At 44.6% G+C, this 72,089-nt stretch overlaps 1 long non-coding RNA gene across 3 annotated transcripts; it reads right to left on the bottom strand.

The window, feature by feature from the left end:
• Window positions 1-23,712: 23,712 nt before the first annotated feature.
• On the bottom strand, window positions 23,713-37,092 carry LOC140120456 (uncharacterized). Of its 3 annotated transcripts, none has more exons than XR_011853802.1 (4): window positions 36,804-37,092; window positions 33,681-33,748; window positions 24,278-24,848; window positions 23,713-24,101 (listed from the first exon to the last, which is right to left on the bottom strand). It is a non-coding gene; the product is annotated as an uncharacterized lncRNA (long non-coding RNA). The 3 variants fall into 3 exon arrangements; XR_011853801.1 differs by lacking the exon at window positions 36,804-37,092 and adding an exon at window positions 34,618-34,986; XR_011853803.1 differs by lacking the exon at window positions 36,804-37,092 and adding an exon at window positions 34,618-34,986 and having other exon boundaries at window positions 33,695-33,748.
• Window positions 37,093-72,089: the final 34,997 nt, after the last annotated feature.

The raw sequence follows: 72,089 nt of genomic DNA, 5'->3' as shown, positions 1-72,089 counted from the left end.
AGAAAAAACTAAGATAAATTACCCTCTATGACTACTATTATCTATACAATGGGCAAATCTTCACTATAATTCATAAAGGGTCACTACGATAATTAAAAGAAGAATGGACTATAAATTATGAGCACCACTATTACTGACAAAAGACCCCACAATGTATATGGCATCACTAGCCGATAAGGAGTGATTCAAATATACACACTGTCATTTATATATTTATAAAAATCCAATATAATTTATGAGGGGGGAACTATTACTAATTTATGAAAGGGTTTATAACTGATATGGGGGTACTATAACCCATGAGACTGATAATGTTACTACTATTTAAGAGGGTCATTTTATGCTATTTTTTCCTCTTTTTTGCGTCTTTAACACTGCTGCGCCTTATTCATCATAAAAATCCAGATGTGGACGTCGTAAAAATTTGGAATTTTTTGTGCAATCACGAGGAAAGACACATTTTTTTGTGCAAATGATATCCAGTCCAGACCAGGCGTACACAATGAGTGGTTTAAACATTTAAGACTTTTCTGCGATTTTTCAGGCAAAAGTTTTTTAAAAAACAATAATCACATGCCTCGTTTATCAGGCAAATCAGGCGACCCAAAAGCTTGCAAAAAATCCCAAAACTAGACACATTTCCAGATTCAAGATAATTATCCCCCTATAACTTCAGGGGGGTTGGGTAGTCACTATGGGGATGGGGAGAGGGACTCAGTGCGTACCTGTCCCCTGCAGCCAGCGACTTCTCAAACGTGGCAGGCGACAGGCGTGGGTAACTGTTTGTTGGTAAAGGGTGCATAAAAATTGCACAAAATTTCAGAAATCTGCCCCAATGATTTAAGAGGGTGTCCACTATTACCCAATGATGAGGGAGCACTACAATTCATGAGGGGGTCCCACTTTTCCTGATGAGTGGCAGTGTAACAGATATGGGGGCACTTAAATTGATAAGAGGTAATGAGGGGCACCATACCTGTTAAGTAGAGACAAAAATTGATGAGGGGGCACTTTAACAAAAAAGGAGGCATTATGATTTATGAGGAGCACTATCAATTATGAGGGTGGCACGATAACTAATAAAAGGGCCTATATACAGTATCTTATGAAGGAGCAGAATATTTCATGAGAAGGGACTATAACTGATTAGGGTGTTTTCAAATTTATCGGAGAGCGGTCAGTATGACGAATAAAGAAACAGTAAACCAATATAAGAGAGATACAACAGATGTGGGTGAGCTATAACAGATAGGGGAACAATAAAAATCGATAATGAGTGCTTTTAGCAAGTATGGCATTTTCTGTGTAGGGGAAAAATAGGGTTGTCATTCCAGCTTTGTGGCAGAATGAATGTATAATTCAGTTTTTTTATATATTTGATAATAATTATACCCCTTATTGTGTAACAAAATATGTGCAAAACTTTTAAACAGTATTGTATAAATCCTAAAATCCAATTTGATATAATATGAAATATTTGTGAATAGAGGTGGGGTAGCAATTTATCCCTCATCTAAAAAAACAACATTATAAATCGGTCACTGTGTGGCATTCTTATAACCTGCCCAATCTTTCTAAAATTGTACTATTCCCAACGACCTATCGCTAGTATAAACCCTCAAAATCAAATCAGTGGGGTCTGATACTCCCTTGCAGCTTATTAAAGGGTGCTAGATCTGTGAAGTAAGAGCTCTCTGTCAGGGTCAGTGGATCCTCTGGACCACCGTGGGAGGTGGTACTAGCCGACACCTGGGACCAGAGTCTAAGTGGCACCTGGTTTTCACTAGAGCCCGCCGCAAAGCGGAATGGACTTGCTGCGGCAGGATGCCACCAAGTCATTCCACGGGTGCGACTAGCCCGCGGTGGCAGCCGAGGTCGAGGTACCTTAGCGGAAGACAGTCTTGTGGTCAGGTCCAAGCAGTAGGTCAGGGCAGGCGGCAGAGATGCAAAGTCAAGTCCAAATCCTGAATCAGCAACGGGAGGTCCAGGCAGGAGGGAACGGGAGGACAGGCACACGGGACACAGGAAACAGCAACACGGAGGGACTCAGGTAAGACGGCAACATGGAGGGACTCAGGTAACGCAGGAAACACAGAAACGAAGAAACAGACACGCAGGAGTACCATGGAGTACACACAAAGATCCGGCAGGGAATGATGGGAGCCATTGGGTAAAATACAGAACAGGAAGTGGCCAGCGCCAATCACCTGTGCGCTGGTCCTTTAAATCTGGAGGCACTTCCGCGCGCGTGTCCTAGGGAGCGGGGCCGCGCACAGGACCTAGTCCGGATGGGAGCGGGAGCCAGGGGAGCTGAGTGCACGGGAGTGGGGCCGGGGCAGCGGAGAGAGGGGAACGGGTGCACCCGCTAGCTGTGGTATGAATCGCGGGGGTGCCCGTGACACTCTCCTTACGGAGACTATGCCAATTAATGCCAATTAATTAATTGCCCCGGGATTTTGGCGCACTTGATCGGATTGTGGCACATCGGCGCTGGCATGCATGCGACGGAAATCGGGGGGCGTGGCTGAGCGAAAACCCGATGGATTCGGAAAAACTGCCTCATTTAAAAAAAGAAATGTGTCGCTTGGGACGCGCTTACCTTCACTTGGTCCGGCCCAGTGAACTCCAGCGCGTTCAGATGCTTTTCAGCGCAGCAGCGCCACCTGGTGGACAGCGGAGGAACTAACTTGATGAATTCCGGCTGGACCCCAATCCAGCGCAGAGAACGCGCCGCTGGATCGCGAACGGACCGGGTAAGTAAATCTGCCCCATTGCCTCTTAGTTACCTTCTAAGGCAGGCCCCTTAACATCAAACATTCACAAGAATAAGAATTGCAATTTCAGGTGAGTGCTAAAGCTCCTTCTTAGCGCCTTCTTAGCGACGAGGACATAGCGACACATCTACCAGTCTTGTGGTTCTTTTGCTGGTCAATCCATTTCAGATAAAATACCAGCCACAGCCATTGGACCCTGTATAGCACAGTGCTTGAATACATCAATCCTTTAAAGGGGTTGTTCCAAGTTGTGGTATCCATGTGGATAGGAGATAAAGAACTGATCTTCCAGGTCCAATCTCTGAGACTCCCACTTATCGCAAAAAAGGAGTCCCATAATTGATGGAGCGATAGTTCGAGTATGCTTCTCCATTAAATACTATCAGAGTGTTGAAAATTGCCAAGCACAGAGCTTGGATATATCCAGCACTCCCCTTCACAATCTACAAGAGTGTCGGAGATATCCAAGTGCAGTGCTTGTCAATTTTCAGCACTCACACAGACGGTGAATAGAATGGAAAGACACATGCTCGTCCTGGCAGGGTGATTGTTCATGGACAGATAGAGATCACATGATCCTCCATATTCGGCCGTTTTATGGTCAGAAATGTCTGGCTGATTAGCTAAAAGACATGAGGCTTTACTTTTCATATCAAGAAAGAAGAACAGAACTATTAATATATGTATATTGGTAAATTACCTAATATCCTGCTCCCCCACACTTACATGTATATTACATGTAAAGTGGCCAAACGCTTTAATTTAATTTATAAATGTCAGGTTCTGTTCTCATAATTGTCAGAGGACCCAGCTATTGGACCCCACCAACCAGATTGTTATCCCCCATGTAGTAATCACATGTAGGACAACCCCTTCAAGGGAACACTCACTTTTTCACATCATGCCAAATTACTTTTTTCCTTTCCTTCATTTAGTAAAAATTCCAGATATTTCTTTCTTAGATTACAGAGAGTGAAATTCTACAAATTCTGTTAATTCCCCGGATTCTGAATGTCACTTTCTAAAAGTTGAACTAGGTCATTTTATGCTGTTTTTCCATGCGACGTCTAAGCCATATACTAAATTGTAATTGGGAATAAAAGCAATAAAAGCTAATTGCTCCCAGGGCTGTGAGCAGGTTTTACAGTGCTGGGTAATAAGCTTTTATGGTTTGGAGGTACACTGTGTACTCTGTAGTTACAGTAGCGTCGATGGTTAAATTAAAAACTGTAAAGTTTTATTATTTAAACGGAATTTAATAAAAGGAACAGATTGCCAATAGGAAGTCATATCTCGTTTCAAATGAGGACGACAAAGCTAACATCATTTCTATCTGCATGTTTCCTCAGTGGCAAATTCCTGGATCCGGGATGGCACTAGACGTGATGCGCCTGGTGTTTGTTTAACTAAATATGCCGGGTGATGGAGACAGACGCGAGGAGATCATGTGAGCCACAGCAAACAACCAGCAGATGTATTATATTTATCTTGTTTTGCAGCCTTTTCATAACTTTTCATAAAGCACAACACTCATTTTCCTCGCAGGCTGTCTGCATAATTAGACCGCGCCGCCGCCGTTCTACTATTTTAGACGTCGTCTTCTCTTTTGCGTTGATATTGAGGACATGAATTACTGGATCTTACTTACACCACACACTGTGGGGCACATTTACTCGAGACAGTTTTTTGTCGGACTTTGCACGTTCTTTTAGGTGCAAACTGCTTGCATTGGTATTTAAGAAGTGTCTGCACCACAATTGTGTCACACGCGATCCTTTTGTGGCGCAGCTGCAGTAGTCATCATGCGACACAAATTAGGAGGCGTTACGGTGTTTAGTCGGACTGTGCATCAGATTTATCATGCAAAGTCCAACAGAATTGTGTCGCAAGTCCTATTTTAAAGGTGCACAAAAAAAAAGTTTTGGCACTCTGTCGGAGCAGTTCAGGGGGCACAAGATTCATCAAAAGAAATCCTGAATTTGGTGCCCCCTGCACACCACACAGGCAAACAACACTTTAGTGCAGTTTGCACTGTTCTTAGTAAATGTCCCCCTGTAGGTTATTTGTTTCATGTTAGATGAAATGTCCTATATTTTTCTGTGCTAGGTCATGATGTGATGAGACAGCGCGTGCTCACTAAACTGTGACCGGGTGCCACAAAAGTCTACAGTGGGGCCGTGATCTGGCCGCAAATTGTCCCGCCGGATCCCCCTTCCGCTCGTGTGCATAAGGTCTATTTTGATGATGAAACTAAAGACCCTGTTTCCATTTTCCAGAAATGGTTAAATTGCTATAATTGATTTTACCGTAGTTATGTTAAAACAAAATTTGGTATTTGCTTGCAACTTTTTTTTTTTGTGACTCATTGGGGAGGGGTTATCATGCCTTGCACGTCAGTTTCAAGGCTTGAAAAAGTTGCAATTTCTAAGCACATTTGGGAAATTATGACTTTTCCCCCATTTTGCACCTTTTACGAAAAGCGGTAACTATGAAGGATTGTATATAATTTATCCATGGAGCCTGTATACCCACTCTTAAAGTTACAGTCTGTAGTACAATTTTCATATACATATATAACGTTAACTCTGGATAGTTCTGTGCAGGGCCGGATTAAGGTTGGTGGGGGCTCCTTGGCGCAAAATCTGGTGGAGGCTCGCACTGAATGTAACATCCATACATGTCCTTCTGCTCACGATCTTCTATCCAAGCAGAAATACATCTCCATACAGCCGCCAACCCCCCATTAATACATCTCCATACAGCCGCCAACCCCCCATTAATACATCTCCATACAGCCGCCAACCCCCCCTTAATACATCTACATACAGCTGCCAACCCCCGAGTAGTACGTCTATAATCAGCTTCCCTCCAGTAATATTTCTACATACAGTCGCCAACTCCTCCCCCAGTAATACATCTATATATAGCCGCCAACCCCCCAGTAATACATCTACATACAGCTGCCAACCCCCCCGTAATACATCTATATACAGCCACCAACACAGCCACCAACACCCCACTATTACATCTATATACAGCAGCCAACACCCCCAGTAATACATCTATCTACAGCCACCCCACCCCCAGTAATACATCTACATACATCTGCCTCACCTCCCAGTAATATATCTACATACAGCCGCCTCACCCCCCAGTAATTCATCTTCATACAGCCGCCAACCCCCGCAGTAACACATTTATACATGTACCCCCTGCCCACTTCAATCATACCCCGCCCAGTACAATCACCCCCCCAGTAACATTATCCCCCTGCCAAGTAACATTATCCCCCCTGCCCAGTAACATCAATCACCCTCCCCACCGAGTAACATCACCCCCCTGCCCAGTAACCTCATCCACCTGCCCAGTAACATCACCCCCGCCCAGTAACATCATGCCTTCTGCCCGGTTAAATCCTCCCACCTGCCCAGTAACATCAAACCCCCTGCCCAGTAACACCCCCCCACCCTGTAACACCCGCCCATAACATCACACCCACCTGCCTAGTAACATCACCTCCTCCTGCACAGCAGTATCTTTGACAGCACTAAGGCCTCCTCCTCTTCTCCTGCGGTGTCTGCGTACTGTCACAGACAGTAATGTGCGGGACATTTCCATCCTTACGCATATGGCACAGGGACATTACACACTGTACCACATGTGTCAGGACACATCGTCCCGCACGCTACCGCAGGCTATGGCAGAGCAGGGTATGTACTGTTCACTGCTCTGCCTCAGACAAAAGCATACAGGATAGCCGGATCATCCATGAGATGCTTATAACACATGACATTCTTAGCTCTGCTAGATTGTCAAAATAGAGTCATAAAAGTAAGTTAAAGAAGACCCAGCACCAAAATTGTTCTACACTGTCAAACAATGCCTGTCGATAAATGGTTACAAGTCCTCCCCATGTACCTTAATTACAGCCATTCTTCTGATATGCGAATTAGCTTTCCTGACTCATGTCTGGTATCTGTGACTCCTCTCTCTCAGGCTGGCTCTCAACCACGCCCCATTATTGTGACTGACAGTTCTATGTCTCTTCAAATCACTGCTCTGCCTCCTTGTACTTAGGGACCATCTGTCAACATTCGTCTGAGCAGCTGCAGCTACTGCGCATGCACAAAACTCCAGCTTCCCAGACAAGTGTGTGCCGCTGAAGATAGGGGAGGAAGGAATGAAACAGGCTACTGGGGCATGGAATAGCTATAGCTCCTGCTTCATGGCTCGAGTACTCCACACCCCAGTAGCCTCTTGAGAAAATTAGCATATATGTAAGGCTAAAATTTTAGACAGTTCTGCGCCAGTAAAGATTTAGTTAAAAAAAAAGGTAGGGCTTGTTCATAGCAAAGGAACCTGCCATCGGATCTACCTTATTAGGTAGATCTGTGATGGTAGTTTTCCTTTAATGTTTGTTAGGTAGTTTTTAATGGAATGATTGTATTATCTGTAAAGATCCGCTATACAGTACCGCACTATTTCAGACTGCAGTTGCATATAGATGATATGTATGTTACACAATTGTTTACCCTCTGACAATATCACAGCGTCTACCTCTCTCTGGGGCTTTGTGTGCACTTTGTGTCCTTGAGCGTCCTAGATGTTTGCATTAGGTTTATAATGAAGAATGAATCTGTTTAATCTCAGTACATGGCGCTGAAAATCAGTAAACACATTTCTGGAAAATATAAAAACATCCAGACCATGATTATACAATATAGCGTCTTCATTACCGCATTACCAATCCAGGCCGGCTGACAAGACGTCTGCTCTGTAGTCACATTCCCTCTCAATGCATGCAGACAGGCATCCTTCTGTATGCCAGGTAAGATAACTTATAGGCATAATGACACCAACACATCAATAGTATCTGACCGACTTGATGGATCAATGGGGAGATTTGCAGAGGGTAAACACTAGAAATGCCTGGAGCAACTCAAACCAGATTGATATGAAGTCAACAAAGGAAAGTAATGTAAAATGCAAGTGTCTGTCATAGGACAAGGAAAGATGCATAAGCTTAGTGTACAGAAATGTATATAGCTATAAGTAATATAATAAACTACTATATATACTCGAGTATAAGCTGATTTTTTCAGAACAATTTTTGCTTATACTTGGGTGTATATATAAAAAATTTTTAAAAAAACCTAGCAGGCAAACTTATTATGAGGTTGAGGTGTCGCTTGCGCGGCAGTGGCCCTGTAGTGTCATAGTAAGTGTGTGGGAACAGCGCATAGATGTGCCTGTGCCCGCAGTGCTACGAAGATGCCAGGAGCCATATGCAGAAGAATCCTGGAGGAGAAAGGAGAAGAGGACCTGCGGTGAGCGCCAGAGGGGGACTGTGCTGCTGGACATCTTATTACTGAGGAGGGGCTGTACTGCTGGACATCTTATTACTGAGGGGGACCATGCTGCTGGACATCATTAATTACTAAGGGGGGCTGCGCTGCTGGACATCTTATTACTGAGGGGGGCTATGCTGCTGGACATCTTATTGCTGAGGGGGGCTGTGTTGTTGGATATCTTATTACTGAGAGGGGCTGTGCTGTTGGATATGTTATTACTGAGGGGGGCTGTGCTGGGCATTTTCTTAAATTGTAGCTTATACTTAAGTCAATAATTTTTTCCAGTTTTTTGTGGTGAAAGTAGGGGCCTCAGCTTATACTTGGATCAGCTTGCTTGAGTATATACGGTAGACATGAAGTTGCATTTCTTTTAATGCATTACAATTTCTTTAGCAATAAATCAAACTTATAAACTTATAGCTAAAACATAATTAATCATTTTTATTAATATATTTTTTTAAATCAGTGAATCAGCAAAAAAGGAAAATTCAAGACAAAATTCTTAAATGTACTCTGGATAACAAAATAACACATTCCCTAATTCACTGTTATTAACAAAAATAAAGCAGTTCACAGAAATAATTCCAATCTGTCTCTATCAGTCTTGGTGTTTTACTCTTTGGTTGCCCTTATGGATCTGACCATAAACTCACTCCTGACTATGGTTGAGCAGGTATTCCTGTCTGGTCAGATTCCTCTCACAAGAACACGAGTCTCCTGTACTGCAGGAGCAGGGGAGAGGAGGCAGAGAGCACTTCCTGTCCAGCAACCTGGAGACAGACAAGATAAGTTTCTTGTTCTGAGGGAGAGGCATAGCAGTGGTGAGTGTGTGCCATTGGAGTGAGATAGCAGAGATGAGTGTGCGCCATTGGAGTGAGATAGCAGAACTGAGTGTGTGCCATTGGAGTGAGATAGCATAGCTGTGTGTGTGCCATTGGAGTGAGATAGCAGAACTGAGTGTGTGCCATTGGAGTGAGATAGCATAGCTGTGTGTGTGCCATTGGAGTGAGATAGCATAGCTGTATGTGTGCCATTCGAGTGAGATAGCAGAGCTGAGTGTGTGCCATTGGAGTGAGATGGCAGAGCTGGGTGTCTGCCATTGGAGTGAGATAGCAAAGCTGAGTGTGTGCCATTGGAGTGAGATAGCAGAGCTGAGTGTGTGCCATTGGAGTGAGATAGCAGGGCTGAGTGTGTGCCATTGGAGTGAGATAGCAGAGCTGAGTGTGTGCCATTGGAGTGAGATAGCAGAGCTGAGTGTGTGCCATTGGAGTGAGATAGCAGGGCTGAGTGTGTGCCATTGGAGTGAGATAGCAGACCTGAGTGTACCTTGGTAGGGATTTATTATACACCAGGGTATGATGCAATCCCCGTCCACAACCCACGGGGGATCTATCAGGAGGCTCCAGCCTCTTATAAATCCTGCAGGTGTTGTGCCGTGGGCAGTTTTACCCCAGGTCCGACCTGGCATACAATTGCACCTTAGCCAGCATCGACCCACTACACCACCAACTGTTCCACCTTCAAGCCCTTCTATGTCTACTTAGCATGAATGTGACAGAAGGGGGAATATAGGGGCAATATCTGTCCACTCACCAGAAACTGGGCCTATTTCAGAGCTTGTACACTGGATTTCAGGTGCACAAGCCCTGATAAATCCCCCCATGTATTCCATGATAATCATGTACCATCATGTACCAGGTACACTGTGTACCATGATAATCTATGAACACAGTCAGCACACAGCAACAGGAGACAGGGACATATTGAGCGCATTTACTTACAAGGTCACTCAAGTTCACTAAAAGTGCATTGTCTGTTATAATTCTGCATGCCGTGATTCACTAAGATCGTTCATTCATGAATGTGTCGCTTCCCCGCACTGGTCCGAAAGAGTATTTGTGGTGCACCTTTAACATAGGGCGTGCGACACAATTTGAAAGTTAAATACAGTCGGACCGTCTGATGGCACACCACCTATTTGTGTTGTGTGAAAGCCCATGCAACACCTTCCAAGGGTCCCGTGAAGCACAATCCCAGCGCAAACACTTTTTAAATAGTTGTGCAAGCAGTTTTAGCCTAGAAAAACAGGAACAGTCCAACAACAGTTCACGCACGACCCTTAGTAAGTGTGCCCCATTGTACACAATCACATCGCAGAGGAATCAGGAAGTGTCGGCTCCATCGTCTAGAGCATCACAATGGGGCACATTTACTAAGGGTCCGAACGCCGCATTTTCATCGGGTTTCGCAATTTTTTTCCGTTTTGCCCTGAATTGCCCCGGGTTTTTGGCGTACGCGATCCGATTGTGCCGCATCGGTGCCAGCTTGCATGCGACACAAATCGGGGGCGTGGACGACGGACAACCCGACTGATTCGGACAAACCCGGGGAATTTAAAAATCAAATTGTGTTGCAAGATCAGCACTCACATACACCGGGAAGAAGAAGGTGAACTCCAGCGGACCTGAGCGGGGAAGCAACACATGCAGGAAAATGGACGCAAGATCTGAGCGAATCCTCCGAATCCTCGGCGGACATTCCGGATCGGCGGCGTCAACGGGACAGGTAAGTAAATGTGCCCTAATGTCTTCTCCACATGTTGTACTGGTGAATTGTCTTAGAAATGGAGCCATTATGCCAGAAGTTCAACACAAATGTCACAGCCAATATTGGCCATTTGTATTCTACCAGGGCAGAAGAGGTGTTGGTGCCTTTATTTTTGGAAGCTATTTCTGTGAGGTGGGGTGCTTTCCCTCTGGTCGGTTTTATTTACAAATTTTCCCCTTGCATTAGTACTTGATAGATTGTCTTGTTGTCCTCTGTATCTACAATTGGGGGACAAAATCTGTGGTACTTTTTCCTAATAGGGTTTCTGCTGCTGCTTTATTATTAAAGGATCTATCAGAGCCTCATTTATTCAACTCATAGGAATATCAGGGGTGGAATTTTGTTTAAAATGCAGGAATAACAGGTGTATAATCTACTCTTTTCATTCTGTTCGCTGCTCCTTTATTGCCTGTAACATTTTAATGCTATATTTTAATTCTATTGAAATAATAAAGGTTTTATGCAAAAACGTCTTTCCATTATTTAATTACTGTGTATTGTATTTTCAGCGGTGATGGTATATTTTGGTCCAAAACATATCCATAATTGTTTTGGTGCACAAAATATGGACTAAATGGGCACAGGCTTCAGGCAGCACACCGGAGTGTGACAGAAACGCTTCACAACCCGCCGAGCGCGCCCTCTTTACACCCCTTCATGCCCACTTGGCATGGAGGTGGCATAATGGGGAAAATAGGCGTAATTCCTATTAGTTCATCAGGAATTACACCTATTTCAGAGTTGGCACACTAGATGTCAGGTATACAAGCCCTGATACATGTAGCCCTATCTGTTTTGAATGCTGTAAGATCTCTGCCAGCCATGACCTGTGGTACCATGCTTCATAAATACCATAGTTAAAGGGAACCTGTCACCAGGAGACCCATTTTTAGCACTCCCACAGTCCCCACAGAGCATAGTACATACACTGCCAAAGTGTTTTTGCATTAAAAATTGGTTTTACAGAAAAAAAGATATGTTATATTGTACCTTTCATTAGCATCTGCTGTGTGACTAGGCAGTTGCCTAATGGGAGGGGCTGGAAAGGAGCAGTTCCCCCCAATCCCCCCAAACATGTGACCTTTTCAAATATATGAATAACTCCCCTCACTCGGGATTGGCTGTAGTGGAGCAGGGGTTGTCGCTAAGCCAAGTGATGCGTGTTTTCATATATTTGAAAAGGTCACATGGAGGAGCTGTTCCCCAAGGGGGGGGGGGGAACTGCTAGTTTCCAGACCCTCCCATTTGGCAACTGCCTAGTCACACAGCAGATGCTAATGAAAGGTACAATATAACATATCTTTTTTTCTGTAAAACCAATTTTTAATACAAAAACACTTTGGCAGTGTATGTACTATGCCCTGTGGGGACTTGGGGAGTGCTAGAAATGGGTCTCCTGGTGACAGGTTCCCTTTAAGTCATCAGCAGTTTCTATATGAGACACTTTATGAATACAATATGGGGATGTCCATACTGTGTGAGAAAGTTAACCCCTTCCCGACGCGCGCCGTACTAGTATGGCGCGACCCGGGTCCCGGTGCATGGAGAGGGCTCGCGGGCCGATCCCTCTCCATAGCCGGTAAGTCTTTGCTGCATATTGCAGCAAAGGCTTACCGGTAACACCCGCGATCAGTGCTAGCACCGATCGCAGGTGCTTTCACGGCGATCGCAGCCGGCAATGCTGCCGAAGGCTTCAAATAGATGGCGCCGCATGGGCGCCACCATCTTGCCGCGGATCTTCGCTCCCCGATGACGTCACGGGGAGTGGTGATCCATTTCCATGACAGCATCGGGTCTCACGAAGGCCCGAAGCTGTCTCGTTTTAACCCCCAGTAAAATCCCCATATACTGCCATATTGCAGTATGGCAGTATATGGTAGGATCGATCAGACAACCTAGGGTTAAAGTACCCTAGGGAGTCTGAAAAATAGTTAAAGTAAAAGTAAAAAAAAGTTTAAAAAAAAAAATTATATTAAAAAAACCTAAAAATTCAAATCACCCCCCTTTCCCTAGGACTGATATTAATATTAATAAACAGTAAAAATCATAAACACATTAGGTATCGCCGCGTCCGAAAATGTCCGATCTATCAAAATATAATAACGTTTTTTCACTGCGTTTAACCCCGTAACGGAAAATAGCTTCCAAAGTAAAAAATGACATTTTTTTGCCATTTTGGAAAATATAAAAAAATTAATAAAAAGTTATCAAAAGGTAGCACAGTCCTAACAATGATAGAAATGAAAACGCCATCAAAAGTCGCAAAAAATGACACCACCCACAGCTCCGTACACCAAAGTATGAAAAAGTTATTAGCGCCAGAAGATGGCAAAATAAAAAAAAAACATTTTTGTACAGGAGGTTTTAATTGTTTAAATGTATGAAAACATTATAAAACTTGTACAAATGTGGCATCCCTGTGATCGTAGCAACCCAAAGAATAAAATAGACCTGTCATTTGGGGCACACAGAGAAAGCTGTAAAATCCAAGCCCACAAGAAATCGTTACAAATGTGTTTTTTCACCATTTTCACTACATTTGGAATTTTTTTCCCGCTTCCCAGTACGCGCCATGGAATATTAAATACCGTCACTACGAAGTGCAATTTGTTACGCAGAAAATAAGCCATAACAGAGCTCTTTATGTGGAAAAATAAAAAAGTTATAGATTTTTGAAGGTGGGGAGTGAAAAATGGAAGTGAAAAAACTAAAAAAGGCCAAGTCGTTAAGGGGTTAAAATCACTAAATCGCCTATAGTTCTATATAGTTAAATCCTAAAACCAATTCTAAAAGTAATAAACTGTATGTGTGGTGCCTGAGTTTTAAAAGAAGAAGGTACAAATAGTATATAATTAGGATTTTTACAGATTTACTCAAGTTTCTCAATATTTCTCATCCACGGTCATCATTTGTCTTACTTATTTAAAGCTTACGCCGCCATCTGCTGGACACAAAGGCTACTGCTACTCACTCATTTAGGAGGCCAAGATTTATTATTAGGCAGGATCTTACTCCAATATTTAAGAGTGTCAAAGTAGATCTTTAGATGTCTTTTGCATCTGATTTATAATAGTGAAAAATGTGGCACATGAGGTGTTAATGTCTGCAGTGGAGATGCATAAATTTGTCGCAGCTACTTTCCAAGTTTCCTTGGGGTCAGCATGGAAATGGATTGGATTTTCTCCTACATTTTGCACATTTGAGTATATTGAAGAAGCCTCAAAAATGTATTTTAATTCAATCTATTAATTCTTGAAAAATAGCATATTAGGGGTATCATTGAGTGACAGCTGTGCTAAAACATAACTTTTATTCCAAAACACATAAAACTGCACCAAAGTGTCATGTGCAAAAACCGGGAAGTATACACTCTAGAGGTGTTATAGCGAGCAATAACGTCCGACTTTGGAGTAAGCTGTCTGAAGTGCAAAGCTGCCAGCAAGATGTTACAGCCGACTTCATGGCTGTGATCGTCTCCGTGTGCGACAATCGGTGGCCAGGACAGCATGGAGTTTGAGACTCCGGGCTTTGATATTTCTCAAAATCTGTTATAATGTTCCAGTGGCACAATGTAAGAGATTATGTGCAAAAAAACAAATATACTGCTACACTGTGGTATGACAGTATATGGTAGGATCGCTCAGAACCTCGGGGGTTAAAGTGCACTATAGGGTCTAAAAATAGTAAAAAACCATAAAAGTTCAAATCTCGCCCCTATCCCTAGAACTGATATAAAAAAATCAACATGATAGGAATAGCCACGTCCCAATCCCCGGTGGTTAACCCCATAATGAGAAAAGCCATTTTTCCATTTTTTTTATACCCACAGTAAAGCCCTAATAAAAATAAAAATGTTATGGATTTTTAAAGAAGGGGAGCAAAAAAAATTGAATGAAAAAAACGAAAAACGTCATCGGTGGGAAGGGGGTACACTGCTGCAAACTTTGGGAATTTTTAACGGGCCCTCATTCCTACTGACAGAATGCAAGAGATACATAGATGATAGATATGAGAGGGAAAGCAAGTAAGAGATAGAGAGACAGATAGATAGATAGATAGATAGATAGATAGATAGATAGATAGAAAGATAGATGATAGATAGATACTTAGATAGATAGATAATAGATAGATAGGTAGATATATAGATAATAGATAGATAGATAGATAGATAATTGAAAGTAGGCAGCACTCCAAATATAGTGAAAAAAACGGGTGTTCTTTATTCTATGTTAGGGTACAGTGAAGTACAGAAGCAGCGATGTTTCGGCTCCAAAGAGCCTTTCTCAAGCAAAGTGAAAACAGTGGAGCTCACATATATACCAAACATAGTGGTCACATGATTACATAGCACCCACCCCCTCATTAGCATATTGCGTCAGCATACTCAAAAGCAATATGCATGAAATGTCTACAAAACAATAGATTAATATGTACATCATGAAAGTGCAAGTGCTAAAATACAATTCATACAATTAGATTGCAGTATGGTTAAATCTGTGCAGTTTAAAGTGCCCAGTGCAGTGTAGCAGAACGAACAAATTACAATTACACATAGTAAAAAGAAGTTACGGGTTCTCACCATCATTTCCACTTGCTGCGAAAAAATAAATAAATAGCTAGCCTGCAAGCGCGCCGATCACTTCCATGTGTGACACGCATCCGTGGAGCGCAAGCCATAGAAGGCATAATGCGCATGACCGTAAGTACTGTGAGTACGTTACCTAGGGAACCGAATGCCAACACTTATGTTACTGGAACCGGGCAATGCGGTGCGATCGGCACCTTAAAGTAATTTGCGTGTGTCACGCTTAGTGTGGGAAAGCCAAATGGCACTTTGGAGGGCATATATATTGCCAGAACCAGACAATACGGTGCGATCGGCACCTTAAGGTTATTTGCGTGTGTCACACTAGATTTACAGGGGTCAAGTGGCACGGCAGAGGGCATATCCAGTGTCAAATCGGCACATTTAGTGTCAAAAACTGACAGGTAAGGAGGGAGGTAACGGGTTAAGTCCCTGTGTATCCAGGGAACAAGGACCCACACTCCCCATGTCATCCCGGCAGGGACAAGACTTAAAGGGCCACTCATTAGGCACATAGCATGACCCCTTCGTATCAAGGATACCTTAATTATTAAAGAACATTCCATGTGTGTAAATATAAAGACCATAAAGTGCAGCAGCAGATCCCCAGGCTCGCAAGAAAATCACAAAGAGAAAAAATGGCAGAAAAAATACAGTTAGCACAAAATTAGCAGCATATGGTGGTATAGGATGGTGAGAGTATTCCCGATACTGGCTTCAAAATATTCTTATATTCATATGTTCTGAAAAACAGAGAAAAAGAGCTTTAGGAATATTACTCAATAATTTTAAACATGTTAGACATTCATTAAAGGTGTAATCACTCTATTAATATACATCCTGTTGGATATCACAAAGGTACCTAGGCTAGAACATAACAACAAGCATTTCAAATACCGGTCAATTTAAAATCAACATTGAGCCCCCTTGGTCTGAGAGTACCAAGGGTATGTATCCATTCTAGTTCCTTCTTTTTTAATATGCGTTCCCTGTCCCCTCCTCTACGTGGTGGGGGTACGTGATCGATTAATTGGAAACGTAGATCTTTCTCTGCATGGCCTGCTTCGATAAAGTGTTTCGACACTGGGAGGTCTCTTCTACCGCTGCGTATCGTGTAGCGGTGCTGGTTGAATCTAATTTTAAATTCAAGTGTGGTTTCGCCGATATAGGCGAAACCACAAGGGCAGTTCAGTTTGTAAATGACGTAGCTACTATCACAACTAAGGTAATGTTTTATTTTATATTCAACACTGTCATGTAGGAACACTGCACCTTTGTCCATTTGTTTGCAGTTGATGCAACTGCGGCAGGGATAAGAGCCCTTGTTTAGTCGACCCATGATCCCTGTTTGTCTATTTGTGCGCATAGGACCCACATCTGATCTGACTAACCGGTCTTTTATAGAATGGGACTTTCGGTAAGAAAAAAGAGGGGGATTTTGGAACTCAGGGACATGGACAGGACTCCCTGATAATTTGGGCCAGTGTCTACGGACTATGTTGGAGATCGCAATGCTTTGTTCGCTGTATGTGGACACAAAAGGGAGTCTTTTCATGTTGGACTCTCTTGTAACAGGAGATAGTAGTTTAGATCTATCTATTTGTTGGGTTTTATCTAGATTTTTCTTAATAATATTGCGAGGGTAACCCCGTTGTGAGAACTTGTCGGCCATAGTTTGTAAATTTTCATCTACTTTATGTGGGTTACTGGTGATGCGTTTCACCCTCAAGAGCTGGCTATAAGGTAAAGTTCTCACCATTGCTCGAGGGTGATGACTCTCGTACCTCAATAGAGTGTTTTTGTCGGTAGGTTTAACATATAGGTCAGTGTGAAGCGACCCTTCACTATATATAACTCGCACATCCAAAAATTGAATCTCACTCTTAGAGTGCACCAATGTAAATTTTATGGAGTCATCAATAGTATTCAAATATGAATGAAACTCCAGCAATTCCTGCTCTGACCCTGTCCACAAGAGGAAGACGTCATCTATGTACCTCCACCACCGCAGGCAATGCCTGAAGTGGGTGGAGGCATAGATGGCGTCTTCCTCCAGGACCCTCATCACAATGTTTGCGTATGTTGGTGCCATATTGGCACCCATTGCAACCCCCATTAGTTGCAAAAAGAACTCGTCCCCAAATAAAAAATAATTGTTCTTTAGAACTAGTTCCAAAAGGTCAACAATAAATGTCTGTGTTCTGGGCGTATGTCCCTCTGTGGGTAATTTGCGTCTGACTGCATCTATCCCCCTTTCGTGATCAATCGACGTATATAAGGATATGACGTCAAAAGATGCCAACCAGATGTCACATGGGATGTTGGTTTCTACTTCTGTCAGCTTATTTATGAAGTCAGTTGTATCCTGGATATAGGATTGCCCTGAAATGGAAAGATTGCGCAAAATTCTATCAAGGAAAATTGTTATATTAGAGAATATAGACCCACTGCCAGATACAATCGGCCTGCCGGGCGGAGATATAAGACATTTATGTATTTTGGGCAATATGTATAGTACAGGTGTGATTGGATGTTCAATCACTAAGAATCTGTACATATCCCTATCAATGACGTCATCAGATATAGCTTCATCCAATATATGTTTAATCTTCCTAGCCAGGGAAAATTTGGGGTCAGATGGTATCTTGCAATAGACCTTGTTGTCTGCTAATTGTCTGCGTATTTCTGCAACATATGAGCTGGTGTCCATGACGACGACCGCCCCACCTTTGTCGGCGGGCTTGATGGTAAGGTCGCCGTCATGGCCCAGCTCATTCAATGCATCAATCTCGGCTTTAGTAATGTTTGGATGAAGTAAGTCACAATCAGTTGTAGTAGTGCGTAATTCATGCATCTCCTGTTTCACTGCAGATATAAAAGCATCAATATGTGGTGCAGTTACGTCTGGAGTGAAAGTACTCACATTGCGCAATTGTAAATGCTTAAGAGACAATTCAGTATTATTAATAACACCAACTTTAGTACTAGTAATCTGGTTAGCAAAGTAATGTTTAAGCTTAATATTGCGAAAGAAATGTTGTAAGTCAACTTCAGTTTGAAACCAATTCAGTTTAGATGTGATACAGAAGGATAGTCCCTTCGACAAAACAGCCATTTGATCATTAGTTAGATTTTTGGACAAAATATTTACCACTAGTTGTTGGGGTTCCTTTTCCTGAGGGCCATTATTGGAGTATCGGGTTTCTGTTTCGGGCGTGTGCTGTTTCCTTGCTCTATGGTGTTTCTTTCCCCCTCTCCGGGTCTTGGATTGTCGATTGGGTGTGTTACTGTTTGAGTCTCTAAAAAAGAGGTAGTTGAGGTTAAAGATGGAGTGTCTCTTGTTTTATCCGTCCTGAGGTCATTTCTCCGGGTGCTGGGGGCTCGTCCCCGTCTTTTTTGTGCATCTTTCTGGTTTGATGGAGCATGTAGTCCTTGCCAACTGTATATAGATCCAGTCCTGTAGTCCTCGAGGTCTCGGGTCCATTTCTTGCGCTTAATTATTTGGGGACGAGTTCTTTTTGCAACTAATGGGGGTTGCAATGGGTGCCAATATGGCACCAACATACGCAAACATTGTGATGAGGGTCCTGGAGGAAGACGCCATCTATGCCTCCACCCACTTCAGGCATTGCCTGCGGTGGTGGAGGTACATAGATGACGTCTTCCTCTTGTGGACAGGGTCAGAGCAGGAATTGCTGGAGTTTCATTCATATTTGAATACTATTGATGACTCCATAAAATTTACATTGGTGCACTCTAAGAGTGAGATTCAATTTTTGGATGTGCGAGTTATATATAGTGAAGGGTCGCTTCACACTGACCTATATGTTAAACCTACCGACAAAAACACTCTATTGAGGTACGAGAGTCATCACCCTCGAGCAATGGTGAGAACTTTACCTTATAGCCAGCTCTTGAGGGTGAAACGCATCACCAGTAACCCACATAAAGTAGATGAAAATTTACAAACTATGGCCGACAAGTTCTCACAACGGGGTTACCCTCGCAATATTATTAAGAAAAATCTAGATAAAACCCAACAAATAGATAGATCTAAACTACTATCTCCTGTTACAAGAGAGTCCAACATGAAAAGACTCCCTTTTGTGTCCACATACAGCGAACAAAGCATTGCGATCTCCAACATAGTCCGTAGACACTGGCCCAAATTATCAGGGAGTCCTGTCCATGTCCCTGAGTTCCAGAATCCCCCTCTTTTTTCTTACCGAAAGTCCCATTCTATAAAAGACCGGTTAGTCAGATCAGATGTGGGTCCTATGCGCACAAATAGACAAACAGGGATCATGGGTCGACTAAACAAGGGCTCTTATCCCTGCCGCAGTTGCATCAACTGCAAACAAATGGACAAAGGTGCAGTGTTCCTACATGACAGTGTTGAATATAAAATAAAACATTACCTTAGTTGTGATAGTAGCTACGTCATTTACAAACTGAACTGCCCTTGTGGTTTCGCCTATATCGGCGAAACCACACTTGAATTTAAAATTAGATTCAACCAGCACCGCTACACGATACGCAGCGGTAGAAGAGACCTCCCAGTGTCGAAACACTTTATCGAAGCAGGCCATGCAGAGAAAGATCTACGTTTCCAATTAATCGATCACGTACCCCCACCACGTAGAGGAGGGGACAGGGAACGCATATTAAAAAAGAAGGAACTAGAATGGATACATACCCTTGGTACTCTCAGACCAAGGGGGCTCAATGTTGATTTTAAATTGACCGGTATTTGAAATGCTTGTTGTTATGTTCTAGCCTAGGTACCTTTGTGATATCCAACAGGATGTATATTAATAGAGTGATTACACCTTTAATGAATGTCTAACATGTTTAAAATTATTGAGTAATATTCCTAAAGCTCTTTTTCTCTGTTTTTCAGAACATATGAATATAAGAATATTTTGAAGCCAGTATCGGGAATACTCTCACCATCCTATACCACCATATGCTGCTAATTTTGTGCTAACTGTATTTTTTCTGCCATTTTTTCTCTTTGTGATTTTCTTGCGAGCCTGGGGATCTGCTGCTGCACTTTATGGTCTTTATATTTACACACATGGAATGTTCTTTAATAATTAAGGTATCCTTGATACGAAGGGGTCATGCTATGTGCCTAATGAGTGGCCCTTTAAGTCTTGTCCCTGCCGGGATGACATGGGGAGTGTGGGTCCTTGTTCCCTGGATACACAGGGACTTAACCCGTTACCTCCCTCCTTACCTGTCAGTTTTTGACACTAAATGTGCCGATTTGACACTGGATATGCCCTCTGCCGTGCCACTTGACCCCTGTAAATCTAGTGTGACACACGCAAATAACCTTAAGGTGCCGATCGCACCGTATTGTCTGGTTCTGGCAATATATATGCCCTCCAAAGTGCCATTTGGCTTTCCCACACTAAGCGTGACACACGCAAATTACTTTAAGGTGCCGATCGCACCGCATTGCCCGGTTCCAGTAACATAAGTGTTGGCATTCGGTTCCCTAGGTAACGTACTCACAGTACTTCCGGTCATGCGCATTATGCCTTCTATGGCTTGCGCTCCACGGATGCGTGTCACACATGGAAGTGATCGGCGCGCTTGCAGGCTAGCTATTTATTTATTTTTTCGCAGCAAGTGGAAATGATGGTGAGAACCCGTAACTTCTTTTTACTATGTGTAATTGTAATTTGTTCGTTCTGCTACACTGCACTGGGCACTTTAAACTGCACATATTTAACCATACTGCAATCTAATTGTATGAATTGTATTTTAGCACTTGCACTTTCATGATGTACATATTAATCTATTGTTTTGTAGACATTTCATGCATATTGCTTTTGAGTATGCTGACGCAATATGCTAATGAGGGGGTGGGTGCTATGTAATCATGTGACCACTATGTTTGGTATATATGTGAGCTCCACTGTTTTCACTTTGCTTGAGAAAGGCTCTTTGGAGCCGAAACATCGCTGCTTCTGTACTTCACTGTACCCTAACATAGAATAAAGAACACCCGTTTTTTTCACTATATTTGGAGTGCTGCCTACTTTCAATTATCTACGTTGGAGGACCTAAAGCCTGGTTCTGAGTGCCTGCACCCACCATTGCCTCTCTTAGATGTGCTGTTTGGACTTTCCCTACGTAGATAGATACATAGATAGATAGATAGATAGATAGATGATAGATAGACAGACAGATAGATAGATGATAGATAGACAGACAGATAGATAGATGATAGATAGATAGATAGATGATAGATAGATGATAGGTACATAGATAGATAGATAGATAGATAGATAGATAGATAGATAGATAGATAGATAGATAGACAGACAGATAGATGATAGATACATAGATAGATAGAAGATAGATAGATAGATGATAGATACATAGATAGAAGATAGATAGATAGATAGATAGATGGATGGATAGATGATAGATAGACAGACAGACAGACAGATAGATAGATGATAGATAGATATTAGATAGATAGATGATAGATAGATAGATAGATAGATGACCCCCATTATTTATAGATAGTATATAAATAAATCTACTTCATCTCCAGAATCTTAACCATAGCTGGGTCAATAGTAAAAGTTAGGTTTCTAGAAAATGAGCAAAAAAATTATTTCTCTGGCCATAAAAAGCAAAAAAAATTTGCACTGAATTTCCTTGAGCTGTGGCAGTTACATAAAAAACCACAAGGTGGCGCTAACAGTCCTGCAAACTGACCCCGGGGCCTTATTAGTCTAATTCTAGGGTGATGCTGTTCTCACGGCCAGTATTGTGGTGAGTTCAATGTTTTTGCTTATATATGGTCTAAAATTTGTTGGGCACCCGTCAAAAAAAAAGATAGATAATTTATAAATGTGACATAAACTTGTCTTTCAGTGATTTAAACTATAGAATATCAGATGTTTCTTATTTCTGAATCCAATGAACAACCTTAAGACACTGTAGAGTAAACGACTCAATAGGTAAAGATGAGATCAGAATTGCACCATGTTCAAATTTTTTAAAAAAAAGTTCAAAAATCTTTAAAAATCAATAAAAATTTGAAAACAAAATCAGAATTGGGAAGTAAATGCACTTTTGTCTCATTGAGTTTCGATCATTATTAAAAAGTTGCCACTGGTCTACATGGTCTGACTTGTAGACTACTGTACCAAGCAGATATGTGAGCAGGGCATGGGATCTGGTAGACTAGCTGGACATTGACTTCATTTCATTGCCCACCTTATGTATCTTTGCTAAGGGTCCCGCGTGACCTGCCTGAATTGTCCTATGATTGATGTATAACTGTACCTGCATCACAACTGTACCAATGCTGCCTTCCTTTTGTAAAAATGTTTGTCAATAAAAAGTTAAAAAATTAAAAGTTGCACAAAGGTCTCAAGGTCTTCTGTAACCTACCTTATTTTTTGGACTATAAGGCGCACAAAAAATCCTTTGATTTTCTCAGAAATCAAAGGTGCGCTTTATAGTCCAGTGCGCCTTATATATGAACCGTACTTACAGACAACAGCTGCCTTAAACTGTGCACAGGTCTGCCACCTGCTGGTCATTCATCCTTAGAATCAGGTGCGCCGTATAATCCAGTGCGCCTTATATATGAACCTAGACGTTTTAGCAGGCATTTATTGATGGTGCGCTTTATAGACCAAAAAATACGGCATTCCAAAGTTTTTCCTACATCTGCTTCCCTTCCATGCCCTGGCGTGTGCCCATACAGCAGGTTACCACCACATATGGGGGATTGTTATACGCGGGAGAGATTGGGTATCAAACTTTGTGGAGTTTTGGTATTTTATCCACTGAGAATTTGTACATTTTATGAAAAACATTTAGATTTTAAAACATTTTAAATTTCACAATTTTGTTTTATCCCCCTGTAAAACAATTAAATGGTTAACAAACTTCATAAAAGTGGTTTTAAATACGTAATAGAGTATAGTTTCTATAATGGTGTAATTGATGGGGTTTTACTATTGTTTAGGCTTCTTAAAGTGACTTGAAATCTGAGCAGGTCCCTCAATAGCTGATTTTGTGTTTTTTTATAAAAAATGTAAAAAATCGCACCTAAAGTTCAAAGCCCTATAACATCCTACAAAAATGTTACTTGTCTCCATTTACATCTGTGATCAGGACCCCCCCCTCCTCCGCAGTGTGTGAACACGTCCTCATAAATGTTCCCTCATTTTTTTCTTGATAAGGTGAGTGAGATGTGAAAGGGCGTGACCTCTGCAACCTCAATTTTTGTGGTAAAAGTGGCCTAAACAATAGTGTCCTAGGTGTCACATCCCTTTCTATCCGCTCTCTGGCAGATATAGATATAGATGATATAAAACACGTCACTCACACATCAGATGGAAAGACAACGTTTAATCCCACTTGGACCCTAAATGACAGATCACAGCTGAGCTGTTCCCATCTCTCCATGATGGGGGATTTCCCACAGTCTGGACAATATACAGTAACAGCGGAGCCTCCATGACGTCTTACTATACAATGTAATCATTAGTCTGAGGAGGAATCCCAGGTCAGTGCCTCATCTTCTGGGTGGGAGAAGAAGGCAGAGACGTGAGGCAGTGATGGAGAACCTGGCGCTCGTATAGTAGTCATCAGCCTCAGCTTCTCCAGGTCAGGACAGGAAGCGATGGCTGAGGGGGAATCCTGGGGGATCTGTGTCTTTCTCTTCTCTGGATTCTCCATCTGTAGGATATGGATGAGCGGTCGGATTCCTTGTATGGATCAGGACACTGTGATGGATGTGATGTCCTGGAGGAAGAAAGGAGACAAATGGCAATGAGGAACAGCAGAGAAAATAATCCTTTATTAAAGGTGCTGGACATCATCGAGGAGAGTCACCCCAATTCCCTTCTTCCCCCTATCAGTGAGAATAGATAATATAACTATTATAGAATAGATATAATGTAGTCAGTGCAGGTAAGTACCAGGGATGAGACGTTGTGGACTGGAGAACGCCCCTTCCTCAGGCTGTGATGCTGTGTATCCGGAGCATATTCCTGGAAGCTCTGCTGCCGCTGATCTGGAGCCTATATACAGATCCTGTGATCCCTCTATGGCCTGGGTGACCTACTGACATATACAAACACGTCATAAACATGTGTAATTATATATGGTAACAGTAACATAATATAATATCACTACTTACCGGAGAGGAGCGGCTGTGCAGGATCCCTGCAGCTCATCTTCCATCCACCTCCCAGGTACTGGGTCTGATTCTGGTACCTAGATATTTGTGTATGTTCTGACGGGTGCAGTTACTCACCTCTTCCTCCAGGGGTCCAGGAGTCTCAATATTAACCCCTCGATCAAATGTACAACTATCTCTTTAAGACACCAGTACAATTGATTACTATATCAATGCACACAGAGATTTCCTCTATATACACTGCCATTGAGTGCAGCATGTGATACTGGCGCCTCGCACAGAAGGTACACGGCGTATGGCGGCACAATCAGCACATATGGGATATATACTGCTTGTACCACACATGAGCTCTGCAAGAAAAAAAAAGAGAAATTAAAAAATGCAAGAGAATCAGCAACACAATAATATACAATAATCAGATGACATTTCAGATAAGGATTTGGTCCACACTCGGGCACCATTAGTTTGGTCCACACTCGGGCACCATCAGTTTGGTCCACACTCGGGCACCATCAGTTTGGTCCACACTCGGGCACCATCAGTTTGGTCCACACTCGGGCACCATCAGTTTGGTCCACACTCGGGCACCATCAGTTTGGTCCACACTCGGGCACCATCAGTTTGGTCCACACTTGGGCACCATAAGTTTGGTCCACACTCGGGCACCATCAGTTTGGTCCACACTCGGGCACCATCAGTTTGGTCCACACTCGGGCACCATCAGTTTGGTCCACACTCGGGCACCATCAGTTTGGTCCACACTCGGGCACCATCAGTTTGGTCCGCACTCGGGCACCATTAGTTTGGTCCACACTCGGGCACCATTAGTTTGGTCCGCACTCGGGCACCATTAGTTTGGTCCTCTCTTGGGCACCATACATTTTGGCCTCTCTTGGGCACCATACATTTTGGCCTCTCTTGGGCATCATACATTTTGGCCTCTCTTGGGCACCATACATTTTGGCCTCTCTTGGGCACCATACATTTTGGCCTCTCTTGGGCATCATACATTTTGGCCTCTCTTGGGCATCATACATTTTGGCCTCTCTTGGGCACCATACATTTTGGCCTCTCTTGGGCATCATACATTTTGGCCTCTCGTGGGCATCATACATTTTGGCCTCTTGGGCATCATACATTTTGGCCTCTCTTGGGCATCATACATTTTGGCCTCTCTTGGGCATCATACATTTTGGCCTCTTGGGCATCACACATTTTGGCCTCTTGGGCATCACACATTTTGGCCTCTCTTGGGCATCATACAAAGTGGCCTCTTGGGCATCATACATTTTGGCCTCTCTTGGGCATCATACATTTTGCCTCTTGGGCATCACACATTTTGCCTCTTGGGCATGGCATCACACATTTGCCTCTTGGGCATGGCATCACACATTTTGGCCTCTCTTGGGCATAATACAAAGTGGCCTCTTGGGCATCAACAATTTGGCCTCTTGGGCATGGCATCACAAAGTGGCCTCTTGGGCATCACAAATTTTGCCTCTTGGGCATGGCATCACACATTTTGCCTCTCTTGGGCACAATAGGAAGTGGCCTCTTGGGCATCACACCTTTTGCCTCTCTTGGGCATCATACATTTTGGCCATTGGGCATCACACCTTTTGCCTCTCTTGGGCATCATACATTTTGGCCACTTGGGCATCACACCTTTTGCCTCTCTTGGGCATCATACATTTTGGCCACTTGGGCATCACACCTTTGCCTCTTGGGCATCACACCTTTTGCCTCTTGGGCATCACACCTTTTGCCTCTTGGGCATCACACCTTTTGCCTCTTGGGCATCACACCTTTTGCCTCTTGGGCATCACACCTTTTGCCTCTTGGGCATCACACCTTTTGCCTCTTGGGCATCACACCTTTGCCTCTCTTGGGCATCACACATTTTGCCTCTCCTGGGCATCACACATTTTGACCTATCTGTGGCACCATATATTTTGGCCTCTCTTGGGCACTATTCAATGTAAATATTACAGCTGATACAATACAACTGAAGCCTCTGAGCAAAACACAACATTTTTTACAGAAAAAATGTGGTGTTCTGCTCAAAGGAAATAAAATACACAAAGCTAAATAAAGATTTCGATGGGGTCAGCAATCAAGTACAGCACCGAAGCACATAAATAATGATGAAAGGCCCCAAAACTTCTGCTTGTCATCACATTAGTATATTATAGAGAATCTGGCCCAGACTATTACTAAATACCCAAGTCACCCCAGCCCCCACACACATAACCAGACTGAGGCCCCATCATTCCTGTCCCCCAACATGACCCCTCCCTAATTTTACTCCAGCACAAGGCTCTCCTCTCATGGTCCCTATTCTTATAATAATAAACTTTATATATATAGCGCCATCAAATTCTGCAGCGCTTGAAAGCAAGCAGAGATCTTGAAAATTGATACAGAAAGTAGATTGGAGAATTCATGACTCTTCATGACACAAACAATATAAATGATATTCCAGGTTGATGACCCCCCCCCCCCCATTGTTACCCTCTACTACCCCCAGTGTGGCTTCCCTTCCATTGTTACACATCAGCGTGACCCTCTTATTCCATTCCCCCTGAAATCTCATTTTCCAAATTCATATAATTTACATACGACCTTTCACCACCTCCATCATCTCCATCACCTCCATCCTGTAATATATGTGACTCCACTCATTGCAGCGCAGATGGAAGTGTTTTCTTACAATTGTAGTCATTTTTTTTTTCTCAAATGTGTAAAGCAATAAAAAAAATTTCATCAACAATTAAAAAAAACAATTTCATCAAAAAGGTTAAAAAAACAATTCTCATTAATAAAAGATCTGGATTATTTTGGTGACACATTTCCTTTTAGCCCCCATCATTCCTGGGCAAACATTGTCATTATTTCTGATGTCTAGGGCCGCCCATCTGACAGTAAGAAGCCTATTTAGGATATTGTGTACTGACCCTACCCAGGAACTATTCTAATTAGACTCTCTACTGTCAGGTGATTGGCCCTAGGCTGGAGAAAACACTCTGGCTCCACCCAATTGACAAGAAAGCAATGATACTAATGACATTGATGCTTGGGAAATGAGGGAGGAGGGTGGTGGAAGGTCTTTGAGCTCTGCCCAAAAGTGATTGATTTTAGGGGGTTGAGTTTATAAAATTCCATTTTCTACTGGGATTGGATCCAAGAATTTTTGGAAATTTTACAACTTAACATTTGATAAATCAGGTTTACAGATGCTAGACTGAATATTGTTAAAGAAAAAAAAATGCACAAAAAGTGGTCTTTGGTTAGATAAATGGTGGTCCGCTCATAGAGGGGAAGGTTTTATAGAGTATAAACAAAAATGATTGCTAAAAAACTTGGTCTTTTAGGGAGGTGGTCTTCTCTATGGGGTGGTCTTATGTAGAAATGTGTGGATTTGTCCAGTATCTACTTTAACTTTCATGAAGTTTTCCATAAATTTCCATTTCTTATAAGAATTATCCTGCGGGTAGCATCTCTATATTCCTCTCTTGGGTAATGTAAGGCAGCGGGTGAGGACCCACTGTGCCACTGAACTGGTTTGGCTTAGGGCTAATCCTGAGGGCGTTGTCTAAGTGATTCCCTGGTTTTCACCCTTTAACCCCCATACGGGGATCTGGTCTTCGCTGCAGGGAACCACCAGGTCGCTACCCCAGGAGTAGTCCCAGTTCAGTGACAGCTGACCCCAAAGGGTTTAGAGGAACTGGTACCTGACGCTGAAGGGACATGAAGGGGGATAGTAGCTTGACCTACAGGTACTTGCTTTACTTACATCTTCTCCATTATATTGCTACTGCCTGTCACTACTGACCCTGCTAGTGATGTCACTCTTGTTCCCGATGACCCTGACCCTGTGGATGCTCTTGTTCTTGATGGCTCTACTGCCCCTGCACCTCTTGTTCCTGATGAGTTTTCTGCTGGGTTTCTCCTATTTGCTGGGACATTTGGTTTCATTCCTGATATGTTCTCATCTTGTCCCATAGCACTTTACAGTATCTTCTGGTGTCAAACATCATCTCTGTCCCTGACCACAATACTTCTCCATCATCACCAGCAATAACCCATGACAACCTCCTTGGTGGGATAATCCCAGTCTATCCGGTGTGAAATGGATGGAGAGAAACCCCACATTCCAGTATGTGACCAAGATATAAGCCCCTTACCCCTGGCCGGGTACCAGATCTGCTCCATTTCCCTCATCTCTACTGCACTTGGGTTGTTTTTCACTGCAGAAAGTCCCACCTCGCTCCCACACTCATAGTTATGCTATGAGACTGATTTGTCTGTATAAAGGAAATCAACCAGCAAGAAAAAGTAAAAAAACACTGAAAATACTGAGCCCAGAGCACCCGACATCTCGTCCCCATGATCGGCTTTTTCTAAGTCTCTTTTCTAGATGATCCCGGGATGTCAAGACTAGCAAAGACAAGCGCCGGGATCAAGATGAAGAGTAGGTGAGTATTTTCAGTGTTTTTTTTTTTTACTTTGTCATACTGGATGATTTCCGTTAATTTCCATTAAATATTTATTTGTCTAATGTTATATCCAGATAATAAATCATAGCACAATCATAAACCTACATAATTATCATACAAACCCACCCCCACCCACTTGTTGAGCTTGGTAACGTTTGGCCCCTTTAGGACCCCATAAATTAAGGTGAGACTGATGTATGTACCACTCCTCTCATGGTCTTTGCGTTTGTTCTTAACTTGAATTTGTATGTAAGTAAAAACTGTATATTTTATAATCAAAAATTTTTTGTCCTCGTGACAATTTGATATTAACATTTTTTTGCTTTAATATCACCAAAGATTATCAATAAAACTTTATTGCAGACACATTACAGCTGATCATTGTAGTCTGGGAGTAAAGTAACATCCAGAGAGCTTCACCAGAGATCACAGTGGTCAAAAAGGTCCTGAAGCCTGAAGAGGTGAAACCTGGGTCGGGCGAGGTCTTTGGCGTTCTATGTTTCACTATATACAAACTTTTAACTTGACTCTTGTGAGTATATTTAATAAAAACCATTTCCCTTTGAACTTGACAATCTGCACTTTCCTTTCCTGACTTCCAGACACAGGAGTAAGAGTGCATCACGGACACGGAAACGGGACGAGGATTGCGCTTGAACCCAGTGAAGGAGGATGAATGGTGATGCAAGGAGTCGGGGATATCTTTTATTTTCAGTCTACGAGAAGGTGGTGAGAGTTTCTCGTCTTTGATAACATCACAAGGAGTAGAGCACTAACTTTATATTTTTGATCCTGTGACTTTCTGGCTTATATGGGAGTATGCCGTGTTAGTGGCTCCTCCACGTTTTAAATTCAGTTTTAACTCCCTTTTTTCCAGACACTGTCTACTTTGTCAAAAAGGTCCGTCTGTAACTAGGGGTGGTCTTTAAGTCGGATGTCTTTAAATAGGGGACTGTCTGTACTGTGCTCTCCTCAGATTCCACTTTTGGTCGTCCATTCATCATCAAAGAAACAATATTTATATCCTCTCAGTGTCTCACCTATCCTGGGTCTAAAGGGGTTTCAGGTCCCAAACTATTATTGACCCATCTATAGGGTAATCTATAGGTGACTTCGCTCCTAAGCTGTGTTACCCTAAGGAGGAAGCCAGAAGCAGACGTCTGTAGTGTAGCGGCTATCCTGGTTACCACAGTGCACAGTTATACTAGACAGTCATATTCTGCGCCAGGTCTATCCCAGGGTCTGAGGCTGGAGGATAAATCTGGTGGAGGATGAGACGGCCTAGTATAACTCTGCTCCTCCTACTGTCTTTACTTACACCAGAAAATGCACTAAAATTCTGCCATTTTGAGTGTTGTCTCCCCCCAACCACCCCAATCCCCACAACTTTTACCCTCCTCCCACCGACACCCCACTCCCTTACAACTTTTACCCTGATCCCCCACTACCAACCCAATAACCACAACTTTTACCCTCCCCCCACGGACACCCTACTCCCCAACATCCTTTACCCTGCCCCTCCCACTACCAACCCTATCCCCACAACTTTTTCCGTCCCCCTCCACCAACATCCCACTCCCCAACAACTTTAACCCTGATTAACCCACCACCATCCCAATCCACACAACTTTTACCCTCCCCTACACCGACACCCCACTCCCATACAAATTTCATCCCTGATCCCCCCACCATCAACCCAATGCCCACAACTGTTACCCTTCCCCCACCAGCCCAAGGCCCACAACACTTACCCTGCTCCCTACCAAACCCCAATCCCCACATCTTTTACTCAACCGCACCACTGCCACTCCCCCACAACTTTTACCCTGCCACCCTCCAATGCCCACAACTCTTACCCTGTTCCCCACCACTCTGATCCCCACAACTTTTACCCTGCAATCCCCCACCACTCTACCATTCCAAAATGTTTACAGCAGAGGGAGGAAGCTGCTAGAAAATGAAGGTTACAAGTCACACAATGAGCAGACATAGAGTTATTCCTTAGTGGACACTGATATCTGTACAGCGTGTAGAAGAACAGTTTAACATTTCTGCCCCTAACAAACCCAATGATGAGTTTCATTTTATCTGTTTTCATATTGCAGAGCGGTAGAGGTCGGGTACAATGATGATGGGGGGACCCTATATCCCTCCCTAGACCACTCATGGTGTAGGGAGGGATATTTTCATAAGTCTCTTTTCTAGGTGATCTCGGCGTGTCAAGACGAGCAAAGACAATCGCAAGGATCAAGATGAAGAGGAGCAGAGGTGAGTATTCTCTTTTTTTTTACTTTTTCATACTGGTTAATTTTCTTCAATTTTTATTCTTATATCCAGATCATAAATCATAGCACAATAATAAACTTACATAATTATTTTACCAGCCCACACTTTAGGGCTCATATTGTAAGGTGAGACTGATGTATGTACCACTCCTATCATGTTCTTTGGGCTTGTTTTTAAATTGAATTTGTATGTAAGTCAGAATTGTATATTTTATAATTGTAACTCCAGACAGAACATTTTTGTCCTATTGACCACTGGATTTTCACATTTTTTTTCTTTAATGGCACCAAAGATTATCAATAAAACTTGATTACAGACACCTTACAGCTGATCTGGGACTAAAGTAACATCCAGAGAGCTTCACCAGAGGTCAGAGAGGTGCGTCTGTAACTAGGGGTCATCTGTAAGTCAGGTGTCTTTAAGTAGGGGACTTCCTGCACTGTGCTCCCTGCAGATTCTGCTTTCGGTTTTCATCATCAAAGAAATAATATTTATATCCTCTTAGTGTCTCACCTATCCTGGGTCTAAAGGGGTTTCAAGTCCCAAACTATTATTGACCCATCTATAGGGTAATCTGTAGGTGACTCCGCTGCCTGGCTGTGTTACCCTAAGGAGGGAGCCAGAAGCAGACGTCTGTAGTGTAGCGGCTATCCTGGTTACCACAGTGCACAGTTATACTAGACAGTCATATTCTGCGCCAGGTCTATCCCAGGGTCTGAGGCTGGAGGATAAATCTGGTGCCTTTGCCTACACCAGAAAAATGCACTAAAATTCTGCCATTTTGAGTCTTGTCTCCCTCCAACCACCCCAATCCACACAACTTTAACCCTCCCCCGACTCCCCACTCCCACACAACTTTTACCCTGATCCCTCCAAAACCAACCCTATGCCCACAACTTTTACCCTCCACTGACACCCCGCTCCCATTCAACTTTTACCCTGATCCCCCCACCACCAACCCAATCTACACAACTTTTACCTAGCTCCCCACCACCCCACTGATCCCCACAACTTTAACCCTCCCCCTCCACTGACACCCCACTCCCATACAACTTTTACCCTGATCCCCCCACCACCAACCCAATCCCCACAAATTCCAACTCCCCCCAATCCACTAAATCTGGTGGAGGATGAGACGGCCTAGTATAACTCTGCTCCTACTATTCTCTTTACTTACACCAGAAAATGCACTAAAATTCTGCCATTTTGGGTGTTGTCTCCCCAGCCATCACAACTTTTACCCTCCCCGAACGCCCACTCCCCTAAAACTTTTATCCTGATCCCCCCACCATAAACCCAATCCTCAACCCACCCAGCAACCCACCACCTCTCTACCATCCCAAAGCTTTTACCCTATTCCCCACTACCCTGATCCCCAAAACTTTTACCCTTCCCCACCAGCCCAATGCCCACAACACTTACCCTGCTCCCTACCCAACCCGATCCATACATCTTTTACCCTGCCCCACCACCGCCACCCCACTCACCCAAAACTTTTATCCTGCTACCCTCCACCAATGCCCTAATATTTACCCTGTTGCCCACAACTTTTACCCTGTTCCTCCACCACTACCATACGTCCCAACAGCTTTTACCTTGACTCACAACTACCACCCAGACCCCCCATAACTTTTACCCTGATCCTCCACCACTACCATACGTCCCAACAGCTTTTACCTTGCCCCACAACTACCACCCAGACCCCCCATAACTTTTACCCTGCCCAGAAGCCCGTGCTACCCCAATAAAGCTCAGTAATTTTTCAATAAATAAACTGTGACATAGATAGTGACTACAAGAAGCCGTGTAATATATCTTATCAGATGAAAGCGAATTGGCAAGATCTGTGCATAATCTGTGAGAGCTATATAAATAAAGGAATTATTATTATTATGAAAGTGCTTCCTCATCATCTTACTATATCTCCATCATCCTCCCTCCTTCCCTCCTAATCGGCTTTTCCCTCTGAAGTCTCTGATTTATGTCATCTTTTCCAGGCACAATCTCACAGAGGAGTCGGATTATATAGAAGTCTATGGAGGGGGGGGGGGGGGCAGTGAGTAGGAGGAGAAAAGCCTCCACCCACCGGCACAGAGGGGACAGAAAATTTAGAGACAGAGACCGCAGAGGGAGGAAGCTGCTAGAAAATGTAGATTACAAGTCACACAATGAGTAAACATAAAGTTATTCCAAAGTTGAAGAACAGCTGGAGATGACATCATAGTATACATTACTAGATACATCACAGAGAGGGCGGAGCCTGGAGGTGCAGGGTTCTGTGTATGCGCCCCCCGTAGGCCAGCGCCCTGTATAACTGCAGGGGCTGCATGTAACCAAGTCCAGGCATGAATGTACATATCTAATACACAGAATATAAATCTATCATATACAGTCACTTACCTCCTGTTACTTACCCACTCAGCACACAGGAGAGCGACCAATGGCATCACTCAAATAAGAAATTCTTTCTAAACAAGGAAAAAGATTAAAAGACAATAAACCTACAATTTTGGGATATTTTGCAGCTTTTGCAGTTTTTTTAGGTTTGTTCTTAAATTCAATTTGCAAGTTGGATTTGGTAGATTTTATAAATTTAGCTCCAGACAAAATTCGATTTTTGTCTCTGTGACAATTGGATTTTCAAGATTTTGTGCTGTCATGGGAACAAGGATTATCAATAAAACTTCATTACAAACACCTTACAGCTGATAAAGGCACCCAGAGAGCTTCACCAGAGGTTACAGTGGGCAGAGAGGTCCGTATGTAACTAGGGGTCGCCTGTAAGTCGGGTGACAGGTTCCTATAGACACTACACAGTAAATAGTGATGATGTGGTTTTTATCAAGTGTGTGACTTACTTTGTTAGTAAATTTGCAATATCAAACTTTACCTGGTTCCCTCCACCACCCGCAGTGATGGAGGGATATCCTCTAATATGCAGCGACCCCCCCCCCCCCATCACATAGATTTATCTCATATACAGTTATATATGCATCCTTATATACAGTGATCTATAGGACATTATACACAGTTATGTATAGGAAATTACATACATTGATATTCACATTCCCCATATACACATCAGACACATCTCCCTACAGTAATAAATGTCTCCTCCTGTGTGATACGTGTAATAGGGCAATGATCCTTAGAAGAATTGTCTATTTTTGAAGCTCCACCCACATGACTCCCACTGATAAGGCAATTCCTAGACCCCCTGCTGTCACTGCTATAGGGTCAGGGAGGTGTATTCTCAACCCCATTAACATCAATGGCCATCACTACGAGTCCTGGGTAACCAGTTAGGGGACAGGGGGCGCTCTACCCCGACTCTCACCTGCATTATAGTGCTCCTCCGGCCATATATGAAGCCTCCCCATGAGTCCTTCTGTGCAGTAACTGTGTGACCTCCTTCTCTTCAGATGTCTCCGGCCTCCTAATTCAGGAGCAGGAGGAGTCTTTCTTACTGGAGGTCTGGATGGAGGGGCAGCGGGGTCTTCTGGTGTAAACATGGCCGCCGTCCCCTGCTCCTGGTCTCCATGGAGTCATTGTCACAGCCGGAGTCATGGAGCAGCTGAGCTGTGACCTCACTGTGACAGGTTCTGAGGTTCTGCTGTCTGTATATATGGAGGATGACAGGACCTGAGGTTCTGCTGTCTGTATATATGGAGGATGACAGGACCTGAGGTTCTGCTGTCTGTGTATATGGAGGATGACAGGAACTGAGGTTCTGCTGTCTGTATATATGGAGGATGACAGGACCTGAGGTTCTGCTGTCTGTATATATGGAGGATGACAGGACCTGAGGTTCTGCTGTCTGTATATATGGAGGATGACAGGACCTGAGGTTCTGCTGTCTGTATATATGGAGGATGACAGGACCTGAGGTTCTGCTGTCTGTATATATGGAGGATAACAGGACCTAAAGATGAGGGCTATCTCCCCCTGTGTGTTGACATGTCCTGATCTCCTCTAGTTATATATTTACTGGACGTCTTCTGCCAACTGCCACCACCAGTCATATACCAGTCATGTGCCAGTCATATACCAGTCATGTGCCAGTCATATACCAGTCATGTGCCAGTCATACACCAGTCATACACCAGTCATATACCAGTCATGTGCCAGTCATACACCAGTCATGTGCCAGTCATACACCAGTCATATACCAGTCATGTACCAGTCATACACCAGTCAAGTGCCAGTCATACACCAGTCATATACCAGTCATACACCAGTCATATACCAGTCATACACCAGTCATATACCAGTCATGTGCCAGTCATATACCAGTCATGTGCCAGTCATACACCAGTCATATAACAGTCATACACCAGTCATATACCAGTCATATACCAGTCATGTGCCAGTCATACACCAGTCATATAACAGTCATACACCAGTCATATACCAGTCATATACCAGTCATGTGCCAGTCATACACCAGTCATGTGCCAGTCATATACCAGTCATATGCCAGTCATACACCAGTCATATGTAACAGCCACACACGCCAGACCATGATGGGCTAGCCGGGGCGAGTTCTTTTAGGATTCTGAGGGTGTTTAGTTCAGGGGATATAAGGCCCAGATAGATAAGCACTAGTGATGAGCGAGTATACTCGTCCGAGCTTGATGCTCGGTCGAGTATTAGCATACTCGGACCGGCTCGTTGCTCGGACGAGTATTTGCCCTGCTCGATAACGAGCATTTAATTAAAAAAAAAGAAGTGAAGAACAATAAAAAAATACAAGTAAAACATTTAATTTAATCGTTTAATTGAAGAAAACAGTGAAATAACACAGTGCAGAATAGATTGCAGATGTTCGGGAACATCTGCGATCTGTTCCGGAGACACGCGTGCAGAACGGTGTTCTCCGCAATAGTATTTGAAGAACAATATGTGTGAAGAATACATTGCAGATGTTTGGCAACATCTGCAAGTTGTTCTCTACACATATTGCTCTTCAAATACTATTGCGGAGAACACCTTTCTGCACGGGTGTCTCCGGAGCAGATCGCAGATGTCCCGGAGACACGCGTGCAGAACGGTGTTCTCCGCAATAGTATTTGAAGAACAATATGTGTGAAGAACAACTTGCAGATGTTTCCAAACATCTGCAAGTTGTTCTCTACACATATTGTTCTTCAAATACTATTGTGGAGAACACCGTTCTGCACGCGTGTCTCCGGAACAGATCGCAGATGTTCCCGAACATCTGCAATCTGTTCTGCACTGTGTTATTTCACTGTGCTCGGTCAGTTTGTAATTTTACTGAAAAATGCTCGGGTCTCCCATTGATTTCAATGGGGCTCGTTACTCGAAACGAGCACTCGAGCATCGGGAAATGTTCGGTTCGAGTAACGAGCACCCGAGCATTTTAGTGCTCGCTCATCTCTAATAAGCACATGTTCCACAGTCTCTTTGAACAGTTTATTCTCAGCAGTATGAACACTTCAGTCAGCAATCACAGTAATAATAAACCAAGACAAGTTCTAGGGGCGGGGGCAGTGACTTCAGTACCTGATGTATGAGGCTGAGGGGTCTCTGTGCTCCAGTGTCCTCCCTCTGCACATGTCTCTGGATCCTCTGTAGCTTCTGCACTTACATATGTTCTTTCTCTCTGTCCTGTACAGAAATATCTTGTGCTTCCAGCTCTTTCTTATGTGCAATCTCTTCCCAGCTTTGCTGAGGTGTCTTCTGCTGCTACAGGTTGCTGTACTACAACCCTGGACACTGGACCTGCTCTGCACTACAACAACTCAGACACTGGACCTGCTCTGCACTACAACAACTCAGACACTAGGCCTGGTCTGCACTGCAACAACTCAGACACTAGGCCTGGTCTCTGCAAAATGTAACAACATTGTGTGATGTCACTACAGCAGCTTTGTTTAGTTAACTCTATAGTTGCTGTGTAGTAGTGTGATACACAGGTGTATGTGCACAGTTTAGCTGTGTGTGTGAGGCAGGGATATAGAGATGATGACACCCCTGTTTTCACTGGGTTACACATACACCAGTCATACACCAGTTATATACCAGTTATACACCAGTCATGTGCCAGTTATATACCAATCATGTGCCAGTCATACACCTCCTACCTCCCAGCTCCTTACTCCACAACCACCACACAGTATAGTTCCCCTTTTAGTGCTCCCTATCTCCCCCTCACATTGGTTCCCCCCAGTCCCCAAATTGTGGCAAATTCCTCTAGGCGCTCCCCTTCTTGCTGTGATACCCCAAGCAGCACCCCTTTAAACTGTGCCCACCCCAGCAGCTCCCCTTCATACCTTGCTCCCCAGAATCTCCCCTTATTACTGTGCCCCCAGCATCTGCCCTTCTTACTGTGACCCCAGCAGCTCCCCCATTATTACTGTGCCCCCACTGCAGCTCCCCTTCTTACTGTGCCCCCAGCAGCTTCCCTTCATGCGGTGCCCCCCCTGCAGCTCCCCTTCATACTGTGCCCCCCCTGCAGCTCCCCGTCATACTGTGCCCCCCCTGCAGCTTCCCTTCATACTGTGCCCCCCCTGCAGCTCCCCTTCATACTGTGCCCCCCCCTGCAGCTTCCCTTCATACTGTGCCCCCCCTGCAGCTTCCCTTCATACTGTGCCCCCAGAAGCTCCCCTTAATATTGTGCCCCCTGCAGCTACCCTTCATACTGTGCCCCCAGCAGCTCCCCTTCATACTGTGCCCACAGCAGTGCCCTCTGTGTGCCAGCATCACCAGTGTTCCTCTGTGTGCCAGCGTCACCAGTGTTCCTCTGTGTGCCAGTGTTCCTCTGTGTGCCAGCTTCACCAGTGTTCCTCTGTGTGCCAGCTTTCCTCTGTGTGCCAGCGTCACCAGTGTTCCTCTGTCTGCCAGCGTCACTAGTGTTCCTCTGTGAGCCAGCATCACCAGTGTTCCTCTGTGTGCCAGCGCTCCTCTGTGTGCCAGCGTCACCAGTGTTCCTCTGTGTGTCAGTGTTCCTCTTTTTGCCAGTGTCACCAGTGTTCCTCTGTGTGTCAGTGTTCCTCCGTGAGCCAGCATCACCAGTGTTCCTCTGTGTGCCAGCGTCACCAGTGTTCCTCTGTGTCCCAGCGTCATCAGTGTTCCTTCATGTGCCAGTGTTCCTCTGTGTGCCAGCGTCACCAGTGTTCCTCTGTGTGCCAGCGTCACCAATGTTCCTCTGTGTGCCAGCGTCACCAGTGTTCCCCGGTGTGCCAGAGTCACCAGTGTTCCTCTGTGTGCCAGTTTTCCTCTGTGTGCCAGCGTCACCAGTGTTCCTCCATGTACCAGTGTCATTAATGTTCCTCTGTGTGCCAGTGTTCCTCTGTGTGCCGGCATCACCAGTGTTCCTCTGTGTACCAGCGTCATTACTGTTCTTCTGTGTGCCAGTGTTCCTCCGTGAGCCAGCATCACCAGTGTTCTATTGTGTGCCTGCGTCACCAGTGTTCCTCTGTGTGCCAGCGTCACCAGTGTTCCTCTGTGTGCCAGCTTTACTCTGTGTGCCAGCGTCACCAGTGTTCCTCTGTGTGCCACTGTTCCTCTGTGTGTCAGCGTCACCAGTGTTCCTCTGTGTGCCAGTCTTCCTCTGTGTGCCAGCGTCACCAGTGTTCCTCTGTGTGCCAGTGTTCCTCTGTGTGCCAGCGTCACCAGTGTTCCTCTGTGAGACATGCTCTATATTGTTATACGGCTTACGGTACGGTGGACAATACGGTCATGTACATGGATGGGTGTATTACCCATTGGAATGCTGGGGACGGATTTCAGCCGTATATATGGCAGTTTTTATACAGTTGTATGCACGGGGCCAAAGTGGTGTGAGGAGGGGCGACTGTACTGCCTGCGGCTCCCTATTATATATTTAATAGGGAGCCATTCAGGAGCCAAAGGAGCCGGCTCTTTTAGTGAGCGGAGCCTAATGATCTAGCTTACTAGTGATGGGTCGTTCAGGCACGAGACAGCACTTAGAGCCGGCCCTTTCATGTGAATAACTGGAGGTGGCTCCCCGCCCCTATACGGGTAATCAAGTCTCCTTTAGCTTGATAACTATTGGGTTAAAAGTGAAGTGGAGTAGGGTGACTGGCTGGACCGAGGCTCCCAAATATATATTTAAGAGCCGTTCAGGTGCCAGAAGAGTCGACTCTTTTTAGTGGTTGAAGCCTAATGATCCAGCTCACTAAGAAGAGCCGGACTTCCCATCACTACAGCTCACTAAGACAAGACGGTTTGATGCAGAAACTCATAAAACACACCTGAGCTGCTGCTGAACCTCATAAGACACACCTGAGCTGCTGCAGAACCTCATAATACACACCTTAGCTGCTGCAGAACCTCATAATACACACCTCAAAAAATCTCATAAGTAAACACCACATGGACAGATGCAATCCCCTGCTTATCCTTATTCTACCATTTGCTATGACTTGTTCATTGTTGCCTATGATAGGGTGACTCCGCCTACTAGTGATGGCCACGCCTATATAATTGGGATACTTTTCGATTTTTTTTTCCAGGGTCACTTTAGATTTTTTTTTTTTCATTTTACTCATTTATAACCATTATCTTCTGTAATATTTCCTTTATTAGCAGTTAGCATATATACATTATACACAGTATACACACATATATACAGTATACACACAGTATACATTCATATACATTACACACAGTATACACGCATATATACATTATACACACATATATACAATATACACTCATACATACATTATATACACACATACATACAATATACACTCATATATACATTATATACACAGTATACACACATATATACATTATACACACAGTATACACTCATATATACAATATACACTCATATATACACTATACACACAGTATACAAGCATATATACATTATTCACACAGTATACACTCATATATACATTATACACACAGTATACACGCATATATACATTATTCACACAGTATACACGCATATCTATATTATACACATTATACACACATATATACATTATACACACAGTATACACGCATATCTATATTATACACAGTATACACACATATATACATTATACACACAGTATATACACATATATACATTATACACAGTATACACTCATATATATATTATACACACAGTATACACGCATATATACATTATACACACAGTATACACGCATATATACATTATACACACAGTATACACGCATATATACATTATACTCTCTTATATACACAACATACACACAAATTATATACTCATATATACATTATACAATCATACGGGCCCAATAGCAGCTGCTACGTCTGCTACCACGGTAGTTACGCCACTGTGCGAAGATAATTTCTCATAAATGTGGTGATAAGGTCCCCTAGAAACAAGACTGTGTCCTTGGATACGGCCACCTCTGCTGGAGGGACTGCACAAAGATACAAAAGGTTTATGTTTATGAAATGTCCGGAAGTTGCTACATTGGAGCTGACACTTACATCCCTGAACACAGCCCGGCCCCTAGCAGGAAGCCCACAAAATCCGGGGTAAGGCTACATTCACACACATGTATGGGGGACGTATATACGGCCGACGTATATACGGCCGATATACGTCCCCCATATATACGGCCGACGTATATACGGCCGATATACGTCCCCCATACACTTCTATGGGCTCACGGCCCTGTACGGGAGTGGTACGGTGCAGCACACGTGCGGCACCGTACCGCTCCGTAGCCCGGGAAAAGATTGGACATGTCCTATCTTTTCCTGTTTTACGGCGCCTTGCGCCATAACTTGCTATGGAGAGGGGTGAGTTGCGCTCACCTCTTCCTCCTCTCCCCGTGCATTGCCGTTGCCCGCTACGGTACGGTACGGGCGGGCAACGGCAGTGTGAATATAGCCTAACTCTTATAACATCCCCAACATTAATGCCCTGACATATGGCCACTGCAGCCTCAGATTACAAACAGAAAGGCGAGCGCTGGAAGAGAGGGAAGGAGAACTTCTGTATCACTTATTTCATGGCCTCCCAACCAGTACCTAAATATTCCCTCATCCCAGACTCTTACAATGTGGGTAATGTTTCTATGTAGAAAAACAGGGAGGGGGGGGGGTGTAACTCAAGTTGGTGAGGACCCAAAGAAATCACTTTTAGAACATAGAAAACAAATTACAATCAGTGATGTAAAATACGCTTGATTTTATTAGTTGATTTAAACAGAGAGTAAAGCTCATGGAGTGTTTATGATGTAATCGTGGCCTCTGCACTGATGGTCAGTCTGTGATTGAGCGTATGAGAATCTAATGGCGGTGACCTCGTGATGATATGATAACGTGAATATAATATCAAGGGCTCACCTTATTTATTGTTCATATATCTCAGGGATCAGAGGTAAAGTAAGTCTATGAGACTCCTAGGGAAAGTACCAAAAATAATTCACCTTGTTCTCTGTGACTGTCAGAAAAAGGCAATTATGGTCTTAGGTGAGAAAGGGAAAGATCCAAGCAGGGTACATAGGGGCACATGTATCATAGTTTCAGCTGGCCAAATTGTCTAATTTTAGCGACTCTGTTTTTGCGCCATTTTTGTGACTTTTAACTTTTTTCTTTTTCAAGTACGCCTTGGTCTGCACCTTGTGCAGTGTGCCTTATGTATCTTAGTTTTCCAGATGTTCCGTGCAACATTTTGCCGTTTTTGCAACATTTTTGTGACAATTTTGACGCAATTTTGCACCTGGTCCAGGGCAGGTGCAAAGGTTTTTTTTTTTCATGGACCCGATTTTAACATGTAAGTTTGAATTATTTCACATGCTTTAACTGTTTACATTTTGCACAGTAACCTCTTTTGTCAAAATTTTTACATTTTTGCATTTTTTTTTAACTGGTTACTTCTAAGGGTGAGGTCACACGTATAAGTTTAATTGCATCTTTAATGCATTTTGAAACTAATTACAACAGCTGAGGAAAGGTGATTTGCCTTATTTCATTACTTTTAACATTTGCGTTTACAAAACGCAATATAAACACCATGTTAATGCATGTGTTAACATTGCGTTTACTATGCATTTTTTAAATTCGAATGTTAACAGTAATGTAATTAGGAAAATCTCCTCCTCGGCTGTTGTAATAGGCTTCAAAATGCATTAAAAATGCAACATGTTAAATCCCAAATTAACAGTAGTGTCCACTCCTGTATATAACCCCTCACATGGCTTGTATCCTCTCCTGTATATAACCCCCTCACGTGGCTTGTGTCCTCTCCTGTATATAACCCCTCACGTGGCTTGTATCCTCTCCTGTATATAACCCCTCACGTGGCTTGTATCCTCTCCTGTATATAACCCCCTCACATGGCTTGTATCCTCTCCTGTATATAACCCCCTCACGTGGCTTGTGTCCTCTCCTGTATATAACCCCCTCACGTGGCTTGTGTCCTCTCCTGTATATAACCCCTCACGTGGCTTGTGTCCTCTCCTGTATATAACCCCCTCACATGGCTTGTGTCCTCTCCTGTATATAACCCCTCACATGGCTTGTATCCACTCATGTATATAACCCCCTCACGTGGCTTATGTCCACTCCTGTATACAACCCCCTCACATGGCTTGTATCCACTCATGAATATAACCCCCTCACATGGCTTATGTCCACTCCTGTATACAACCCCCTCACATGGCTTGTGTCCTCTCCTGTATATAACCCCCTCACGTGGCTTGTATTCTCTCCTGTATAAAACCCCCTCACGTGGCTTGTATTCTCTTCTGTATATAACCCCCTCACGTGGCTTGTATTCTCTCCTGTATATAACCCCCTCACATGGCTTGTGTCCTCTCCTGTATATAACCCCCTCACGTGGCTTGTATCCTCTCCTGTATATAACCCCCTCACATGGCTTGTGTCCTCTCCTGTATATAACCCCCTCACATGGCTTGTATCCTCTGTTGTATATAACCCCTCACGTGGCTTGTGACCTCTCCTGTATATAACCCCTCACATGGCCTGTGTCCTCTCCTGTATATAACCCCCTCACGTGGCTTGTATTCTCTCCTGCATATAACCCCCTCACGTGGCTTGTGTCTATGTGGATTTGAGACATTTGCAACAAAAAGTCTCAAAAAGAAGCCAAAATTTGCGCCTGCCAGGTTAGGAAAAACTGAGCATGTATCACATGTAAAAAGACAGGATCATACATAAGGTGCAAAAACTAGCCGCCAAAAGTCTCTAAAATTCACCTCTGAGAGACCAAACTATGATACATGTGCCCCATGGAGTTTCAGAAAGAGAATGGTGATTGATAGATATTAGTCCATCTGGGCTCGGGTCTTACTGACCTGATCCCTACACAAGCCCTATTTAGGACATAGACTATCGCACCTGCAACATCCCCCACCGGGGCCTAGCCCTTTGAGGTGAGGCCTGGAGACAGCCGGGGCCCGCGGTACCGGAGTGGCTGGCGGTTGCGGCCTAAGCACGCTATTGTCACGGTGCTTGGTACGGGGGAACCGGAGGGCTGTCCTACAGCCTGGCAGGTCTCCAGCAGGGTGGTGTTGGCAAGAAATGATGAGGGAGAGGCTGCTGTAGCGGATCTCCCTGGGGCAACCCCTTAATGTCCCGAGTGTGAGTCTCTGGGTGATGGACAGGGTGCCGGTGATGAAGGCAGCCGTATTAGCAGGGACCAGACGGAGACAGAAGTTGAAGAAAACAACTTACAGTTCTTTATTTGAACCGGCAGGAACCGCAGCAACGTGCCTTTAACAGGTAGATGGAGTGCTGAGATGTGAGTTGGAGGGAGCCTCAGGAGATAGTTCACCAGCCTGGATGTAGAGGGCAGGCTGGGAGGCAGCTGTGTCCTGGTAGGAAGCTTCAGCTTGTCCTGTAGAGCTTCAGGTATCACCTTTGAAGGTAAGATAATACCCCTTTTCCTCACTACACTAACTCTAGTCTGATGCTCCACTCTTCAGAGGCAGGGGCTAGGCTCTTCCTGCTCTGGTATGGGCTAGACTGAGATTACTCACTCACTCACTGATCTCTAAGTCTACAAGATCTTCTCCTCTTCTGGGAGAGACTTCTCTCAGAATTCCTTCCTAGGATAATCATCCAGAACATTCCTGGCCAGGGAGTTTTATTACCTCCCTTTGGTCAGGTGGTGGCTGCTCCTCCAATCACATCTCAGCTTACAGGGACAGGATGTAACACAGACATTGGTTGACATAATTACATCACAAATTAACTTCTGCCTTGCCAGGCAGGATTAACCACTGCAATTTCCCCTTGATCCTATAAAGACCATGTAGTGTAATGTTATTCTACATGCAGGTGGGACGTATTCGCAAACCCTCCCTCGCCATTGCATCGGAGAGGGTGTTGCACACCCTTATGACCTAGCCTCGGGACTATGGTCCTATGTGACCAGAGCCCCGACTGGAACCTGTCCCTGCAGTAACTGGCCCTATTACAGACCTATTCAGCAGGTATAGTCAGGTTTAAAGCATTTTGGCGTCATGTACTGTCACAAGGCTTGTTTCGCCCTATTGGGCTCATCAGGGGAACGCTGTGTTCTTCAGAAACCGCCCTATTAAAGACAGTGAATAAGTGCCATGTTAACCCCGATAAGCTCACCCGGGGCCAGAAGCTGCAGGTGTCAGCTATATATTAGCCGACACCTGCCTCTAACACCCGCGATCGGACCCGCTAGGGGCATTTAACTGGATTCAGACCCCCCTTCCCTGCGGCGCTTACCAGGAGGGGTCCGCTGCTCCGATCGCAGCCCCGGGACTGCCAGTGCCCAGGGCTGCGCGATCCTCCTTCCAGGTGCCGGGTACCTGCCTGTGCAGCATGCTCAGTGTGTCACATAATACAGTGTAATACAGCTGTATTACACTGTATTAGGTGAAGAATAGCTTGAACAAGCAATCAGTGGATCGCTTGTTCAAGCTCACCTGTAAAAGTAAAGAAAAAAAGTTAAAAACACTAAATAAACACACTTTTTAATGAAAAGAATTACCGTATATTCCGGCGTATAAGACGACTTTTGAAGACTGAAAAATCTTCTGTCTGGTCTGGGGTCGTCTTATACGCCGGTAATGTTTCTCACCTTTCCCACGATCCACCGAAGCTCCGCTGCCGGTCAGTCAGAGGCCCGCACCTGACCCCTGCGCTGCGCTGATAACTCGGCGCAGCACAGCGGGCAGATGTTTTGAATTGTGACAGCTGCAGGCCTGCCTGTTACAGCGCACGGACTGTTCTGCATCTGATCTGTGCGCTGGATCAGGGAGGGCCCAGAGCTGTCATAATTCAAAATTAGAACGGCCCCCGATCCGCCCCCGTCCCACCCACCTCACACTACTTACGCGCCGTCGACACCAATCACTTTCGCTGACGTGGGCTATGTGACGCGTCTGCCTGCGCCGGGTCTGCTGAGGTCTATGACCCGGCACCTGACCTGCAGACACGTCATCAGCCGTCGCCTGCGCCGGATCCCCTGATGAGAGGCAGCACGAAGAGGAGCGGGATAAGGTAAGAATTATGATTTTTAATTAGCTTAAATATATAGGGCCCTGTTTGGTAGTGGGGGACATTATTTATGGCTACTGGGGGTGCAGGACAGTAATGATAGCTACTGGGGGGGGCATTTATTAGGGCTACTGGGGGGCAGGACAGTAATTATAGCTACTGGGGGGGGGCAGGACAGTAATTATAGCTACTGGGGGGCAGGACATTAATTATAGCTACTGGGGGGGCAGGACATTAATTATAGCTACTGGGGGGGCAGGACATTAATTATAGCTACTGGGGGGGCAGGACATTAATTATGGCTTCTGGGAGGGGGGCATAATTTTAATTATGGCTTCTGGGAGGGGGGCATAATTTTAATTTTTACCAGTGTTTTGTATGCGTTGGAAAAGGGGTAGTCTTATACGGCGAATATATCTTAAACTCTATATTTTAACAGGAAAGTAGGGGGTCGTCTTATACGCCGGAATATACGGTAATTAAATAAAGTTTAAGTCCCCTAAACACAAACATTCCCTATACACATCTAATAAAGTAAAAAAACCTGAAAATCACCAAAACCCCCCACATATTTGGTATCGCCGTGTCCGTAACAATCTGTACAATAACTCAGAAACATTATTGGACCTGTACGGTGAACGCCGTAAAAACAAAACCCGAAAAACTCGCCACAAATATACATTTTCAGAAAATCCCTTCACAAAAATGTTCTAAAAAGTGATCAAAAAAAGTTATGTGCGCGCAAAATGGTACAAATTGAAACGACAACTCAACACGTAAAAAAAACGAGCCCTAAACTAGCTCTGTCAACCAAAAAATAGTTACGTCTGAAAAGATAGCGATGCAAAAACAAAAGAGATTTCCTCTATATTAGTTTTTTTCCACTAAAATTGTAAAAATAAATGAAAAACTATATAAATGAGGTATCACCGTAATCGTAGTGACCTATAGAATAAAAATATTATAGTATTTTTAGTGTATGGTGTACGACCCCCAAAGTATACAAAAAAAGAGAAACTCCAAATTGACAATTGACCCCACATATGGGGTATTGTTATACACGGGAGGGATTGGGTATCAAATTTTGAGGAGCGTTTTATCCACTGAGAATTTGTACATTTTATGAAAAACACATTCATTTAGCCCAAAAAAATGTAATTTCAATATTACATCCGATTTTGTTTTAACCCCTTTAAACCAATTAAAGGGTTAACAAACTTCATAAAAGTCGTTTTACGTACGTTGAGGGGGTGTAGTTTCTATAATTGGGTAATTTATGGGGTTTTACTTTTATTTAGGCCTCTCAAAGTAACTTCAAACCTGAGCAGGTCCCTCAATAGCAGGATTTTGTTTTTTTTATGAAAATGTGAAAAATTGCACTTGACGTTCAAAGCCCCACAACATCCTACAAAAATGATAGTATGTATAAAACACCACGGAGGCATAAAGTAGACATTCGGTGAATGTTAGTTATTCCGTTTTTTGGTGTTATGACTGGTGTGGAAAAAGTAGAACATTTTGAATTTTGAAAATTGCGAATTTTTCCAAATTTTCACCAAATATCTGATTTTTTCATAAATAAATGCAAAACATAACACCAAAATTTTGTGTCACGAGAAAACAATTTCAAAATCACTTGGATATGTTAAAGCGTTCCAAAGTTATAACCACTTAAGGGGTTAAAGAAAGCAAGAAAATCTCAGCTGTTCATGGAGACCTAGTGGACATTCTGTGCGCATACGGAAAATCCAACGTGCCTTTTTTTGACAGTCACAGAGAACAAGGTGAATTATTTTTGGTACTTTCCCTAGGAGTCTCATAGACTTACTTTACCTCTGATCCCTGAGATATATGAACAATAAATAAGGTGAGCCCTTGATATTATATTCACGTTATGATATCATCACGAGGTCACCGCCATTAGATTCTCATACGCTCAATCATTTTCTTTCACAGACTGACCATCAGTGCAGAGGCGCATTCACGCGTTGCGTTTTGGTTGCGTTTTCATTGCGTTTGAAACGCATATACAACAGCTGAGGTAATTTGCCTAATTTGCATTTTTTTGTGCATGCGTTTTTAACGATCTGAAAACGCACTAATTAAAAACGGCCCAAAAACGGCCTAAAAACGCCACGTGTGTCTTCACCCTTAGGCCGGCGCCACACAGGGCGCTTTTTCTGCGCTTGTGAACGCAAACGCAGACAAAGTCGCGCCCACCGGGGCGGGCCTCAGCTCGATCGCATCGGCGTTTCTATGGAAACGCCTGCGATCGGGAACGAGCCGCCGGTGTTTCGCGTTAAATTAACGCAAAACACCGGTGGCTCGTTCCAGATCACAGGCGTTTCCATAGAAGCGCTGATGCGATCGGGCCGAGGCCCGCCCCGGTGGGCGCGACTTTGTCTGCGTTTGCGTTCGCAAGTGCAGACAAAGCGCCCTGTGTGGTGCAGGCCTTAGGGTGATGCCACACATGACATTTTGAACCAGTTTTTGGTCCGTTTTTAATCAGTCTGTTGAAAACGCATCAGTTTTTGACAGGTTTTACCAATTATCTTAATTAAAACTGGTCAAAAACGCATGCGTTTTCGGACGGACTGCTTAAAAACGAAACAAAAACGGAATAAAAACGCCATGTTTGGCATCACCCTTTTAGTGACACGGGGCAGATTTGAAAAAATGGGCCGTGTCAGGAAGGTGAAAAGTGGCTTTGGCATTAAGGGGTTAAAGGGGAACCATATCCAATAAATCAGATTCACCTGTTCAGTTCATGTTGTTCACCTGTTAAAATAAGAAACTGCACCTAAAACCTCCAATCTGATTATCAGGTAGTTTTTCAGATGCAGTTTTGAAAGCCAAAAACAGGAGTGGATAACAATGGGTGAGAACTGCTCCTCTGCTTTCTTCACTCCACTCCTGATTTGGACATCGAAAATCTGAAGTGTGAACACTCCCTAAACGCTTGTGATTGGTAACGAGTATCTTGTGTTCTGAATCTGTTAGAACACGACACATGTTACTTGTCTCCATATACATCTGTGATCAGGACCCCCCCCTCCTCCGCAGTGTGTGAACACGTCCTCATAAATGTTCCCTCATTTTTTTCTTGATAAGGTGAGTGAGATGTGAAAGGGCGTGACCTCTGCAACCTCAATTTTTATATATTTGTGGTAAGAAAAGTGGCCTAAACAATAGTGTCCTAGTTGTCACATCCCTTTCTATCCGCTCTCTGGCAGATATAGATATAGATGATATAACACACGTCACTCACACATCAGATGGAAAGACAACGTTTAATCCCACTTGGACCCTAAATGACAGATCACATCAGAGCTGTTCCCATCTCTCCATGATGGGGGATTTCCCACAGTCTGGACAATATACAGTAACAGCGGAGCCTCCATGACGTCTTACTATACAATGTAATCATTAGTCTGAGGAGGAATCCCAGGTCAGTGCCTCATCTTCTGGGTGGGAGAAGAAGGCAGAGACGTGAGGCAGTGATGGAGAACCTGGCGCTCGTATAGTAGTCATCAGCCTCAGCTTCTCCAGGTCAGGACAGGAAGCGATGGCTGAGGGGGAATCCTGGGGGATCTGTGTCTTTCTCTTCTCTGGATTCTCCATCTGTAGGATATGGATGAGCGGTCGGATTCCTTATAGGGATCAGGACACTGTGATGGATGTGATGTCCTGGAGGAAGAAAGGAGACAAATGGCAATGAGGAACAGCAGAGAAAATAATCCTTTATTAAAGGTGCTGGACATCATCGAGGAGAGTCACCCCAATTCCCTTCTTCCCCCTATCAGTGAGAATTGTGGGGCGCTCTCTATTGGTAGGGATTAGACACAGATCACAGAGCCCCCTTGCTGACCCCCCATAAATGGGTGACCTGGTGCTGTGCACTTACCAGTGACACCCCGGTCTGTACAGGTGGGGTACAGCACTGCGCACCTCCTCCCCCCATGTCCTATCTTATATTAGACACCAAGAAACACATCAGTAATTGTTCCATTATCCTCAATCATAAACACAAGTCACCATCCTGGACACAGTTTGTATATGATATTACAGCTCAGACCCATACACTGCAATACAGCTGAAAATCCTGCAAATATATATTTTTACATCCGTATTCCCAATCTCCAGGCCTGACACTTCTCCTTGGAGATAATATAACTATTATAGAATAGATATAATGTAGTCAGTGCAGGTAAGTACCAGGGATGAGACGTTGTGGACTGGAGAACGCCCCTTCCTCAGGCTGTGATGCTGTGTATCCGGAGCATATTCCTGGAAGCTCTGCTGCCGCTGATCTGGAGCCTATATACAGATCCTGTGATCCCTCTATGGCCTGGGTGACCTACTGACATACAAACACGTCATAAACATGTGTAATTATATATGGTAACAGTAACATAATAACATATCACTACTTACCGGAGAGGAGCAGCTGTGCAGGATCCCTGCAGCTCATCTTCCATCCACCTCCCATGTACTGATTCTGGTACCTAGATATTTGTTTATGTCCTGACGGGTGCAGTTACTCACCTCTTCCTCCAGGGGTCCAGGAGTCTCAATATTAACCCCTCGATCAAATGTACCGCTATCTCTTTAAGACACCAGTACAATTGATTACTATATCAATGCACACAGAGATTTCCTCTATATACACTGCCATTGAGTGCAGCATGTGATACTGGCGCCTCGCACAGAAGGTACACGGCGTATGGCGGCACAATCAGCACATATGGGATATATACTGCTTGTACCACACATGAGCTCTGCAAGAAAAAAAAGAAAAATTAAAAAATGCAAGAGAATCAGCAACACAATAATATACAATAATCAGATGACATTTCAGATAAGGATTTGGTCCACACTCGGGCACCATTAGTTTGGTCCACACTCGGGCACCATTAGTTTGGTCCACACTCGGGCACCATCAGTTTGGTCCACATTCGGGCACCATCAGTTTGGTCCGCACTCGGGCACCATCAGTTTGGTCCGCACTCGGGCACCATCAGTTTGGTCCACACTCGGGCACCATTACTTTGGTCCACACTCGGGCACCATTAGTTTGGTCCACACTCGGGCACCATTAGTTTGGTCCACACTCGGGCACCATTAGTTTGGTCCTCTCTTGGGCTCCACACATTTTGGCCTCTCTTGGGCATCATACATTTTGGCCTCTCTTGGGCACCATACATTTTGACCTCTCTTGGGCACCATACATTTTGGCCTCTCTTGGGCACCATACATTTTGGCCTCTCTTGGGCACCATACATTTTGGCCTCTCTTGGGCACCATACATTTTGGCCTCTCATGGGCATCATACATTTTGGCCTCTTTTGGGCACCATACATTTTGGCCTCTCTTGGGCATCATACATTTTGGCCTCTCTTGGGCACCATACATTTTGGCCTCTCTTGGGCACCATACATTTTGGCCTCTCTTGGGCACCATACATTTTGGCCTCTCTTGGGCATCATACATTTTGGCCTCTCTTGGGCACCATACATTTTGGCCTCTCTTGGGCATCATACATTTTGGCCTCTCTTGGGCACCATACATTTTGGCCTCTCTTGGGCACCATACATTTTAGCCTCTTGGGCATCACACATTTTGGCCTCTCTTGGGCATAATACAAAGTGGCCTCTTGGGCATCATACATTTTGGCCTCTCTTGGGCATCATACATTTTGCCTCTTGGGCATGGCTTCACACATTTTGCCGCTTGGGCATCACAGATTTTGCCTCTTGGGCATGGCATTACACATTTTGGCCTCTCTTGGGCATAATACAAAGTGGCCTCTTGGGCATCACAAATTTAACCTCTTGGTCATGGCATCACAAAGTGGCCTCTTGGGCATCACAAATTTTGCCTCTTGGGCATGGCAGCACACATTTTGCCTCTTGGGCATCACACATTTTGCCTCTCTTGGGCCCAATAGGAAGTGGCCTCTTGGGCATCACACCTTTTGCCTCTCTTGGGTATCACACCTTTTGCCTCTCTTGGGCATCACACATTTTGGCCTCTTGGGCATCACACCTTTGCCTCTCTCAGGCATCACACCTTTTGCCTCTTGGGCGTCACACTTTTGCCTTTCTTGGGCATCACACCTTTTGCCTCTCTTGGGAATCATACATTTTGCCTCTCCTGGGCATCAGACATTTTGACCTATCTGTGGCACCATATATTTTGGCCTCTTAGGCACTATTCAATGTAAATATTATAGATGATACAATACAACTGAAGCCTCAGAGCAAAACACAACATTTTTTACAGAAAAAAATGTGGTGTTCTGCTCAAAGGAAATAAAATACACAAAGCTAAATAAACATAACCAGACTGAGGCCCCATCATTCCTGTCCCCCAACATGACCCCTCCCTAATTTTACTCCAGCACAAGGCTCTCCTCTCATGGTCCCTATTCTTATAATAATAAACTTTATTTATATAGCACCATCAAAATCTGCAGCGCTTGAAAGCAAGCAGAGATCTTGAAAATTGATACAGAAAGTAGATTGGAGAATTCATGACTCTTCATGACACAAACAATATAAATTATATTCCAGGTTGATGACCCCCATTGTTACCCTCTACTACCCCCAGTGTGGCTTCCCTTCCATTGTTACACATCAGCGTGACCCTCTTATTCCATTCCCCCTGAAATCTCATTTTCCAAATTCATATAATTTACATACGACCTTTCACCACCTCCATCATCTCCATCACCTCCATCCTGTAATATATGTGACTCCACTCATTGCAGCGCAGATGGAAGTGTTTTCTTACAATTGTAGTCATTTTTTTTCTCAAATGTGTAAAGCAATAAAAAAAGATTTCATCAACAATTAGTAAAAGGTTAAAAAAACAATTCTCATTAATAAAAAATCTGGATTATTTTGGTGACACATTTCCTTTTAGCCCCCATCATTCCTGGGCAAACTTATTTCTGATGTCTAGGGCCACCCATCTGACAGTAAGAAGCCTATTTAGCATATTGTGTACTGACCCTACCCAGGAACTATTCTAATTAGACTCTCTACTGTCAGATGATTGGCCCTTGGCTGGAGAAAACGCTCTGGCTCCACCCAATTGACAAGAAAGCAATAATACTAATGACATTGATGCTTGGGAAATGAGGGGGGAGGGTGGTGGAAGGTCTTTGAGCTCTGCCCAAAAGTGATTGATTTTAGGGGGTTGAGTTTATAAAATTCCATTTTCTACTGGGATTGGATCCAAGAATTTTTGGAAATTTTACAACTTAACATTTGATAAATCAGGTTTACAGATGCTAGACTGCATATTGTAAAAGAAAAAAAAATGCACAAAAAGTGGTCTTTGGTTAGATAAAAGGTGGTCCGCTCATAGAGGGGCAGGTTTTATAGAGTATAAACAAAAATGATTGCTAAAAAAACTTTTAGGTAGGTGGTCTTCTCTATGGGGTGGTCTTATGTAGAAATGTGTGGATTTGTCCAGTATCTACTTTAACTTTCATGAAGTTTTCAATAAATTTCCATTTCTTATAAGAATTATCCTGCGAGTAGCATCTCTATATTCCTCTCTTGGGTAATGTAAGGCAGCGGGTGAGGACCCACTGTGCCACTGAACTGGTTTGGCTTAGGGCTAATCCTGAGGGCGTTGTCTAAGTGATTCCCTGGTTTTCACCCTTTAACCCCCATACGGGGATCTGGTCTTCGCTGCAGGGAACCACCAGGTCGCTACCCCAGGAGTAGTCCCAGTTCAGTGACAGCTGACCCCAAAGGGTTTAGAGGAAATGGTGCGTGACACTGAAAGGACATAATGGAGGATAGTAGCTTGACCTACAGGTACTTGCTTTACTTATATCTTCTCCATTATATTGCTACTGCCTGTCACTACTGACCCTGCTAGTGATGTCACTCTTGTTCCCGATGACCCTGACCCTGTGGATGCTCTTGTTCTTGATGGCTCTACTGACCCTGCACCTCTTGTTCCTGATGGGTTTTCTGCTGGGTTTCTCCTATTTGCTGGGACATTTGGTTTCATTCCTGATATGTTCTCATCTTGTCCCATAGCACTTTACAGTATCTTCTGGTGTCAAACATCATCTCTGTCCCTGACCACAATACTTCTCCATCATCACCAGCAATAACCCATGACAACCTCCTTGGCGGGATAATCCCAGTCTATCCGGTGTGAAATGGATGGAGAGAAACCCCACATTCCAGTATGTGACCAAGATATAAGCCCCTTACCCCTGGCCGGGTACCAGATCTGCTCCATTTCCCTCATCTCTACTGCACTTGGGTTGTTTTTCACTGCAGAAAGTCCCACCTCGCTCCCACACTCATAGTTATGCTATGAGACTGATTTGTCTGTATAAAGGAAATCAACCAGCAAGAAAAAGTAAAAAAACACTGAAAATACTGAGCCCAGAGCACCCGACATCTCGTCCCCATGATCGGCTTTTTCTAAGTCTCTTTTCTAGGTGATCCCGGGATGTCAAGACTAGCAAAGACAAGCGCCGGGATCAAGATGAAGAGTAGGTGAGTATTTTCAGTGTTTTTTTTTACTTTGTCATACTGGATGATTTCCTTTCATTTCCATTAAATATTTATTTGTCTAATCTTATATCCAGATAATAAATCATAGCACAATCATAAACCTACATAATTATCATACAAACCCACACCCACCCACTTGTTGAGCTTGGTAACGTTTGGCCCCTTTAGGACCCCATATATTAAGGTGAGACTGATGTATGTACCACTCCTCTCATGGTCTTTGCGTTTGTTCTTAACTTGAATTTGTATGTAAGTAAAAACTGTATATTTTATAATCAAAAAAATTTTTGTCCTCGTGACAATTTGATATTAACATTTTTTTTGCTTTAATATCACCAAAGATTATCAATAAAACTTTATTACAGACACCTTACAGCTGATCATTGTAGTCTGGGAGTAAAGTAACATCCAGAGAGCTTCACCAGAGATCACAGTGGTCAAAAAGGTCCTGAAGCCTGAAGAGGTGAAACCTGGGTCGGGCGAGGTCTTTGGCGTTCTATGTTTAACTATATGCAAACTTTTAACTTGATTCTTGTGAGTATATTTAATAAAAACCATTTCCTTTTGAACTTGACAATCTGCACTTTCCTTTCCTGACTTCCAGACACAGGAGTAAGAGTGCATCACGGACACGGAAACGGGACGGGACGAGGATTGCGCTTGAACCCAGTGAAGGAGGATGAATGGTGATGCAAGGAGTCGGGGATATCTTTTATGTTCAGTCTACGAGAAGGTGGTGAGAGTTTCTCGTCTTTGATAACATCACAAGAAGTAGAGCACTAACTTTATATTTTTGATCCTGTGACTTTCTGGCTTATATGGGAGTATGCCGTGTTAGTGGCTCCTCCACGTTTAAAATTTAGATTTAACTCCCTTTTTTCCGGACACTGTCTACTTTGTCAAAAAGGTCCGTCTGTAACTAGGGGTGGTCTTTAAGTCGGGTGTCTTTAAATAGGGGACTGTCTGTACTGTGCTCTCCCCAGATTCCACTTTTGGTCGTCCATTCATCATCAAAGAAACAATATTTATATCCTCTTAGTGTCTCACCTATCCTGGGTCTAAAGGGGTTTCAGGTCCCAAACTATTATTGACCCATCTATAGGGTAATCTGTGGGTGACTCCGCTGCTCGGCTGTGTTACCCTAAGGAGGGAGCCAGAAGCAGACGTCTGTAGTGTAGCGGCTATCCTGGTTACCACAGTGCACAGTTATACTAGACAGTCATATTCTGCGCCAGGTCTATCCCAGGGTCTGAGGCTGGAGGATAAATCTGGTGGAGGATGAGACGGTCTAGTATAACTCTGCTCCTCCTATTGTCTTTACTTACACCAGAAAATGCACTAAAATTCTGTCATTTTGGGTTTTGTCTCCCCCCAACCACCCCAATCCCCACAACTTTTACCCTCCTCCCACCGACACCCCACTCCCTTACAACTTTTACCCTGATCCACCACTACCAACCCAATCCCCACAACTTTTACCCTCCCCCCACGGACAACCCAATCCCCACAACTTTTTCCCTCCCCCTCCACCAACCTTCCACTCCCCTACATTTTTTACCCTGATCCCCCCACCACCAAACCAATCCCCACAACTTCTACCCTTCCGCTCCACCAACACCCCACTCCCATACAACTTTTACCCTTATCCCCCCCCACCAACCCAATCCCAACAACTTTTACCCTACACCAACACCCCACTCCCCTACAACTTTAACCCTGATTAACCCACCACCATCCCAATCCACACAACTTTTACCCTCCCCTACACCGACACCCCACTTCCCTACAACTTTAACCCTGATTAACCCACCATCAACCCAATGCCCACAACTTTACCCTTCCCCCACCAGCCCAAGGCCCACAACACTTACCCTACTCCCTACCCAACCCCAATCCCCACATCTTTTACTCAACCGCACCACTGCCACTCCCCCACAACTTTCACCCTCCACCAATGCCCACAACTCTTACCCTGTTCCCCACCACTCTGCCATTCTAAATTGTTTACAGCAGAGGGAGGAAGCTGCTAGAAAATGAAGGTTACAAGTCACACAATGAGCAGACATAGAGTTATTCCTTAGTGGACACTGATATCTGTACAGCGTGTAGAAGAACAGTTTAACATTTCTGCCCCTAACAAACCCAATGATGAGTTTCATTTTATCTGTTTTCAAATTGCAGAGCGGTAGAGGTCGGGTACAATGATGATGGGGGGACCCTATATCCCTCCCTAGACCACTCATGGTGTAGGGAGGAATATTTTCATAAGTCTCTTTTCCAGCTGATCCCGGCGTGTCAAGACGAGCAAAGACAAGTGCAAGGATCAAGATGAAGAGGAGCAGAGGTGAGTATTTTCAGATGTTTTTACTTTTTCATACTGGTTAATTTCCTTTAATTTTTAATTCTTATATCCAGATCATAAATCATAGCACAATAATAAACTTACATAATTATTTTACCAACCCACAGCCACCCACTTGTTGAGCTTGGTAACATTTGGCCCCTTTAGGGCTCATATTGTAAGATGAGACTGATGTATGTACCACTCCAATCATGTTCTTTGGGCTTGTTTTTAAATTGAATTTGTATGTAAGTCAGAATTGTATATTTTGTAATTGTAACTCCAGACAGAACATTTTTGTCCTTGTGACCACTGGATTTTCACATTTTTTTTCTTTAATGGCACCAAAGATTATCAATAAAACTTCATTACAGACACCTTACAGCTGATCTGGGACTAAAGTAACATCCTGAGAGCTTCACCAGAGGTCAGAGAGGTGCATCTGTAACTAGGGGTCATCTGTAAGTCAGGTGTCTTTAAAGGAAACCTACCACTTGAAGTGGCAGGTATAAAGCACCAGCTCAGGGTGAGCTGGTGCCGGAGCTTATTTTTGTTAGTGTTTTAAACCGCTGTATCGCGGTTTAAAACACTTTTTAAACTTTATAACCGAAGCTGCTTCGGCGCAGGGAGGTACGCGCTCGGCGCTTACCATGCGCGCGACCGTGCGCACGGCTACATAGGAAGTGAAAGAGAGCCGCGCGCATAGTAAAGTTTAAAAAGTTAAAAAAGTGTTTTAAACCGCGATACAGCGGTTTAAAACACTAACAAAAATCAGCTCCGGCACCAGCTCACCCTGAGCTGGTGCTCGGTATTTCCTTCTTATACCAGCCTCTTCAAGTGGTAGGTTTCCTCTAAGTAGGGGACTGTCTGTACTGTGCTCCCTGCAGATTCTGCTTTCAGTTTTCATCATCAAAGAAACAATATTTATATCCTCTTAGTGTCTCACCTATCCTGGGTATAAAGGGGTTTCAAGTCCCAAACTATTATTGACCCATCTATAGGGTAATCTGTAGGTGACTCCGCTGCTCGGCTGTGTTACCCTAAGGAGGGAGCCAGAAGCAGACGTCTGTAGTGTAGCGGCTATCCTGGTTACCACAGTGCACAGTTATACTAGACAGTCATATTCTGCGCCAGGTCTATCCCAGGGTCTGAGGCTGGAGGATAAATCTGGTGCCTTTGCCTACACCAGAAAAATGCACTAAAATTCTGTCATTTTGAGTCTTGTCTCCCTCCAACCACCCCAAACCACACAACTTTTACCCTCCCCCACCACCACCCTGATCCCCACAACTTTAACCCTCCCCCGACTCCCCACTCCCACACAACTTCTACCCTGATCCCTCCAAAACCAACCCTATGCCCACAACTTTTACCCTCCACTGACACCCCGTTCCCATTCAACTTTTACCCTGATCCCCCCACCACCAACCCAATCCCCACAAAATCCTCCTCCCCCCAATCCACTAAATCGGGTGGAGGATGAGACAGTCTAGTATAACTCTGCTCCTCCTATTCTCTTTACTTACACCAGAAAATGCACTAAAATTCTGCCATTTTGGGTGTTGTCTCCCCAGCCATCACAACTTTTACCCTCCCCCAACACCCCACTCCCCTCCACTGACACCCCGCTCCCATACAACTTTTACCCTGATGCCCCCACCACCAACCCAATCCCCACAACTTTTACCCTGCAACCCACCACCTCTCTACCATCCCAAAGCTTTTACCCTATTCCCCACTACCCTGATCCCCACAACTTTTACCCTTCCCCACCAGCCCCATGCCCACAACACTTACCCTGCTCCCTACCCAACCCCGATCCATACATCTTTTACCCTGCCCCACCACCGCCACCCCACTCACCCAAAACTTTTACCCTGCTACCCTCCACCAATGCCCACAATATTTACCCTGTTCCCCACAACTTTTACCCTCCCCCACCACCACCCTGATTCCCACAACTTTAACCCTCCCCTGACTCCCCACTCCCACACAACTTTCACCCTGATCCCCCCAACACCAACCCTATGCACACAGCTTTTACCCTCCACTGACACCCCACTCCCATTCAACTTTTACCCCGATCCCCCCACTACCAACCCAATCCCCACAATTTCCAAATCCCCCCAATCCACTAAATCTGGTGGAGGATGAGACGGCCTAGTATAACTCTGCTCCTCCTATTCTCTTTACTTACACCAGAAAATGCACTAAAATTCTGCCATTTTCGGTGTTGTCTCCCACCAACCACCCCAATCCCCACAACTTTTACCCTCCCCCAACACCCCACTCCCTTACAACTTTTACCCTGATCCCCCACTACCAACCCAATCCCCACAACTTTTACCCTGCAACCCACCCCCTCTCTAACATCCCAAAGCTTTTACCCTATTCCCCCCTACCCTGATCTCCAAAACTTTTACCCTTCCCCACCAACCCAATGCCCACAACACTTACCCTGCTCCCTACCCAATCCCGATCCATACATCTTTTACCCTGCCCCACCACCGCCACCCCACTCACCCGAAATATTTACCCTGCTACCCTCCACCAATGCCCACAATATTTACCCTGTTCCCCACAACTTTTACCCAGATCCTCCACCACTGCCATACGTCCCAACAGAGTTTACCTTGACCCACAACTACCACCCAGACCCCCCATAACTTTTACCCTGCCCAGAAGCCCGTGCTACCCCAATAAAGCTCCGTAATGTTTCAATAAATAAACTGTGACATAGATAGTGACTACAAGAAGTCGTGTAATATATCTTATCAGATGAAAGCGAATTGGCAAGATCTGTGCATAATCTGTGAGAGCTATATAAATAAAGGAATTATTATTATTATTATGAAAGTGCTTCCTCATCATCTTACTATATCTCTATCATCCTCCCTCCTTCTCTCCTAATCGGCTTTTCCCTCTGAAGTCTCTGATTTATGTCATCTTTTCCAGGCACAATCTCACAGAGGAGTCGGATTATATAGAAGTCTATGGAGGGGGGGGGGGGGGCAGTGAGTAGGAGGAGAAAAGCCTCCACCCACTGGCACAGAGGGGACAGAAAATTTAGAGACAGAGACCGCAGAGGAAGGAAGCTGCTAGAAAATGTAGATTACAAGTCACACAATGAGTAAACATAAAGTTATTCCAAAGTTGAAGAACAGCTGGAGAATGACATCATAGTATACATTACTAGATACATCACAGAGAGGGCGGAGCCTGGAGGTGCAGGGTTCTGTGTATGCGCCCCCCGTAGGCCAGCGCCCTGTATAACTGCAGGGGCTGCATGTAACCAAGTCCAGGCATGAATGTACATATCTAATACACAGAATATAAATCCATCATGTACAGTCACTTACCTCCTGTTACTTACCCACGCAGCACACAGGAGAGCGACCAATGGCATCACTCAAATAAATTCTTTCTAAACAAAGAAAAGGATTAAAAGACAATAAACCTCTACAATTTTGGGATATTTTGCAGCTTTTGCAGTTTTTTTAGGTTTGTTCTTAAATTCAATTTGCAAGTTGGATTTGGTAGATTTGATCAATTTAGCTCCAGACAAAATTCGATTGTGACAATTGGATTTTCCAGATTTTGTGCTGTCATGGGAACAAGGATTATCAATAAAACTTTATTACAGACACCTTACAGCTGATAAAGGCATCCAGAGAGCTTCACCAGAGGTTACAGTGGGCAGAGAGGTCAGTATGTAACTAGGGGTCGCCTGTAAGTCGGGTGACAGGTTCCTATAGACACTACACAGTAGATAGTGATGATGTGGTTTTTATCAAGTGTGTGACTTACTTTGTTAGTAAATTTGCAATATCAAACTTTACCTGGTTCCCTCCACCACCCGCAGTGATGTCCCGGGGGGTGCGCATTTCAAATTGTAACATCCAATTGCTTGTTTGATATTGCATATTTAACTAACAAAGTAAGCCGCACATTTGATAGAAATGTCATCACTATCTACTGTTTAGTGTCTATAGGAACCTGTCACCAGTGAGAAATATCCTTCTGTTGACAGGTTCCCGACTTAAAGGGCATCTACCACCAGGATGAAGGACTGTATACAAATTAGCCTGAGGGGCTCCAGGCTCTATTAACACCTATGGAGCCTGGAGCCCCTCAGGGTAATTTGCATACAGTCCTTCATCCTGGTGGTAGATGTTCTTTAAGTCGAGAACTGCCTGTATATCCAAATACTGTATATTATATGTACATCCTTTCATCCTTGCAATTCTTTATATACAATGACATCCTGGATATCCTCTAATATGCAGCGACCCTCCCCCCATTACATAGATTTATCTCATATACAGTTATATATGCATCCTTATATACAGTGATCTATAGGACATTATACACAGTTATGTATAGGAAATTATATACATTGATATTCACATTACCCATATACACATCAGACACATCTCCCTACAGTAATAAATGTCTCCTCCTCTGTGATATGTGTAATAGGGCAATTATCCTTAGAAGAATTGTCTATTTTTGAAGCTCCACCCACATGACTCCCACTGATAAGGTAATTCCTAGACCCCCTGCTGTCACTGCTATAGGGTCAGGGAGGTGTATTCTCAATCCCATTAACATCAATGGCCATCACTCCAAGTCCTGGGTAACCAGGTAGGGGACAGGGGGCGCTCTACCCCGACTCTCACCTGCATTATAGTGCTCCTCCGGCCATAGATGAAGCCTCCCCATGAGTCCTTCTGTGCAGTAACTGTGTGACCTCCTTCTCTTCAGATGTCTCCGGGGAGCAGGAGGAGTCCTTCTTGCTGGAGGTCTGGATGGAGGGGCAGCGGCGTCTTCTGGTGTAAACATGGCCGCCATCCCCTACTCCTGGTCTCCATGGAGTCATTGTCACAGCCGGAGTCATGAAGCGGCTGAGCTGTGACCTCACTGTGACAGGTTCTGAGGTTCTGCTGTCTGTATATATGGAGGATGACAGGACCTGAGGTTCTGCTGTCTGTATATATGGAGGATGACAGGACCTGAGGTTCTGCTGTCTGTATATATGGAGGATGACAGGACCTGAGGTTCTGCTGTCTGTATATATGGAGGATGACAGGACCTGAGGTTCTGCTGTCTGTATATATGGAGGATGACAGGACCTGAGGTTCTGCTGTCTGTATATATGGAGGATGACAGGACCTGAGGTTCTGCTGCCTGTATATATGGAGGATGACAGGACCTGAGGTTCTGCTGTCTGTATATATGGAGGATGACAGGACCTGAGGTTCTGTTGTCTGTATATATGGAGGATGACAGGACCTGAGGTTCTGCTGTCTGTATATATGGAGGATGACAGGACCTGAGGTTCTGCTGTCTGTATATATGGAGGATGACAAGACCTGAGGTTCTGCTGTCTGTATATATGGAGGATGACAGGTTCTGAGCTTCTGCTGTCTGTATATATGGAGGATGACAGGTTCTGAGGTTCTGCTGTCTGTATATATGGAGGATGACAGGACCTGAGGTTCTGCTGTCTGTATATATGGAGGATGACGGGACCTGAGGTTCTGCTGTCTGTATATATGGAGGATCACAGGTCCTAAAGATGAGGCCTATCTCCCCCTGTGTGTTGACATGTCCTGATCTCCTCTAGTTATATATTTACTGGACGTCTTCTGCCAACTGTCACCACCAGTCATATACCAGTCATGTGCCAGTCATATACCAGTCATGTGCCAGTCATATACCAGTCATATACCAGTCATATACCAGTCATACACCAGTCATATACCAGTCATACACCAGTCATTTACCAGTCATACACCAGTCTTGTGCCAGTCATACACCAGTCATATACCAGTCATACACCAGTCATGTACCAGTCATATACCAGTCATACACCAGTCATATACCAGTCATGTACCAGTCATGTACCAGTCATGTGCCAGTCATATAACAGTCATATAACAGTCATACACCAGTCATATACCACTCATGTGCCAGTCATACACTAGTCATGTGCTAGTCATGTGCCAATCATATACCAGTCATATACCAGTCATACACCAGTCATACACCAGTCATGTGCCAGTCATAAACCAGTCATATACCAGTCATACACCAGTCATATACCAGTCATACACCAGTCATGTGCCAGTCATACACTAGTCATGTGCTAGTCATGTGCCAGTCATACACCAGTCATATACCAGTCATACACCAGTCATATACCAGTCATACACCAGTCATGTGCCAGTCATACACCAGTCCAGGGGCGTTGCTAGGATGGTAAAAGATCCGGGGCACGGGCCCCAATGTATGTGTATCGCACTTTCAGTAATGCCCGCTACTGTACATACTCTCCCTCACATTTGGTTCTGCCAATAATAACGTTATTGAGGGTATATGCAGCTACAGAAACACAGGAGAAATCCCTACGTGTTAGGCTACATTCCCACTGCCGTGAGCCCGCCGCAGCGTAGCACGGCGGGCACAAGGCAACGCGGGGAGAGGAGGAGGAGGTGAGCATAGCTCACCCCTGCCCCTCTCCATAGCGATCTATGGCCGTGGCGCGGTAATACGGGAAAAGATAGGACATGTCCTATCTTTTCCCGGGCTACGGAGCGGTACGGTGCCGCACGTGTGCGGCACCGTACCACTCCTGTAGGGCGCCGCGAGCCCATAGGAGTGTATGGGGGACGTAAATCGGCCGCATATACGTCCCCTATACTGTAGTGTGAATGTAGTCTTACAGACAGTGACTGCTGGTGACATGTCCACTATACCAGTGATTTTCAACCTGTGACACATGGTTGAGTGTGCCGCGGGGAAAGTTCCCCGAACCATGGTGTCCATGTGTTGTGCTGCCGCCGCGCCCCTGTATTTCAGCCCCCATACTTACCTACAAGCCCTGCGTCGGCGATCCGCCCATCTTCTGTAGCTCCTGCACCGCGCGGCCCATGTCACGTGCGCGGTGCAGGAGCTACAGAAGGTGAGCGGATCGCCATTAGGAGTGAAGGTACGCGGAAGAAGACATCAAGGCAGAGGTCGCATTAACGCCTCACCACGCGTCTATGACGCGTGGTGAGGCACGATTACCCCCCAAAATAATCGCCATGCGTAAAATTCCGCTTGGTGATTATCCTCTGTAGAGAGCGGGTTGCGCGGTCCGACGCGCTCATTTGCAGGATCGCGATTTGCGATCATAATGAAGATTGCAGCTGCGCACTGCTCAGCAGTCCGCACAAGACCAATAACAAAGCTGCTTTCCCGCTGCTGATATTAAGCAGCGTGTATGGGGCTTTGTTATTGGCTGCCCGCCTGCCACTCTTTTTTATATTACCGCGGGCCCTTCCTGACTGAGCACAGGCTGTGGGCGGAGCTTGGAGAAGGCGGGAGGGACCTGTGAAGGAATAGGTTTACCGGGCACAGCAGCTGTAAGGGGGCAGTGGACTGCATGGATGAAAGAAACCAGGCTGAATAAAAGTGGTTTTTGGAACAAAGCTGCAATGTACAGAATTGATCATCAGGAAGCTTTATGTTTAATTTTCATCCGTTCCCCAGAGATTTGTTCAGATTGGGATCTTAAGAATGTAAAGTTGCCTGTATAATATTGTCACAAGCATCACACTACCTGACAAACTACATCCTGGTGCCTTCTCAGAATATCCAAATGTTGTACAAAAAGATGACATATGTAAAGCCAGGCTACAATCTTTAATTGGCCGTGGACTACTTCTTATGCTCACATTCCCATTGCAGGTAATATAAGAGATGGGCAGAGTCTATTGCAATGCAGCAAGTTATGATGCACTGTATATTCCTAATGTGTTTCATTTCACCACACAAAACTCATTGGTTCTTAAATACAACTATTTTAACCTCTTGGCGCTCAGCATCTGATATATCAGACGCAGCGCTGATAATGGTTCAGCTCAAGATCTGAGCCAAACCGGCATCGCGACATATGGGGTGCCAGCTATAACTAGCCGGCACCCCAGTGTAACGCCCGCACAGTGGACTCTGATCGCGGGTTTTTAACCCGTTAAATGTCGCAGTCAGCGCGACCGCAGCATTTAACCTGCCTTTGTGGGTCTTTCCCACACGATCGTCTCCCACCCTCCCTCACGTTGTCATGCCAGCCCTGGGATCTGATCAGGACCCCAGAGCTGCCTGTAGGCACTGTCTGAAAGATTAGTCTGTGACCTCCTCTTAAAGGCACAGTGTCAGCCTATTCATGTGCATAGGCTGACACTGCTAATACCCTGCAATACATCAGTATTACAGGGTATTATCATGAACAAGCAATCAGATGATTTATTGTTCATGTCCGATGGTGGAAACAGTAAAAAAAAAATTAAAAAAAGTTTATCAATAAAAAAGAAAGTAATAAACCAATAAAAATGCTCTTAAGCCCCATAACATATAAAGGGACATATAACACTAAGTAAAAGTCTAAATCATAACACAGACCCCACATATATAGCATCACCGCGTCCGTAACAACCCATAGAATAAAAGTAAATGAACCCGCACAAGGAACGCAGTTAAAATGCAATAAAAAGTGATAAAAAAACCACATGTACTCCAGAATGATACTGGTGCAAAGTACAACAAGTCATCAACCAGCTCCATAGCCAAAAAAGTAAAAATGTTATGCCACTTGGAAGACAATGCAAAAATTATAGATTTTTCCCCACTTTAGGTTTTATTTGGCAAAGTTAGTAAAATGTAAGAAAAAATATTCAAGTCTGGTCCCCGTAATCGTATCGACCGATAGAATAAAGATAACAATAAAAAATCCAGTACAGAATTGATGCTTTCCTACTCCTGACCTAAAAAAAAATTCCTAAATTTTCAACAATAGGGAATACCAACCCCAAAATGGTAACACTGGAAAAAGTATCTCATCCCGCAAAGAAAATGACATCACATGGCCCCAATAACAAAAAATAAATGAAATAAATTAAGCAGTGTCAGTCCTGGCCCACTCTGCAGGGGTTTGGGGAATCAACCCACTCTGTGGGTGGCTCTGGGACCAGCGTTGGCCCCAGCCCGCTCTGTGGGGGTTTCTGGAGCCGGCGCTGGCCCCAGATATTACTATAATTGTCTCCAGTAGCTACAAAAACAGGGGCTGTAACAATTTTCTTCTATAAATAGACGTCTATAATAATAATAATAATCATATATCATAATTCCGTAGCGCTTTACATATCATAGGGGATATTTACAAATAAAATATAATTATATCGAACAATATTCTATTAACACTATATAAAACTTGGAGTTATACATTTGTATTACTGAAAATTTTACTCCTCCTCGGCTGAAATTACTCCTCAAAAATGGTGAGAGGAGTATTATTACCCTTCTGGAAAAATGTTAGTGCGACCTCTGTATATAAGGTTATTATTTGTATAGGGAAGGCAGCTAGGGTCTTTTTTATTAGTAAAGAGAGGCTGGGGGGGCCTCTAGGGCCTTTTAATTAGTAAAGGGGGGCCTCTAGGGCCTTTTAATTAGTAAAGGGGGGCCTCTAGGGCCTTTTAATTAGTAAAGGGGGGCCTCTAGGGCCTTTTAATTAGTAAAGGGGGGCCTCTAGGGCCTTTTAATTAGTAAAGGGGGGCTTCTAGGGCATTTTAATTAGTAAAGGGGGGCCTCTAGGGCCTTTTAATTAGTAAAGGGAGGCCTCTAGGGCCTTTTAATTAGTAAAGGGAGGCCGCTAGGGTCTTTTAATTAGTAAAGGGAGGCCGCTAGGGGCTCTTAATTAGTAAAGGGAGGCCGCTAGGGGCTCTTAATTAGTAAAGGGAGGCCGCTAGGGGCTCTTAATTAGTAAAGGGAGGCCGCTAGGGGCTCTTAATTAGTAAAGGGAGGCCGCTAGGGCCTTTTAATTAGTAAAGGGAGGCCTCTAGGGCCTTTTAATTAGTAAAGGGAGGCCGCTAGGGTCTTTTAATTAGTAAAGGGAGGCCGCTAGGGGCTCTTAATTAGTAAAGGGAGGCCGCTAGGGGCTCTTAATTAGTAAAGGGAGGCCGCTAGGGGCTCTTAATTAGTAAAGGGAGGCCGCTAGGGGCTCTTAATTAGTAAAGGGAGGCCGCTAGGGGCTCTTAATTAGTAAAGGGAGGCCGCTAGGGGCTTTTAATTAGTAAAGGGAGGCCGCAAGGGGCTCTTAATTAGTAAAGGGAGGCCTCTAGAGGCTCTTAATTAGTAAAGGGAGGCCGCTAGGGGCTCTTAATTAGTAAAGGGAGGCCGCTAGGGGCTCTTAATTAGTAAAGGGAGGCCGCTAGGGGCTCTTAATTAGTAAAGGGAGGCCGCTAGGGGCTCTTAATTAGTAAAGGGAGGCCGCTAGGGGCTCTTAATTAGTAAAGGGAGGCCGCTAGGGTCTTTTAATTAGTAAAGGGAGGCCGCTAGGGTCTTTAAATTAGTAAAGGGAGGCCGCTATGGGCTCTTAATTAGTAAAGGGAGGCCGCTAGAGGTTTTTATTAGTAAAGGGAGGCCGCTAGAGGCTCTTAATTAGTAAAGGGAGGCCGCTAGAGGCTCTTAATTAGTAAAGGGAGGCCACTAGAGGCTCTTAATTAGTAAAGGGGGGCCGCTAGGGGCTCTTAATTAGTAAAGGGAGGCTGCTAGGGGCTCTTAATTAGTAAAGGGAGGCCGCTAGAGGTTTTTATTAGTAAAGGGAGGTCGCTAGGGGCTCTTTATTAGGAAAGGGAGGCCGCTAGGGGCTCTTAATTAGTAAAGGGAGGCCGCTAGGGGCTTTTAATTAGTAAAGGGAGGCCGCTAGGGGCTCTTAATTAGTAAAGGGAGGCCGCAAGGGGCTCTTAATTAGTAAAGGGAGGCCTCTAGAGGCTCTTAATTAGTAAAGGGAGGCCGCTAGGGGCTCTTAATTAGTAAAGGGAGGCCGCTAGGGGCTCTTAATTAGTAAAGGGAGGCCGCTAGGGTCTTTTAATTAGTAAAGGGAGGCCGCTAGGGTCTTTTAATTAGTAAAGGGAGGCCGCTAGGGTCTTTAAATTAGTAAAGGGAGGCCGCTATGGGCTCTTAATTAGTAAAGGGAGGCCGCTAGAGGTTTTTATTAGTAAAGGGAGGCCGCTAGAGGCTCTTAATTAGTAAAGGGAGGCCGCTAGAGGCTCTTAATTAGTAAAGGGAGGCCGCTAGAGGCTCTTAATTAGTAAAGGGGGGCCGCTAGGGGCTCTTAATTAGTAAAGGGAGGCCGCTAGGGGCTCTTAATTAGTAAAGGGAGGCCGCTAGGGGCTCTTAATTAGTAAAGGGAGGCCGCTAGGGGCTCTTAATTAGTAAAGGGAGGCCGCTAGGGCCTTTTAATTAGTAAAGGGAGGCCTCTAGGGCCTTTTAATTAGTAAAGGGAGGCCGCTAGGGTCTTTTAATTAGTAAAGGGAGGCCGCTAGGGGCTCTTAATTAGTAAAGGGAGGCCGCTAGGGGCTCTTAATTAGTAAAGGGAGGCCGCTAGGGGCTCTTAATTAGTAAAGGGAGGCCGCTAGGGGCTCTTAATTAGTAAAGGGAGGCCGCTAGGGGCTCTTAATTAGTAAAGGGAGGCCGCTAAGGGCTTTTAATTAGTAAAGGGAGGCCGCTAGGGGCTCTTAATTAGTAAAGGAAGGCCGCTAGGGGCTCTTAATTAGTAAAGGGAGGCCGCTAGGGCCTTTTAATTAGTAAAGGGAGGCCTCTAGGGCCTTTTAATTAGTAAAGGGAGGCCGCTAGGGTCTTTTAATTAGTAAAGGGAGGCCGCTAGGGGCTCTTAATTAGTAAAGGGAGGCCGCTAGGGGCTCTTAATTAGTAAAGGGAGGCCGCTAGGGGCTCTTAATTAGTAAAGGGAGGCCGCTAGGGGCTCTTAATTAGTAAAGGGAGGCCGCTAGGGGCTCTTAATTAGTAAAGGGAGGCCGCTAGGGGCTCTTAATTAGTAAAGGGAGGCCGCTAGGGGCTTTTAATTAGTAAAGGGAGGCCGCTAGGGGCTCTTAATTAGTAAAGGGAGGCTGCAAGGGGCTCTTAATTAGTAAAGGGAGGCCTCTAGAGGCTCTTAATTAGTAAAGGGAGGCCGCTAGGGGCTCTTAATTAGTAAAGGGAGGCCGCTAGGGGCTCTTAATTAGTAAAGGGAGGCCGCTAGGGGCTCTTAATTAGTAAAGGGAGGCCGCTAGGGGCTCTTAATTAGTAAAGGGAGGCCGCTAGGGGCTCTTAATTAGTAAAGGGAGGCCGCTAGGGTCTTTTAATTAGTAAAGGGAGGCCGCTAGGGTCTTTAAATTAGTAAAGGGAGGCCGCTATGGGCTCTTAATTAGTAAAGGGAGGCCGCTAGAGGTTTTTATTAGTAAAGGGAGGCCGCTAGAGGCTCTTAATTAGTAAAGGGAGGCCGCTAGAGGTTTTTATTAGTAAAGCGAGGCCGCTAGAGGCTCTTAATTAGTAAAGGGAGGCCGCTAGAGGCTCTTAATTAGTAAAGGGAGGCCGCTAGAGGCTCTTAATTAGTAAAGGGGGGCCGCTAGGGGCTCTTAATTAGTAAAGGGAGGCTGCTAGGGGCTCTTAATTAGTAAAGGGAGGCCGCTAGAGGTTTTTATTAGTAAAGGGAGGCCGCTAGGGGCTCTTTATTAGGAAAGGGAGGCCGCTAGGGGCTCTTAATTAGTAAAGGGAGGCCGCTAGGGGCTTTTAATTAGTAAAGGGAGGCCGCTAGGGGCTCTTAATTAGTAAAGGGAGGCCGCAAGGGGCTCTTAATTAGTAAAGGGAGGCCTCTAGAGGCTCTTAATTAGTAAAGGGAGGCCGCTAGGGGCTCTTAATTAGTAAAGGGAGGCCGCTAGGGGCTCTTAATTAGTAAAGGGAGGCCGCTAGGGTCTTTTAATTAGTAAAGGGAGGCCGCTAGGGTCTTTAAATTAGTAAAGGGAGGCCGCTAGGGTCTTTAAATTAGTAAAGGGAGGCCGCTATGGGCTCTTAATTAGTAAAGGGAGGCCGCTAGAGGTTTTTATTAGTAAAGGGAGGCCGCTAGAGGCTCTTAATTAGTAAAGGGAGGCCGCTAGAGGCTCTTAATTAGTAAAGGGAGGCCGCTAGAGGCTCTTAATTAGTAAAGGGGGGCCGCTAGGGGCTCTTAATTAGTAAAGGGAGGCTGCTAGGGGCTCTTAATTAGTAAAGGGAGGCCGCTAGGGGCTCTTAATTAGTAAAGGGAGGCCGCTAGAGGCTCTTAATTAGGAAAGGGAGGCCGCTAGGGGCTCTTAATTAGTAAAGGGAGGCCGCTAGGGGCTCTTAATTAGTAAATGGAGGCCGCTAGGGGCTCTTAATTAGTAAAGGGAGGCCGCGATGGGCTCTTAATTAGTAAATGGAGGCCACTAGGGGATCCAAATTAGTAAAGGGAGGCCGCTAGGGTCTTTTAATTAGTAAAGGGAGGCCGCTAGGGGCTCTTAATTAGTAAAGGGAGGCCGCTAGGGGCTCTTAATTAGTAAAGGGAGGCCGCTAGAGGTTTTTATTAGTAAAGGGAGGCCGCTAGAGGCTCTTAATTAGTAAAGGGAGGCCGCTAGGGGCTCTTAATTAGTAAAGGAAGGCAGCTAGAGGCTCTTAATTAGTAAAGGGAGGCCGCTAGGGACTCTCAATTAGTAAAGGGAGGCCGCTAGGGGCTCTTAATTAGTAAAGGGAGGCCGCTAGGGGCTCTTAATTAGTAAAGGGAGGCCGCTAGGGGCTTTTAATTAGTAAAGGGAGGCCGCTAGGGGCTCTTAATTAGTAAAGGGAGGCCGCTAGAGGTTTTTATTAGTAAAGGGAGGCCGCTAGGGGCTCTCAATTAGTAAAGGGAGGCCGCTAGAGGTTTTTATTAGTAAAGGGAGGCCGCTAGAGGCTCTTAATTAGTAAAGGGAGGCCGCTAGGGGCTCTTAATTAGTAAAGGGAGGCCGCTAGGGGCTCTTAATTAGTAAAGGGAGGCCGCTAGAGGTTTTTTATTAGTAAAGGGAGGCCGCTAGGGGCTCTTAATTAGTAAATGGAGGCCACTAGGGGCTCTAAATTAGTAAAGGGAGGCCGCTAGGGTCTTTTAATTAGTAAAGGGAGGCCGCTAGGGGCTCTTAATTAGTAAAGGGAGGCCGCTAGAGGTTTTTATTAGTAAAGGGAGGCCGCTAGGGGCTCTTAATTAGTAAAGGGAGGCCGCTAGAGGTTTTTATTAGTAAAGGGAGGCCGCTAGAGGCTCTTAATTAGTAAAGGGAGGCCGCTAGGGGCTCTTAATTAGTAAAGGGAGGCAGCTAGAGGCTCTTAATTAGTAAAGGGAGGCCGCTAGGGACTCTTAATTAGTAAAGGGAGGCCGCTAGGGGCTCATAATTAGTAAAGGGAGGCCGCTAGGGGCTCTTAATTAGTAAAGGGAGGCCGCTAGAGGCTCTTAATTAGTAAAGGGAGGCCGCTAGAGGTTTTTATTAGTAAAGGGAGGCCGCTAGGGGCTCTTAATTAGTAAAGGGAGGCCGCTAGAGGTTTTTATTAGTAAAGGGAGGCCGCTAGAGGCGCTTAATTAGTAAAGGGAGGCCGCTAGGGGCTCTTAATTAGTAAAGGGAGGCAGCTAGAGGCTCTTAATTAGTAAAGGGAGGCCGCTAGGGACTCTTAATTAGTAAAGGGAGGCCGCTAGGGGCTCATAATTAGTAAAGGGAGGCCGCTAGAGGCTCTTAATTAGGAAAGGGAGGCCACTAGGGGCTCCTAATTAGTAAATGGAGGCCGCTAGGGGCTCTTAATTAGTAAATGGAGGCCGCTAGGGGCTCTTAATTAGTAAAGGGAGGCCGCGAGGGGCTCTTAATTAGTAAATGGAGGCCACTAGGGGCTCTAAATTAGTAAAGGGAGGCCGCTAGGGTCTTTTAATTAGTAAAGGGAGGCCGCTAGGGGCTCTTAATTAGTAAAGGGAGGCCGCTAGGGGCTCTTAATTAGTAAAGGAAGGCCGCTAGAGGTTTTTATTAGTAAAGGGAGGCCGCTAGAGGCTCTTAATTAGTAAAGGGAGGCCGCTAGGGGCTCTTAATTAGTAAAGGGAGGCAGCTAGAGGCTCTTAATTAGTAAAGGGAGGCCGCTAGGGACTCTTAATTAGTAAAGGGAGGCCGCTAGGGGCTCTTAATTAGTAAAGGGAGGCCGCTAGGGGCTCTTAATTAGTAAAGGGAGGCCGCTAGGGGCTTTTAATTAGTAAAGGGAGGCCGCTAGGGGCTCTTAATTAGCAAAGGGAGGCCGCTAGAGGTTTTTATTAGTAAAGGGAGGCCGCTAGGGGCTCTCAATTAGTAAAGGGAGGCCGCTAGAGGTTTTTATTAGTAAAGGGAGGCCGCTGGAGGCTCTTAATTAGTAAAGGGAGGCCGCTAGGGGCTCTTAATTAGTAAAGGGAGGCCGCTAGAGGTTTTTTTATTAGTAAAGGGAGGCCGCTAGGGGCTCTTAATTAGTAAAGGGAGGCCGCTAGGGGCTTTTAATTAGTAAAGGGAGGCCGCTAGGGGCTCTTAATTAGCAAAGGGAGGCCGCTAGAGGTTTTTATTAGTAAAGGGAGGCCGCTAGGGG

Source organism: Engystomops pustulosus, chromosome 3 (genome assembly GCF_040894005.1).
Source record: "Engystomops pustulosus chromosome 3, aEngPut4.maternal, whole genome shotgun sequence".
Classification (NCBI taxonomy): Eukaryota; Metazoa; Chordata; class Amphibia; order Anura; family Leptodactylidae; genus Engystomops; species Engystomops pustulosus.
The sequence above is the reverse complement of the archived record's forward strand: the minus strand, read 5'-3'. Positions and strand labels throughout refer to the sequence as shown.